The sequence below is a fragment of the Podarcis pityusensis genome (assembly GCF_964106645.2).
Source record: "Podarcis pityusensis genome assembly, chromosome: 10".
In the NCBI taxonomy this organism is placed as follows: domain Eukaryota; kingdom Metazoa; phylum Chordata; class Lepidosauria; order Squamata; family Lacertidae; genus Podarcis; species Podarcis pityusensis.
Genome location: NC_138035.1, coordinates 11,735,986 through 11,808,074, shown reverse-complemented (window position 1 = coordinate 11,808,074; position 72,089 = coordinate 11,735,986). Strand labels below are relative to the sequence as shown.

General features: G+C 44.5%; 1 long non-coding RNA gene across 1 annotated transcript; it reads right to left on the bottom strand.

The window, feature by feature from the left end:
- Positions 1 to 34,034: 34,034 nt before the first annotated feature.
- LOC308486501 lies at positions 34,035 to 46,210 on the bottom strand. Its single transcript, XR_013991101.1, has 4 exons — positions 46,151 to 46,210; positions 44,854 to 44,917; positions 36,214 to 36,350; positions 34,035 to 34,263 (listed from the first exon to the last, which is right to left on the bottom strand). It is a non-coding gene; the product is annotated as an uncharacterized lncRNA (long non-coding RNA).
- Between the last annotated feature and the right edge of the window lie 25,879 nt (positions 46,211 to 72,089).

The window sequence follows — 72,089 nt, the reverse complement described above, 5'->3', positions numbered from 1 at the left end:
GTTAGGGACAGGGAAAAACATCATTTGGTGAACTTGCCCTGTTCAGACTTCCTGAGCCCACGCTGAAACAGAAACAAGCTTATCCTTCGAAAAACTGCACACCTCTGAATGTCACACTGCAGGTCTCCAAACAATATAATGCAGCCCACCCTCACCCCCAAACATACATTAGGCAAGACGTGTTCACCTAAATATGTATGGCTATTAGATATTGTACATAAATGCATGAGCTCCTTTGGAGAAAAATGCAATAAATAAAATGAATAATAAATAGCTCAATTTTGAGGGGGGAGAAATTGCTTGCAAAAATGTCTACAAGGCAAACTTGTGAGCAGAAGTATGTACGGTATGTTAGAAGTAGATATTTATTTATTCCATTTATGAATCATGTCCCATAAAGTATCTCGAAACGATTTCACAATAAAAATACCAAAACAATTAAAAACCACTTTCATATTTTTTTGTTTAAAAACCCCACAATTTTAACTATTAAAAACAATGCCGTATGTAAAAGAATAATAACTTTAGCCCCAGTACAGATTGGGGGGAAAATATCTCCTCTAAAAAGGCTTGTTGCGTAAGGAAGGAGCCAAAAAATACAACTGAGATGGTACTTCTTGGATATGTTCCTGGAAGGAGTTCTAAAATGCAGATGTATTTTTATGCATTTTTTAAAAAATAATAATGGGTGAACTGCAGTTAAGATTCTAAAAAAGAAAAGAAACTAAGAGCTGATTCCTGAGACTCTAATTCTAGGGCAGGGGGGTATCCCCTTGAACTGAGTCCATAAACAAACTAGGAAGCCAAGGTAGTTGGTGAAGCCAGAACTCTGGCAGCCCCTTTCTGAACCCATTGATGCCTGTGGACTATCTTTAAAGCCAGCCCCACGCAGAGCACATCACAGTAATCTTCCTTGGAAGTGTCAGGCATGACTGAGGCCAGACCCAGGTTTTCTTAGAAAGGATACACCTGGTGTACAGGAAGAACTACTCTTGGCCACCACTGCCAGCTCAGCATCCAGGAGCCGGCACAGCTTAAGGTATGGCCCCAAGTTTCAGGAGGAGGGAAAAACCCACCCAGAAGGGGTCTTAACCTACTCCTGCAGCACCAGAAGAAGAAGAGGAGGAGGAGGAGGAGGAGGAGGAGGAGGAGGAGGAGGAGGAGTTTGGATTTGATATCCTGCTTTCGTCCAACATGGACCAGCCCAAGATGATGAAGACCAACATAGAAGAAGAAGAAGAGTTTGGATTTGATATCCCGCTTTATCACTACCCGAAGGAGTCTCAAAGCGGCTAACATTCTCCTTTCCCTTCCTTCCCCACAACAAACACTCTGTGAGGTGAGTGGGGCTGAGAGACTTCAAAGAAGTGTGACTGGCCCAAGGTCACCCAGCAGCTGCATGTGGAGGAGCGGGGAAGCGAACCCGGTTCACCAGATTATGAGTCCACTGCTCTTAACCACTACACCATACTGGCTCTCCAATGTGCACTGGGGAAGCGTTAACTGGGGAAGGTACATCTGCCTTGTTCTAAAGCACAAAACCCTAATCCTTATTCCTGGGGTTGGATCTAGACACAGATTAAAAAACGCTATAAATAAGTCAGAAATCAAATTGTTACAACAAAAGGAGGGGGAAAGCCTATGTAAAAAATCCACATTGACTCTTTTTTGCTCTCTGGCGCCATCTGGTGTTGGATGTTTATAACGCATCCAAAACGTATTACTGTGACGAATGTAGCTGTGTCCCTGGTTTGCAGATAGGGTGGACCCATGAGCAAGATGCTCTCGGGGAACGCCTCTTGACAGCTGGACGTCCTTCCTTCCCATTATTACTGCTGACCATTCACAGACCCTCCAAGTGTCCCCATTTTCCAGGGACAGTCCTGGAATTTACAGAAGCCATCCTGGTTGCTGATTTGTTCCTGGAATGTCCCACTTTTCCTTAGGACAGCCCTAAATTCATCAGAGAAATATTGGAGGGTGTGGAGTTCTCTGATCCTTGAGCCATCTGAGGGCAGCCCTCTGTAACGAAGATTTTTAATGTTTGATGTTTTATTATGTTTTTATATATGTTGGAAGCTGCCCAGAGTGTCTGGGGCAATCCAGTCAGATGGGCAGGGTATAAATAGTATAATAAGAATAACAGCAATAATAATAATTGAATAGGATGTTCTCTATTTTCATCGGGATGTGGGTGGCGCTGTAGTCTAAACCACAGAGCCTAGGGCTTGGCGATCAGAAGGTTGGTGGTTCGAATCCCCATGACGGTGTGAGCTCCTGTTGCTCGGTTCCAGCTCCTGCCAACCTAGCAGTTCGAAAGCACACCAGTGCAAGCAGATAAATAGGTACCGCAGTGGCGGGAAGGTAAACACATTTCCGCACGCTGCTCTGATTCGCCAGAAGTGGCTTAGTCATGCTGGCCACATGACCTGGAAGCTGTAGAAGAGTTTGGATTTGATATCCCACTTTATCACTACCCTAAGGAGTCTCAAAGCAGCTAACATTCTCCTTTCCCTTCCTCCCCCACAACAAACACTTTGTTAGGTGAGTGAGGCTGAGAGACTTCAGAGAAGTGTGACTAGCCCAAGGTCACCCAGCAGCTGCATGTGGAGGAGCGGAGACGCGAACCCGGTTCACCAGATTACGAGTCTACCGCTCTTAACCACTACACCACGCTGGCTCTCTTGGCCAATAAAGCAAGATGAGCGTCGCAACCCCAGAGTCATCTGCAACTGGACCTAATGGTCAGGGGTCCCTTTACCTTTACCTATTTTCATCGGAGAAATGTTGGAGGTATGCAACTTGCCCTTTCTCCCTTTCAGGCCTATTCCACACCGCTCAGAAAGACAAGGGACATGGAAATTGCTGGTTTTTCTCTCTGTTCCTGTCACTGCTTGCTTGCTCACTCAAGGCATGTGAATAGGCAGTTGCGGCACAGTGGAGCAGCAGAACCCCCAGCATCCCCCTTTGTGGGGTGTGGACCTTGACAGGTGTCCAGTGATGCTAGACTCTGGCATTGGCTCAGGAAGATGAAGGAAGGAAGGAAGGAAGGAAGGTTCATCAGGCTTCCTGTTTCAGCACTAGTACAGCACAAAGGGTTTACTGACAGTTCATTTCCCCATCCTTCTAGATATCCCCTAGCACACCTGCTCTTCTGGAAGGCCAATTATCGCTGTCAAGGTGAAAGTGGCAACCCCTTGCCAGCTCTCCCGAGTCAGACCAAGGCTGGCACACAAACACTGATGCACACACGCACACACAGAGGTTTCCAGAGAGCTGCGGATTGTTGCTTTGCTCTCCCCCACATTCTCGGTCTCTGGGTTTTTGAATACTTTTGCGCTGACAGCATTGCAGAAAGGAGCCCCATTCGCTGCACAAAGCAGCGGACATCTTTTGCTGTCTAAATGCTAAATCGGAATGTGTCAGAGCCACTAAGTCATAGTTGTTGTTTTTATGCCACTAACTTCAAGGGAAATGAAGTCGCACTGAAATGCATTTTAATAAAATGTTATTTGCGTGCACTTAGCTCACAAAATATGCTCAGATTTTGTATATAAGTGGCAAGGAGGCTCACTCTGGTCTAAAGTTAACTTTTTGTGACTCAACGCATAATAAACATCTTCTCTCTCACCTTCCATCCGTCAGCTTCCTTATGGCAAACACACCTCTGTCCATCCAGCCATCTATCATACGTAAACACAACATTATGCCTTAAAGGTAAAGAGACACCTGACCATTAGGTCCAGTCGTGGCCGACTCTGGGGTTGCGGCGCTCATCTCGCTTTACTGGCCAAGGGAACCGGTGTACAGCTTCCGGATCATGTGGCCAGCATGACTAAGCCACTTCCGGGTGAACCAGAGCAGCGCACGGAAACGCCGTTTACCTTCCTGCCGGAGCGGTACCTATTTATCTACTTGCACTTTGACATGCTTTCGAACTGCTAGGTTGGCAGGAGCTGGGACAGAGCAACGGGAGTTCACCCTGTCATGGGGATTTGAACCCCCGACCTTCTGATCAGCAAGTCCTAGGCTCTGTGGTTTAACCCACAGCGCCACCAGCGTCCCTAACTTAACACCACCCGCATCCCTAACATTATGCCTTATGCCTTACTTTCACCCAAAGCACCCTGAGAATTGCAAATGAAGAAGCTTAAGGATAACACTGACACAAAGACAGTTACCATTTTATGCCCTGGCACTGCACAAAACATTCAACTCTGTTTACAATAAAATAAAATGCACAATAAAAATTAAGATATCAATGATCTTAAAAGATCAGCAGGGACCCCGAGCTATTTCAGGATAGTGGGTAGCAGAGGCTGGGCACCCACAACAAAAATTTTGTGGGTGCCTCGGCCCCCAGGGCACTCTGGAGTTGACACCAGTGGACCCACTGTTGGTCTCGGCCACTCAATCCTCCAGCATTAAACATTACACTGCCCTGACTGCTTTCCTAGAAAGGTTGGATGGATGCAAACATTTAAAACAAGACAAACAATTGGATCTTTACAGCAAACATTAGCCCTCTGCCCCTTACAGCCAGGAGGCTGAGCCAAACCTTGCCATGGAACCCGCCCCAAAGAAAGTCCAAGTTCAAGAAAATTTGTTTCGTTGCATGTGAACCATGCTGGGCAAAGGATTGACTCATAAGCCCTGTGAATAATGTCAAAATATTTCAAACAGGCCCGTTGCTCACCCAGATTGAACCTGGATAATAACCCCATGTAGATTGTAAAGGTGGAAATCCAATTGGGCCAATTATGTCTTACTCTCGGGGCCATTTCCTACATTCTTGATCTCTACCGCTCTCCTTATTATTCTTTTTCTGCTCAAGGCTCCCTAAAGAACAATGCAGCGCGGTGGCGGGGGGCGGCGGAGAATATCAATATGCTACTCACCCCTTTCTACGTCTGCCCTCTGCTTGCATACAATAAATAGCTAAAGAAATGAGTTATGCCTTTTGCATAAGGAAGTGCAGGAAAGGAAATCTGATGCCCCAAATAGCGCATAGTTAAACGATGGAACTTGCTCCCCCAGGAAGCAGTGAAGAATGCTCATTTCCCTCTAAAATCCATATTAGGACAGTACAGTCGTACCTTGGTTCCTGAACGGCTTGCCTCCCGATCAAATCGGCTCCCGAATGCCACAAACCCAGAAGTAAGTGTCCCAGTTTGTGAACGTTTTGGAAGTCGAATGGACTGAGTTCGGGAACCATGGTACCACTGTACCCAGTGCTTTTTTTTCTGGGAGGTACGCAGGGGTATGCATACCCCTAAATATTTTGTGAATCTTTGTACTTTGGTCCATTTACTGTGTTTATTTCCCCTGATTTGAACTATAAAATGGTGATTTTCTTGAGTCAGAATGAGAGTACCCCTTAACATATATTTTTGGGGGGACGGGACAGGAAGCACTGACTATACCTTTATAAGGCCAGCTAATGCTCCAGATAGTGATGTATGGGAGTGAGAGCTGGACCATAAAGAAGGCTGATCGCTGAAGAATTGATGCTTTTGAATTATGGTGCTGGAGGAGACTCTTGAGTCCCATGGACTGCAAGAAGATCAAACTGATCTATTCTTAAGGAAATCAGCCCTGAGTGCTCACTGGAAGGACAGATCCTGAAGCTGAGGCTCCAATACTTTGGCCACCTCATGAGAAGAGAAAACTCCCTGGAAAAGACCCTGATGTTGGGAAAGATTGAGGGCACAAGAAGAAGGGGACGAGAGAGGACGAGATGGTTGGATAGTGTTCTCGAAGCTACCAGCATGAGTTTGACTAAACTGCGGGAGGCAGCAGAAGACAGAAGTGCCTGGCGTGCTCTGGTCCAGGGGGTCACGAAGAGTCGGAAACAACTAAACAACAACAAATGCTCCAGAACCCATATTAGTTTAGAAATTACAGGGCACAATGGTTATGTTCTACCTTCACTGTTGGAGCCAGTATGGCTCTGAATACCAGTTGCTGGTTGTATGCAACCCCTGCTGCACGGACATTATTAGTGCAACATTGGAAAGAAGAAGGTCTCCCCGTTAAAGATGATTGGTAACTCAAGTTAATGGAATATGCTGAAATGGCAAAGTTGACAATGGAATTAAGAGGAAGAGACAACAACAAATTTAAGGAAGATTGGAAGGACTTTATTGCATATATACAGAAGCAATGCACACAGGTTAAAACATTAGCAGGGTTCTGAAAATACTTCTAATTCAATTAAGAATGGAAAATAAGTAATTCAAATGATTTATAACTTTACAATGGACATGTGGTATGTTGATAAATTATGGAACCAGGGAAGGGACTAGGGGGAAGTCAATTTGTTTTGTTTTGATTTTATATTGTTATGGTTTTCATATTGGTTATGGTTGAAAATTAATAAAATGTTATTAAAAAATGAATACCAGTTGTTGGAATTCACAAGTGGAGAGGATGCTGTTCTGCTTTGGTCCTGCTTGGAGGCTTCAGGTAGGATACTGAACCAGATGGGCCTTTTTCCTGATCCAGCAGGTCTCCTGTTATGTTCTTACAAGAACATTCTGAAAGACTTTGTGTCTTTGATATCCCGTTCCCCACATTTCCGTTTTGAAATAATTGAATAACACAGCTCGTCCTAGTCATTTTTGACTTTTTTCCACATCAATTTGATTTTTTGATTTTTTATTTTACTCTTCTGCTCTCTTTTGGCTTCCCAGCTTCTAATCCATGTCAGGGCTTCTTCTCTCATCCGTGACTCGCTTTGTTTCTCTAATAGCCTCTTGCGGGGACTTTTGACAGAGGCTCTTTAAAAAAAGAAGAATCCTAATAAATTATGCCAACCGGTCCTTTGCTAATCCACTCTGCTGCGGATTAGACAACTGTTTGGTTGGGTTCGAAGGGCCGAGGCCTTCTTTATCTGTTGCCACACTCCAACCTAACACTGGGAAAACCAGCTTCAGAAATCCATCAGCCTCCAAACATTTATTTATGTTTACTTTTAATAAGCACCACAAAACCTGTCTCAACAAGCAGCAATTTAATTGCCTCGCTGCATCGGATCAGATGAACATCCTGCTCATAATAAACTCTCTTACCTATAAATAAACATTGAAAATACAAATTAAGCTTCTGTGTTAAGCTGTGGCAGACTAAATGTCTCAATTCTTTCCCCTACACCTTGTGAATGGGATTCCCAACCCCCTCCCCCCAAATTGCACGCTCTCTCTGCTGCTGTTGCCTTATTAGGGATGCAGGTTTTCACTTCTATTATTATTAAAGCAGAATTACCTACTTTTAGGCAATGACAGAATAAACAAGCATGCAAGGGCCTTTGAAGCCAATTGGAAGATAAGCAAAATTCTGGGCTTGGTACAGTAATACCTTTTGCTTGCCTAGATGGAGGTTAGAGAGATGGATGTGGTAGTGTTTAAACATCTGGCTTTTGTGTGGCTGGAATATAGCCTACTATGTACAGATAAGAGCAGCATCTGTTGCGTTGTCCATTTTGCCTCTGGCCCTGCCCATTCTTTTAATTGCCCCTCACACCAATTTCTCCCCAAGAGTTACCCATCAGGGAATGTTACCCTTGGGACGAAAATGTTCCCCACTCCTGGATTACAGCAAGTTTAGCAATAATCATAATTTATTTCTACCCTGCCCATCTGGCTGGGTTTCCCCAGCCTCTCTGGGCGGCTCTCAACAGAACATTAAAAACACAATAAAAGATCAAGCATTAAAAACTTTCCTAAAAAGGGCTGCGTTCAGATGTCTTCTAAAAGGTAGGTACAGTGGTACCTCTGGGATCCATTCCAGAGCCCCGTTCGCATCCTGAAGCGAACGCAACCAGTGCCTGTGTGTCTGCGCGTGCGCGGGTTGCGATTTGCCTGCGCATGCACGTGACGTCATTTTGACCATCTGTGCATGTGCGAGCGGCGAAACCAGAAGTAAGGTGTTCTGTTACTTCTGGGACGCCGCAGAGTGCAACCTGAAAACGCTCAACCTGAAGCAACTTCAACCCGAAGTATGACAGTAGTTATTTATTTCCTTGACATCTGGTGGGAGGGTGTTCCACAGGGCAGGCGCCACTACCGAGAAGGCCCTCTGCCTGGTTCTCTGTAACTTTGCTTCTCGCAGTGACTAAACCACCAGAAGGCCCTTGGCACTGGACCTCAGTGTCCGGGCAGAACGATGGCGGTGGAGACGCTCCTTCAGGTATACTTCAGGTATACCATTCCCGCAGCTTAATTCTACTGACCAATTGCAAGCGCTGGTGTTGAACATTTCTGGTTCCTTTTGTGCTAAGAAATGGCTATGAGGCAGGGCAGGCTCCCGGCTTGAGGGGAATCCCAGGAAGGAAACAAAAACCGGAGGTGGCAAGAAAAAATTCTAAAAGGAAAATTCACCAGCCAGGAGAACCCTGCACAAAAATACGTTTTAAGCTTTCCGCCTTCCATGCACTTAATTTGTGCAATCCGTCTGACCTTCAGTTGTGTAAAGTTGAAATCATGCATGCTAAATGTGCATAAGTTGCAATTGCAATGCATCCTGAAAGTACAGTGGTACCTCGGGTTACATACGCTTCAGGTTGCATACGCTTCAGGTTACAGACTCCGCTAACCCAGAAATAGTGCTTCAGGTTAAGAACTTTGCTTCAGGATGAGGACAGAAATCGTGCTCTGGCGACACGGCAGCAGCAGGAGGCCCCATTAGCTAAAGTGGTGCTTCAGGTTAAGAACAGTTTCAGGTTAAGTATGGACCTCTGGAACGAATTAAGTACTTAACCCGAGGTACCACTGTATTCTTAACCATAAACCTGTTTTTATATATACAGTGGTACCTCGGGTTAAGTACTTAATTCGTTCCAGAGGTCTGTTCTTAACCTGAAACTGTTCTTAACCTGAAGCACCACTTTAGCTAATGGGGCCTCCTGCTGCTGCTGCGCCGCCGGAGCACGATTTCTGTTCTCATCCTGAAGCAAAGTTCTTAACCCGAGGTACTATTTCTGGGTTAGCGGAGTCTGTAACCTGAAGCGTATGTAACCTGAAGCGTATATAACCTGAGGTACCACTGTAAAAGCAAAGAAAAGCAACAACCTGAACCCCATCTCCAAAAATAAGGAACCTCCCCAAATGTATTATTGATTTGAGAGAGGAGCCATTAGCAACTTTTCTACTGATCTTTCCTATTTAATTAAACCATGAGCCATTGGCGGGAGGAAAGGCAAGGGAAGGGCATCCCCCTCCTTGCACTTTTTGCATTAATCAAAATAAGCAGCTGGTCTATAGGGAATGCTCACACACATAATAGATCTACTTAACACCAATTAAACCAAGCAGTGGGCAGTATAACCCTCCTCATGGCAGCAGCCCATTTAGCTGTGGCAAGGAATACAAATTTCTCCAATAAGTAGTGATTTTGAGCCATTTAGTTAAAACTACTTTCATTTACTTAGAAGGAAGCAGACTGACATATTTCCTTATTTGGCTTGCCACCAAATTTCCTTTAAAGCAAAAAAATCTGAGGCAGAAATGAAGTGAACCGCCATTCTGAGAGCAGTTCTCAGAACCATGAATCCCTCTTCAAAGGAACCTTGTGGAATTGTAGCTTTGTCTCTGAATCAATACTATTTTTCTAGAAAAAGAGGTTCCGGAAGTCACCACAAAACTCTTCCCTTCCTTGTTCTCTCATAATGTCAACGGCGCCCACCCAAGAGGTGCCGGAACTGAGTTCTGTCGAGTTCCGGCTGGAAAAAAAGCCCTGCTCCTAACAACTCGCGTGCTCTCTCTTTTTCCCATAGCAATTTATTAATTTTCTAACAATAACAAAAAGAAAAGAAACAACAATAAAAACAAAAACAAAAAGCAAAACAGATTGACTTCCCCCTATTCCCTTCCTTGGTTCCATTGTACAACAATGTTCCACATGTCCATTATAAAGTTTTAACCATTTGCATTACTTATTGTCCATTCATAATACAGTGGTACCTCTGATTGCGTACTTAATTCGTTCCATAGGTCCGATCTTAACCTGAAACTGTTCTTAACCTGAGGTACCACTTTAGCTAATGAGGCCTCCCACTGCCGCTGCACTGCCGCTGTGCCGCCGGAGCACAATTTCTGTTCTCATCCTGAAGCAAAGTTCTTAACCCGAAGTACTATTTCTGGGTTAGCGGAGCCTGTAACCTGAAGCGTATGTAACCTGAAGCGTATGTAACCTGAAGCGTATGTAACCTGAGGTACCACTGTAGAATTACGGTACAAGTATTCTTAAAACCCTGTCAATGTATTAACCTTTGTCCATTGCTTCTGTATATATGCAATAAAATCCTTCCATTCTTCCTAAAATGCGTTGTCATCTTTTCCTCTTAATTTCATTGTAAATTTTCTCCATTCCAGCATATTCCGTTAATTTAACTTGCCATTCTTCTTTAGCTGGGACACTTCTTCTTTCCATGCTCCTGACAACTCTCATCAGCCATAACAAACTGCAGTTCCCAGGATTCCTTGGGGGAAAGCCACACCTGCCTAAAGTGGTATTATAATACCATACCTGTACAGTGGTACCTCGGGTTAAGTACTTAATTTGTTCTGGAGGTCCGTACTTAACCTGAAACTGCTCTTAACCTGAAGCACCACTTTAGCTAATGGGGCCTCCCGCTGCTGCCGCGCCACCAGAGCATGATTTCTGTTCTCATCCTGAAGCAAAGTTCTTAACCCGAGGTACTATTTCTGGGTTAGCGGAGTCTGTAACCTGAAGCGTCTGTAACCTGAAGCATATGTAACCCGAGGTACCACTGTATAGTGCAGGTGGAACGTGAAAAGCAAGTCAGCGCAAGAGAATAGAAGGCAGAATCAAAGAATAGCCAAGGACACAGGTGGATGGAGTCAGTCTAGGCTTGGGTGGGTGGTGTCTGGTTGGGTGGAGTCTGTCTAGGCTTGGGTGGGTGGGGCCTGGGTGGGTGGAGTCAGTCTAGTCTTGGGTGTCTGGTGTCTGGGAGGGTGGAGTCAGTCTAGGCTTGGGTGGTGGTGTCTTGTTGGGTGGAGTCAGTCTAGGCTTGGGTGGGTGGGGCCTGGGTGGGTGGAGTCAGTCTAGTCTTAGGTGTCTGGTGTCTGGGAGGGTGGAGTCAGTCTAGGCTTGGGTGGGTGGTGTCTGGTTGGGTGGAGTCAGTCTAGGCTTGGGTGGGTGGGGCCTGGGTGGGTGGAGTCAGTCTAGTCTTGGGTGGGTGGGGCCTGGGTGGGTGGAGTCAGTCTAGGCTTGGGTGGTTGGGGCCTGGATGGGTGGAGTCAGTCTACGCTTGGGTGAGTGGAGCCTGGGTGGGTGGAGTCAGTCCAGGCCAGGGAGCACTTCACTATCCACCACCTGCAGTTCAGTGTCTCACCACATGGGGCAGAAGACCTCATCTCCCACCTGCTGCTCTGATGGAGCCATAGCAGGGAGCATTACATATGCTCTGACCGCACTCATATTGTGCTACGAGACTCGGATCTGGCTAATTCTTTATCCCAGCCACTTTCTTAACATTTGTTTCCTGCCTCCCGACATGTAGCGTGACAGCTTGGTCTTTCCTCTATTTCTACGAGATTGAGAGCTGAATGTATTGATGGTTATTATTCATTTATATGCGTTTCTGCCTGATCTTGTTTCCTTCTCTCCAGGTTTTTAAGGGGAGTTCTGTTTATTGCACTGTGATGATTCTGGAATTAGACTAAGCAAGAATGTTATTACTTCTCACATATCTTTGAATATTTGAATATATTTGCTCACTTAAAACATGGATTTAGTCAGGCAGCATCAGGGAGGGAATTAAAAACGCACATATCAAAAATGCCTTTCTTTTCTCGTGGCAAATCAGAATTGCTTATAACCTGGTTGGGTGGGGAGGTATGACTGCAAGTATCTATCTATTTATATATTGATTATTATTATTATGGTATTTGTGTGTGTGTTTTTAAAAAACTGCCCCCTCAAAACCCCCACACATCCAAAACACAATTATTGCTGCATAAAATTGAAGCTTGCTGGCTGGTTGTGCAAACTATTCAACCCCACTGAATTTATGGGGCTTAAAGGCGAAAATATTGTTAATATATCTCTGTAAGCAGTGATGGTGAGATGCTATCTTCAGTTTCCTCCTTTCTGCCTTATAATGTGCTTGGGGTTTCCCACCCCCAAACCTTTGGAAAAAGCTCTGCCTTTTCCCTCAAGAATTTTTCCAGGATGTTCCAAAACAACAACAACAAACCACCAAACATAGGGAAGCTCACCCAGAGTCCTGTGTGGTGTAGTGGTTAAGAACTGTGGACTCATAATCTGGTGAACCGGGTTCGCATCCCTGCTCCTCCAAATGCAGCTGCTGGGTGACTTTGGGCCAGTCACACTTCTTTGAAGTCTCTCAGCCTCACTCACCTCACAGAGTGTTTGTTGTGGGGGAGGAAGGGAAAGGAGATTGTGAGCCGCTTTGAGACTCCTTAGGGTAGTGATAAAGTGGGATATCAAATCCAAACTCTTCTTCTTCTTCTTCTCTCTGTCATTCCCATGCCAAGCAAGCTTACCCTTCCATGGACAGGGAATATTCATGGGTGATAGGAGACTCCGTCACCCTCACCCTTGTTGATGTCATCTTAACTGGTATAGATGCTCCTTGGCAGAAGGACCATAGCTCACTGGTCAAACATCTGCTTGGCAGGAAGAAGATCTTAGGTTCAATCTCCAGCATCTCAAAGCAGGGCTAGGTGAAAGACTCCTGTCTGAAATCTTGTGTAGGGATATCGCGGAGTGGACAGTGAGGTCCGGAGGGAGCACACTCTCCACCAGCAGGCAGCCACAGTCTGCCTGCACGCGTGACCCTGGGGTGCAGGAACCCCCCCCCCAGACAAGCCACAAGCTGTCTGGAACATCATTCCCTATGTCTGACGTTTTGCGGTCTCAGCAGTCAGCGGTGTCCTGTCTGTAACCTTTGTCCCTGAGACCTTTTGTCTCCTTCGTCATACCTTGTGCAAGGGGAAAATGACGCTGTGGAAAGAGGTGCCAAAATAGCTTTGTACCATCCCATGATCTCGGGACAGAAGATGTGTAAAGGTCACAGCCCAAAATGTATCTGCCTAGCATGCACATTTGTTTCAATAAAAGGAGGCTCCACAGGAATGGCAGCAGCTCGCTTCAGCCCACCTGTGCGCAGCTCACATGATGATCAACACCTGTCTTGGGCCTTCACTTCAATCTTGGAGTGCCATTGCCAATTAGTGTAGACAGTATTTAACTAGAACCAATGCTCTGCTTCAGTCCCAAGCATTTCCTGATAGAGCTGGGAATGTCTCTCTGTCTGAAACCCCAGCAAGCGGCTGGCAGTCAGTGTAGACAACAGCTAGATGGGTCAATGGTATGATTCAGTATTAAGGCAGCCTCTGATGCTCCTATGATCATGCCTCATTTTCTCTTGGGAGGCATAACCCTCATGGTCCTCTGTATTCAATGGATGCCACCTGTTCCTACATCCACTCACAGGCTTACATTTGGGTAAAAGAAAGAGGAAACTCATTTGTGGGGACTCTCTGGCAGAATCAGAGAGAATAATAATAAATAATAATAATAATAATAATAATAATAATAATAATAATAATTTATTATTTATACCCTGCCCATCTGGCTGGGTTCCCCCAGCCACTCTGGGCAGCTTCCAACAGAACACTAAAATGCAATAACCTATTAAACATTAAAAGCTTCCCTAAACAGGGTGCCTTCAGATGTCTTCTAAAAGTCTGGTAGTTGTTTTTCTCTTTGACATCTGGTAGGAGGGCGTTCCACAGGGCGGGTGCCACTACCGAGAAGGCCCTCTGCCTAGTTCCCTGTAACTTGGCTTCTCACAGTGAGGGAACCGCCAGAAGGCCATTGGCAGTGGACCTCAGTGTCCGGGCAGAACGATGGGGGTGGAGACGCTCCTTCAGATATACTGGACCGAGGCCATTTCTGAACTTGGCTCATTATGGGCCTGCTTTTGGAAGTATTTGGGTTCAGCTCATATTCAGCTGTGGAGTTCTGAGATGGGGGAATTTGTATTCCCCCCAATTCCAAGTTTTGTCACCAGAAATTAAGTGGTCTGAAACACCATCCTGAAGGATGCTCTTCAAAGGAGCCTACGAAGTTGCCTTACACTCAGTCCAACCATTGGTCTGTCAAGTCTAATATTGTGGGATTAGTGTGAGCTTTCTCATCAAGGGATACATCCATCTCTGACAGTGAAGTTGTTAAATATCTTTCTGGAAAGGAATCTAGTTCTTAAAGAGCTGTTCAATCATTTACTTTCAGCACCAACTGCAGCTCAGAATGGGAAGACATTTCAGAATGTAAATATTGACTGGGGAACCAAGAAGTTTGTCAGTGCTCTTTCTTAGAAAAATTGCCACAAAACTTAGGGTAAATAGGGAACAAAAGGTAAAGGACCCTTTTGAGAAAATATGGAAAGCATTTATTGATTGTTCAAGTGTAAAGGATAATACCTGCCCTCTGACTGCAATGTACTCTGAACTATGGACCTTTTGAGTTATTTTCTCTCTTCATCTCAAAACCCTGTAAATAAAATCTAAAGGACAAAGAGTTAAGATGATCAGTATCTATAGTTATCGAGCCGTCTTAAGCTTGTTATGTTAATGCTTGCCCTTTGCATCTGTTTTGTTATGCTTTTATTTGTATTTTTTAAAGTTGCCTTTCAAAGTAAAAATTAAAAGTCCAGTATTGTCTTCCACAGCCTTCCGCAACTGCTGCCTTTGGAATCATGATGGACTCCAACTCCCATCAGCCCCAGCTACCATGGCCAATGGTCAGAGATGATTGGAGTGGAAGTCCAGCAACATCTGAAGGGCACCAGGCTGGTGGAAGACTGTTCTGCTCCAACTGGTAGAACCTCTCTGAGGTGTTGGAAAGGGATGACTCTTGGCTGTGCTACCTTGTAAAAGAGATATGCTACGAATTGAGCGTAGGGCCTCCATGTATTCTACACACTGAGGTTTAGGAGCACTTCCAAGAAAGACAGGCAAGCTGCTGGCCACCAACTTTAATGCCTTTAAAAGAGGATTAGACAAATTCATGGAGGATAAAGCCACAACAGCTATGATATACCCCTGAAAGCTTCTGAATGCCAGCTGCTGGAAACCACAGTGTGCTGGGCCCGGGGGTAACCCGAGAACCACGGTCCAGGTCCGGTCCAGAATCCGTAGGTTCCTCTAGGAGTCAGTCTGACAGGGTCAAGGCAGGAAACCAGGCAAGGACAGCTGCAGGGTCTGGCATACAGCAATGTTGCTCCCGCAACCTGGGGCAGGGTCCGACACCCTTTTATCTTTGTCGGGGTAACGGCCGGTCCTGATCCCCTGGTGACTCACCTCCCTGTTTCGCCCGAAGGCGAGCCCTCCTCCTGCGAGTACTCAGGTCTCTCTTTCTCTCAGACCTTAGTGTCTGCAGCTCGGGAGACGTCGGTGGGTTACTAGGCCAGGGGCCGCCTCAGCCTCCCCTGACCCAACTGGTAGTGGAGCAGCTGTAAGCGATGGCCCAGCTGAAGGCAATGAGGTAATCCCCACATCTGGAGCCAGGGCAGGCTCAGGCCCCTGACTCAGCCCAGCTGGTGCTTGTTGCAGGGGAATCTGTGCAGACCGGGACTCTTCAGGATCAGGCCCCAGACTTGGTTCAGGTGATGCCTGAGGCAAAGGATCCGGTGCAGACCGAGACTCCTCTGGTTCCGAGCCTAAGCCTGAGTCCCAGGCCATCACACACAGGAGGGGAAAAGGCCCTTGTGCTTGTGTTCTGCTTGCAGGTTTCCTACAGACATCTGGTTGGCCACTGTGAGAACAGGATGGTGGATTAGATGGACCATTGGCCGGATCCAGCAGGCTCTTCTTAAGTACAGGTCCTACTTCCTCTTTGCCCTTTGATTTTTCCTCCTCCACCACCAATGTGCTGCCATTTTTGACAGGAGTTGCCAGTTCTGACAGGGGCTGGCTGAGATGTATGTTCCCCACTGACCCATTCCTTTTAAGATGCCCTATCCTACCCGTCTAAACATGTCTTCAAGGTCATCGCCATGCAGAAGGCACTGGGAACCCAAGGCTACAGTGGCATAAACGCTGACCTCAAGGTCAGAATTTGTCAGGAAATATTTCAGCTGTCTCTCCCAACAGAATTGGTGAATTCCCAGTTTATTTACCTCTAGCCGGTTAGCCCTCTTTAGTATTTTAGTGGGGAAGGTGGTGGTGGTGTAACAATATAAAGCATTAGGGTAAAATATAAATCTCCATGCAAATTTTTTTTTAAGCATACGAAAGAAATACCTAACATCTTTTAACCGGCTTGTCACTTTGATTTCATCTTGCTCTCTATGAAATCAAATGTGCCTCTAACAAAATTTGCTTTACATAAAAAAAAGTATTGTAATGTGATTGCTGCACAGGGTAAATTATAATTTAAAAGTAAAATTACAAATGGTTATGTGTAATGTCATGCAAATGGATGGAAAGGCCCCCATTGGTATTGCTAAAAGTCAGAATTATTGATCTCGCCCTTATGACAATTAACATAAATTTACCCAGAATGCCATCTGCCTTTGCCATTTCCAAATGATGTGCCTCGTATAGCAGGTGCAATTAATTATGTCTTTGTTTAAAATGTGCTGATCCCAATCAAGGTCATGCGGGAGACATGGCACGGGGAACATCACAATAATGAAAATATGATTGGAGGAGAAATGCCTTTTCTCGGGTCGGAATTTAAACACCCTGTCCTCCTTTTCAAACTCAGACATAATGATGATGGGGAAAACTCACAAAGAGTTTTGGACCACCATTAGGTGCATACTCTGAAAAGCAGGCAAACTGGGGACAAGTCAGGAGAACTGGAGGGAAGTCAAATCAATCCTACTCAAGGGGTTTTTCATTTGTCTGTAGAGTGGTACTTTGGTTCCCAAACGCCTTGGTTCCTAAACGCCTTGGTTCGCAAACGCCAAAAAACCGGAAGTAAGTTGTCAGATGGCCGTTGCGGTTGCTCGAGAGTAACCAGACAGGATTCCAACCTGTCTTTTACAGGCTTTATTTTTGTGCAAACTATTCACAGCAAAGAGCCCCAAAGTTCATGTCTGGCTCAATCGCTAGCAGAATCTGGGAGTGGTCGTTTTTTGGACCTCCCCCAACATAAGAGTTTCGTTCCCCCCTACCTTCTCCTTCCCTCTTTGCGCCTTAGGCTACTGCGCAGGATGGGCGATGGCAAGGGCATGTTTCCCTCCTGTCCGGCTTGCCCAGGAGTGGTGTTAAGGCTCCCACCAGCATTCTCTGGTCCTTGCACCTCTTCTCCACTGGAGGTGGGGCTTTCCTCCTCCCCGGAAGAAGAACTGCTTTGCAAGATTTTCGGAGACTCCCTGTAACACAACTGCCCTTCTATTTCTCACCTCTGAGCCAATGGCAGTTCCCTGACATAAGTTTTGAACGTTTCTCAGAAGCTGAATGTCTGATGCGGCCATCGGCTATTGTTTCCGTGGCGCCTGCACCAATCAGAAGCTGCGCCTTGGTTTTCGAACATTTCAGAAGTCAAACGGACCTCCGGAACACATTAAGTTTGGTGCGTTTGTTTTTGCTATTTATTTTGCAGTTGTTGTTGTTTTTAGGCTTTTTCAGTTAATTTGTTTTTGTGACAGTGTGGAACCCAGTTCAGCTACTGATTGATTGATTGTGTGACTGTGGAAATGGATAAAAGCCCCCCATGCAAACAATGACTATCAGTGCAGGTAAGAAAAAAAAGTAGTTTAAATTTTTATCATCTCCATTACTGTCTTATTTATCTTATAGTACAGTATATTGATTATTGCTTTCATTTTATGGATCAATGGTCTCGTTAGATAGTAAAACTCATGTTAAATTGCTGTTTTAGGGGTTGTTGCTTTTTAAAGTCTGGGACAGATTAATCTGTTTAGCATTACTTTCTATGGGAAAGCATGCCTTGGTTTTGGAATGCTTTGGTTTTGAAATGGATTTCTGGAATGGATTTAGTTTGAAAACCAAGGTACCACTGTGCAAGGTCAGAGTGACTGATGATGAGCCTGCTTGCCTGATTAATTTACCCTATTTAGACAAATATTACAACATCACAGTGCAGGTCATATTTAGCCTTCATTGAAGGAAAACAAGCAACACAGCTATGTTGCATGGGCACAACTTGATTTCTTATCATATCCGACTTATTGGACCAAATGAAACAGCACACTTCTGAACAGGAGATAGCGGGGAAAGCCTGTTTCTCAGAGACTGCAAATACTGAACAGATAATGTACTTATTGCCCCGAGAATGTGCAAAATTCATGTACAACATGTGTACATTTCCACAAGGCCTTCTGGGGATTATGCACAAGGGCCAAAGAATGTACAAAATTCAGCAGAGATATGCACATTTCCCAAGGCCAGTTGAAGATTATGCAGAATGGATGGAGAATGTACAAAATTCAGTTGACATATGGCTGTTTACCAAAGCGTGTTGGGGGGGGGGGGTTATGTATAATGACTGGGAAATGTGTACAATGGAAGGATTATGTACATATTATCCATGAGACCCATACGGCTGTTGGTATGCACATTAACCACTCAACTTACATTCCCCATAACACATATATACAGAGGTGGCTGGTGACAATTGAAACTGGTAGGGTGGAAGGCAGGGAGCTCAGCAACATGCAGAGACAACTAATTTTGGTTTTGTCCCTGTCTGCCTTCTCCCTGCTGAGTTCTATGGGTAGGAAGCTGATAGGCACTACTACCCCAGTGCCTCCCCTCAGAATAACCCCTTTAACGGGGAACCCTGGGATCGCCGCCGCAGGGGGGGGCGTGGGTCACTGCTTCATGCCCCCCCCCCATTGAGGGAAGATAGACTAAAGGATTCCACCCAAGGCCTACAAACCACCAAAGTTGTGACGTTTTGCTACAGGGAAGGCAAAACCTGCCAATGCAGGGAAATTCTTTCCTGGTCCCTCAATGGTGACCATCTAGGACCGCAGCAGTGCCTGCATAGCTGTAAAGAAGTTGTTACAGGTAGGTAGCCATGTTGGTCTACTGTAGTTGAAACAAAATTTTAAAAAAATCCTTCTAGTAGCACCTTAGAAACCAACTAAGTTTGTTATTGGTATGAGCCTTCGTGTGCTTGCAGAAACCAGTAGGAGAACATTTCAATCTCCCAGAACATTCTATACAAGATCTCAAAGTAGCTGTCTTATTACAAAAGAATTTCAGAAATAGACTGGAAAGAGAAGTTGCTGAATTGCAACTTATTACCAAACTTAAAGCCACTGAGAGACCTGGTCTGAATAAAGACATTGGATTCTTATCTCATTATACATGATAAAGCTATTTTTAGCCATCTCACCCCTTGCTTTTTCCTATGAGACCAATTGCAGTCGTTAACAGTCAACAGGTTTACCACACCTAACAGCCAATCACCCATTCCCACCACCCTTCTGAGTAATACCCCTCCCCACCCTCTCACTATATATAAGGGTCTGGTGACTTCTCTTTCAGTGTATCTGAAGAAGTGTGCATGCACACGAAAGCTCATACCAATAACAAACTTAGTTGGTCTCTAAGCTGCTACTGGAAGGAATTTTTTTATTTTGTAAAGAAGAAGGTTAAGCTGCGAAGAAGGCATAAACTGAGGTAGGGCAGGGTGGGGGAAGTTCAGGAGCCGACTGAGGTAAGTTGCACCCTCTATTGTGCATGTGGGTGGCCCCAACTCTACCTGGCCAACTCCCTTGGCAACGCCCCCCCCCCAGCCGGGATTGGCTAATTGACGAAGCTAGGTGGGAACCTCCAGGTATCCAGCTTGGGGGGGCAGCGAAGCCAGCTACCTTGCCCAGGGGTCTAGTAATCTCCGGGTGGGGGGGCTGCATGTGACCATGCAAAAGCCGCCCCCCAGTTAATGTGGGGAGCGGTCATTCACCCTAATAGAGCAGCCTTCACTGTGAGTGCGCACATACACACACAAACATACCCTTTTAGACTCCCATCTAGCTAGGTGGTCAGCATACAGGGGAAATGTAGGAATAGGAGGGAGTTAGATTCAGATAAATCAACACCCCAGAAGCACAAATGCAAACGACATTTTTTAGGGTCATACAGCAGGCAGCTGTTAAGAGTAATGGGATGGAATTAAAGAAAAGAACACTTTGGGCTGACTGCTTGGTCAGGTCTGTTTGAGGCTGGAGTGGACTCCCTAGAGGAGAAGCGAGAGCTCTGCTGTTCAGTCATTTAAAAATTGAACTGGACAGTACACAGCAGGGAACAGTCTGAGAAGGAAATACACTGCGGTGGACAATGTATGATTTATAAGATGGAGTTTACTGAGATTCGCATCTTGAGAGGCCACAGAAAAGCAGCTCTGGCAAAAGGGTTTTTACTGTGCCCATCATAAGGGAATTCCCACCTGTATTAACTGATACATTTACTTGTTTGAACTGTAGTCCGCCCCGTTGCAAAGGTGCAGAGGAGATTGTTTTGAGCAGCACTGCTGTGCTGCAAAGTGCCCACCCCCAGGTTAGTAAGGGACAAGGAACAAAGGCAGGTGGGGAGTCGTACCCACTTATTGAGCCTAGAGAAAAGCTTTGTCTGATCCAAGGCTATATATGTGCCAAATGATTAAGACGAGAGCAGCAGTTTACACTGGATGGGGAGAGCTCTGTGGGCTGAGCGGGGCCAGCCCAAGACATTTTGGCATCTGAGGCAAAAATAAAATCAAAACAAAACAGACTGGAGGGGTCTTGATGTGAAATCTATGCAGTCTGATAAATTGGAATCTTTATGGGTGTAGCCATCTTAACAGCAGCAGCAGCAACAACAACAACAACATTTGAAAGCAAAATAGAAATGCCAAGAGTTAAAATCATAACTGAAAAATATGAAAGTTGAAGATGACAGCAGTTAGGTGGAAACACCCAACTCTTTAAGATTTGTTGAGAAACAGGGAAGGAGCCAGGAATAACTGGTATGTAGAAAGGCATGAAATTGGGATGGGGTCACCACAGAAAAGGCTCTCATAGTGCTCACTAGTCCAACAGATCTTACTGGCAGAGACATGAGTTCAGCCCAGAGTACAATTCCATGTGCCAAGCCAAAAGATGATGGGATGGAAAGCAACTTGGAGATGCTATCAACAATTTAGGTTGAGGCTACGAAGATGTCAACACAATATTATTGCTTTTGAAGCAAGACTCAAGCCAAGAAGAAAAACGTGATGGACTAGGTTGGGTTTTGTTGTTGTTGTAGAAATTACACCCCTGACTGTGCACTCGCTGCATAGCCAACAAGAGAATTTCTATCCTTAGCATAACACCGGCTTAATTTTAATTGCTTTTGCCTGGACATGATTAAGCAGACATTAGCGATTTCTCTGAGGTGCCTTTAAAAATAAAAGCTTCTGATGCTTCCTGGCAAAATCCTGTAATTCACAGGCGAAGCGTATTTTATTTGAAGTGACGTTAGGAAGGGCAGAGTTATTAATTATTTCAGGCTTTGAACCGACAATGGTTGTAGCCCACCAAAATGTGGTGCATCACATTTTGAGTTTAGAATGAATCCTTTCAAGTCCCAGAAGATTGTGTACCAAGGGACAAGAGGGTGATAGTATTTAAAACAACAACAACAACAGAAGCAGCAGCAACAGCAACAGCAGCAGCAGTATATTTTGACATCAGCTTTCTCAGGAATGTCTGTGGAGACTCTTGTGATCAGGGTCGGCCCTACCATTATCTAAAGTAGATCAAGTGAGGCAAACACCTCAGGCAGCGGACTCTGTGGAGGTGGCAGGAAACAGCAGTGAGGTGCTGGAGGAGAAAACTGCATGTGTGATGTGACACTGTCACATACTTGGCCTCAGGCAACAAAAAATCTTGGGTTGGCCTAGCCCTGTTTCCTATGTCTACCCCCAGTAAATAAGTAGCCAACCAGGAAACTTAACTCACTGTGAAGCAGGGGTAGCAAACAAGATGTCCTGCAGATGCTGTCGAACCCCCTGGCTACTTGCCACGATGGTTATGTCCTCCCTCCACTGTCAGAGGCAGCATGCCTGTAAACACCAACTGCTGCGATTCACAGAAGGAGAAAAGTGCTGTTGCACTCAAGTCCTGCTTGCAGGGCCGTCTTTACCCAGGGGTGCAAGGGATGCGGGGCATCCAGGCACTGAATTCTGGGGGCGCCAGGTGCCCGCTGCTGAAGCTGCCTAAACTCCCTGAGACGGTTGGCTAGTGGTGAGGCCACTCACCTGACCCTGATCTCCCCTTCCCCGGCCGCTGTCAAAGTTGACCGCCGGGTGCTGCGTTGCAATGGAGAGAAGGGAAGAGGAGCAACAGCACCCGCTGCACGGGAAGAAAGCAGAAAAAGAGGAGGAGAACGAATGAAGGAAGGAAAGCGGCAGCAGCAGGGATTGAGATCGTGCCTGTCCCAGCTGCATGAAACAAGCATCGCCGATCTGCGCTTAGCCCCACTCGCCTGGTGGCGGCTGCACACCCACAAGAGAAGCCGATCACCCCCAGAAATGCCGCTCTGCTGCTGCTGAGAGGGAGACCCCGGCCACCCCCAGTGGCTCCTGGACAGGTCTGGGAGCGGCGGACACAGCCGGCAGAACAGGGAAGGGGAGTGAGTGGGTGCCCTCTGCCTCTGATCCTGCAGAGCCGCCGATCTCTCTCTCTCTCTCTCTCTCTTCCCCCCACCTCGGCAGAGCTTCCATTTCTCTCCACTCCCCCCACCACTTCACCGCCTCTCCCTGCCCCTCCCGGCCTCTTCCCGCTCCTCCCCAGCCATGACCACTCCAGTTTTCAGCTCATAATGGTGGCACTTGTCAACGGCGCTGGGGCTAAACTAAATTTGGGGAAGCTGGGCAGATCTTTGCACCCCGGTGCCGCATATGCTAAAGACGGCCCTGCCTGCTTGTGTGTTTCCCAGAAGTATCCGGTTGGCCACTGTAAGAACAGAATGCTGGATTTAGATGAGCCTTTGACCTGAAACAGCAGGGTTCTTCTTATGCTCTTATGGCACATATTGATTTAAACAACCCTGTGTCTCTGTGTGTACTGTGTGTGTGTGTGTGTGTGTGTGTGTGTGTGTGTGTGTACTTTCACATAAGCACATCCCTTTTCAAATAAAAGAGAGGCTGAAAACTAACATTTCCTCAGGAACAGGTTCGGTGCCATTGGGAGGAAAAACAGCCTTGCAAAAGTGTAACCAGATTGAGTGCGAGCAGACGTAAACAACTCTTGATATTTGATTGTTTTAGTGCTTCCATCCATACTGACCTTAGTTACTTGGATTTTACAAATTTACAGACCTGCCCGCCAGCCTGCCAGTTAACTAAAGGGCACAACGAAGGTCTCCAAACATCTGGTCCACACACTTAATCATCTCGTTTCACGAAGGCTGGTATTTTTATCTTGCACCTTGATTGGGTCTGCATAATTTTATTCCCCCACAAATTGGCATTTAAACCTTTTTAAAAAAATCACCTCTTTTAACTACATCTGTCATTGATATTTTATTGTTTAATTTCTTTTTATGGAGCCAAATTACATCTCTTTCCGCCGTACAGCCTGCATTTTACATGTTTAATTTGTCGACATGTTCTATAATGATAATTTCATTGATTTAGAAAGTGACATTATGAGGAACATATGCTCACTTGAGGAGGAGACCTTGTTATGGTAATAATTTTCCTTCCACCACCCCTCTTCCCGCAATTCCAGAACTCTCATATAATATAGGTTTGGAAGTCGTTGAAACATTAACTGCTGAAATGCCTTCAACTCCAATTACCATCCATGTAAGGTTTCCTTAGCTGCATGGATTTCCTAATGGATGTGTTTGCAGATGGAGATGGGGAAAACCAGGCCCCATTGCCAGTGTTAAAGTAAGGTTCCACCTGCACTATACATTTAAAGCAGTATCATACTGTGTTAAACAGTTATGGCTTCTCCCCAAAGATTCCCCAGAACTGTAGTTTAAGGGAGTTGAGAAGCTCCCCTATTCCCCTCACAGAGCTACAATTAATTAATTAACAATTAATTCCTCATAACTCTCAGCACCTTTCACAAACTACAGCCTCAGGATTCTTGAGGGGGGAGCCATGGCTGTTGTGAACACCCTATATCTTTAAAATATATTTGAAACACATTTCCCCCCTCAGAGGATTCTGGGCACTGTAGTTTGTGAAGGGTTGTTGAGAATTGGTATCTGTGAGAGGTAAATTACCGTGCCCAGAAATCTTTGAGGGAAAGAATGTGCTTCGAATATGCTTTAAAGGTATAGTGCGTCCACAGAGCTGTCACTCTGGCTGATTTTTGTAAATGAAATGTAGGGAGAGGTACCATCTTGTTTGCCCGAGGCAGGGAAGATACCTTGGGCCAACCCTTGAGAGATTCCCAGCTTGTAAACTTATGACCTGGGATGTAAGGCAAATTGACTGTTTATCGAGCGACTCTCTTGAATTCCGGAAATGGTTAATATGCCCATTTGCTTAAGAACCCTTTCACCGAACATCAATTTCTACAGGAAGTAGAAAAATGACTTAATGGGATTTCTGTTTATTTGCTAAAACTGTACAAACAGGATATGCACGCAGGACCCTTTGAAGATTATGGCCCCAAGTCTCCAATACGGTTCTTCAAAGGCTTGATAAGAGGCTGTGCTGGAGGCAGCTCTCCAGAATGCAACATTAAAATTCCACCTCCGCTTTATGAAGAGGTGGCTATGCTCTTTTCCCCTGACTCTGATGAAACTCACCCTCCTCTCTGGAAACATCCAAATTACTGCTTCGGTTGAGATGACATATCCCTAAGATTTGCAAAAAATACTCGAGAACAAATGTTCAGCTTAATTTTGACTTGGCAGCCGTTTGCTCATATGGGAGAAACTTAGCGGTGACCTCACTGTGACCTCAGAGTCTGGGGTGATGGTCAGGCTAAGGCCCCTCTTGACTCCGTCCAGGATTGCAGTCCAATTTGACTCATTCAAAAAATTTAATGGGTGCCATTGAGAATTGAGCTGGCCTGTACAAACCTAAAGTGTACCCTGAGGCCAGCTGAAGTCTTCTTCACTTGGTGAGTGGTGGCTGACCTCCTCTTTCCTTATTTTGATCCCACCCTTCCTCCAAGGAGCTCATATTGGTGTACATGATTGTGCTCCCTCTCTTCACCCACAGGTTAGGCAGAAAGAGGCTGCATTCACACTGCAGCTTATTCCATTTCTCCAATGTTTCTCTGAAAGTTATTTCCTGCACTATGTTTGAGCTTTTGCATGATGCAGAGGCCACTTCTGGAAAACTAATGGAGTATAACACATGTTTAGTGTTCATTCGTTAAAGCTATGGTTTCCCCAGTAGTGATGTATGGAAGTGAGAGCTGGGCCATAAAGAAGGCTGATCGCCGAAGAATTGATGCTTTTGAATTATGGTGCTGGAGGAGACTCTTGAGAGTCCCATGGACTGCGAGAAGATCAAACGTCTCCATTCTGAAGGAAATCAGCCCTGAGTGCTCACTAGAAGGACAGATCCTGAAGCTGAGGCTCCAATACTTTGGCCACCTCATGAGAAGAGAAGACTCCCTGGAAAAGACCCTGATGTTGGGAAAGATGGAGGGCGCAAGGAGAAAGGGACGACAGAGGACGAGATGGTTGGATAGTGTTCTTGAAGCTACCAGCATGAGTTTGACCAAACTGCGGGAGGCCGTGGGAGACAGGAGTGCCTGGCGTGCTCTGGTCCATGGGGTCACCAAGAGTCAGACACAACTAAACGACTAAACAACAAAAGTGTTCATTCACATGTTATTTGATTCCAGAAAGAATCCATTTGCAGCCCCCTTAATCTAGAATATCAGAGGAGTAAAGTGGTGAAATTTAGGTTGGTATACCAGCATACAGTTCCAGCTGTTTTCATGGGACAATGGAAGCACACTTGTGGGTGGGGGAATAGTGACCTTGTACAATGACGTTTGTTGTTGTGTCACACTATGCCCACTGGTGTGAATAAAATTTAGCATGACATGACAGTATATCAGCCACAGTTCCATAACATAACAGGTACTGCAGTGTGAAAGGAACAATGGGACAGAAGTGCTAACGTAATCGTATTGTTGGCATCCATCTGTCTCAGAAGACAATGGAAGAGTCAAGAGTGGGCTTTCAGGGGTGAAGTCAAACCACCAGAGAGTTACAGCGCCTGCTGTGGCTGTAGAAACCAATATGGGAGAGACATGTTTTGTTGCAGCTGGGGCAGATGAAGGAGTCCGGTTGCGCTGCTGCAGATGCATCATGACATTTCTTCTCTCTTTGTCAATATTTGTTCCTTTGAAATGCGAAGGGAAACAGTGGAATCACTATGTTTCTCTTCTTTTAGCTATCTGTCAAAAACGTTTGTCTCTGGTCAATGAACTTCAAACGTCAGTCCTGACACCCTGCTCCAGGATCAGGACGTAGGAAAGTTGCTTTACTTTAAACTCACTTTAAACAGTCCAAAAAAGATCCCCCTTCTTCTGCTGTCAAAGGGGGGTTCCACAATTTTAAATGATGAAATCCAATCCTTTAAAAGTGATTTTCTGAGCTCTAGTTTACGTTGTCTTTGCTTTATTCTGTCTACAGAATAACGGAAGGCTGACTTCCTGTTTAGACCTTCCCGTTCCGTACCAAATTGAAATAGATTTTTAAGATCCAATTCCTTTCTGCTCGCAAGTCCCCAACTAATGTCCAGTTGTTCAAAGTCTAAGTACTCACGGGTGCTTATTTTAGAGTCCAAATTGTCCCAGGAAAAAGGCAGCGCTCTCCGGCAAAGGCTATGCTGCTTCGCTCCACGGAAATAGCAGTTGACTCACAGCACCGCGCCACTTCCCCCTCTTCACTTCAGAGCCCGTTAGTGGGTTCCTCAGCGAGTTGGGGGGGGCGCTAAAGGTGCCCGCCGAGTCCCATGGTCACAGGCTTCATCTGCCTGTGATTTTTGAAAGGGTCCCCGCTTCGCCGTAGCGGGAAAAGACCCGTTTCCCGCGGAGCTAGTCCCTCCAGTTCAGAGGGAGTCCGCCATTGCCGATGGCGCCACCCCGGAAGTCATGACATTTCTTCTCTCTGCACTCCTCCCAGCAGTCCTTCCTCCTCTGTTCACTGCTGTGGATGCACAACCTGATTGTTTCCAGGTGATCAGGAAGACAAATTCAATATTCCACACATGTAAATGCACCCAGAGCAGAGGGAGAGAGAGGCCTGGTGTCATCCAGTGTGCTGAATGGTTGAGTGGGGATCTAAAAACAAACCAACACTCTAGCCACTATACCAGGGGCAGAAAACCAGAAAATCTCTAGATTTATTTTACTTCAACTCTCATCATCCTTGCCCACTGACCATGCTGGTTGGAGATGATGGGAGATAGAGTCCAATGGTCTGGTGGGCCATACAACTTCACTATCCATGCACATTATTCTGAATAACAGAAAGTGTCTACAATCCTGCTGCTAAGCTCAAGTGTTGGTGTAATACTGGAGTACTGTGTCCAGTTCTGAGCACCACAGTTTCGAAAGAGTATTGAGAAGCTGGAGCATGTGCAGAGGAGGGTAAGAAAGATGATAAAAGGTCTGGAAAGCAAGACTTCTGAGGAATGGTTGAGGGAGCTGGGTATGTTTAGCCCCGAGAAGAAAAGGCTGAGAGGTGATTTGATAGTCATCTTCAAATATCTGAAGGGCTATGACATGGTTGATGTGCTCCAGAAGGTAGGATCCAAACCAATTGATTCAAATTAGAAGAAAGGATATTCCAACTAACATTAGGAAGAACTTTGTTAAACAGTGGAATGGACTACCTCAGAAGTTGGTGGACTCTCATTCCTTGGAGGTTTTTAAACAGATGACCATCTGTCAGGGACTGCTGTGATTCCTGGATTGCAGGTGGTTGGGGTCCCTCCCAACATGTCTGAGACCTGGTTGCCCTAATGGGACCAGCCTCCACTGACTTAAATCAGGGAGCAGGAGAAATGAAGAGCGGAAAGAACAGAAGAAATGAAAATACTACAATTCAGCAATGGCAGATTATTGTTTGCAGTCACGAGTCAAATATATCTTCTTGGTTAACAGTGTGTGCTAATAACCTGCTCCTCCACCCCCACCCCCCGCTGTATGAGGTATTAATTCTGCACATTCATGCCCCCAAAATCAGTCTCTGGGCATGTGCTTGGTCACTGTGAGAACGGGATGCTGGCAGAGAGACAAATATTTAGACTAACCCAGCCATGCTTGTCTCATGCTCTTAATTCTGAGGTAATGTGGAGAATAAGAAATAAGACCGGTGCTGTCTCCCCCTGGAGAAGCACTCAGAAAATTACTCTGTCACAGGGGTCTCCTCTATAGGGCACTTAGTCTAATGGTTAATATAACCCCATACTTCCAGAATCCCCGAGCAGCTAGTTGCAGAACTTTATGTGAGCTGGGATTAGCCATTTTTCTCTCCTCTTCATATAATAAGGGAGAGAAAAAACACAGACACGATAGCATTATATTGTTCTCCAAACATCCACTAGCAAACATTAATCCAAGAGTGTAAATAGCAGCTTCTATTTCTTACTAATTACCATTTTCCTCAACAACGTCTGAATATTTGATGTTTGTGTACAGACTTCCAAGCATTTAACACAGATGAATTATATTAAAACAAGCAAACATATCATCAGTCTTTTGCATAGCCTTTTTTTTTTTGCAAGGGGCAATGGGGGCTGGTATTGGATAGGCCTCAAATATTATAGAAATGCATTTTCAAATAGCCAGTTGTCAGGGGCTGGCAGGGCTCCGCAGAATGTGTGGCAGAGGCAGGAGACGAGGGGAGGGACTCAGCAGAGGGGACCAGTGATTCATGGGGTATGATGTCACTTGTAGGCAAAAGACCAAGGCAAGAGGAGAAGGGAATGTCAGGGCGGTCCAAGGTGGACAAAGACACCCAGGATGTGGAAGAAGAAGAGGAGGTTGTTCAGGGGACAAACAAGTCAATAATTGGCGGAAATGACTGGTAGAATCCGTGACCAGGGAGAAGAGTCGGTGGAAGAAGATTGGAAGAAGTTTAAAGATTATCTACAGAAATATTGCAAAATTAAAAAATGTTAGAGTGATGATGGATTGAAATTAAGTGGTTTCTAGCTGCACAGGCGTTAAAGCTATATATAGACTAAGATTAAGGATTAGGTAGATAAGAATTTAATGTTATACCATATTAAGATTAAGGATTGGGATTAAAAAAGAGGGAAAGAAATTGCTGGACAAACAAATTGAACTGGAATACAAAAGAGGGAGGTATGAGGAGGTCCAGAAAATAAGTAAATTCAATAGTGGTGATGAAAAGATGGTATTGTTTTTAACTGTTTTTTCTTTTCTTTTGTTTTGTTTTGTATTTTGTATTGTGTATTTTTGCATTGTGTATTTTTCTTTTTACTTTTAAATTCTTTTTTACTGATGTGTCTTTTTTTATCGGAAACTTTAATAAATATCATTTTAAAAAAACAAACAAACAAGTCCCCCAGCCTTTCCCAGACCCACTGCCTCCTAGAACCAGGAGGGGTCTGAAGTGGGAAGAGCAGCAATGACTTCCATGTAGGAGAAGTCTCAGATTGTGGGCACACATTCCGTTAGCGGAGAATATATAAGCTGGCAGAGGGGCAGGGTCTCTCTGTTGCTGCAGCTGCTCTGCAACTGCTCAGAGGGAAAGTTGCCTAGTGAGTAGAAGCATGTGTTTGTGTGTGTGTGTGTATCCGGAGCAGCACGGGAGTTGAATTTCAACATCAAAACAAAAAAGATTGTATGCCAATCCCCTACTTCCAAAATTCCAGATCAGTGCTCATAAGAAGAGCCTATCTAGGCCTATCTAGGCCACATTCACAACATACACTTGAACCAGTATTGTACTGTTTTGAGCAGCCATGGCTTTTCCCAAAGAATTCTGGGAGCTGTAGTTTATTAAGGATGCTGAAAGTTGTTGGAATAAATTTGTGAACATCATCTGGCTCCTCCATGATAATACGACAGCAACAATCACAGATAACAATGGCTCTCAAAGTGAACCATTCACAGTGGGATCAGGTGCTAATCAGGGTTGTGTTATCGCCCCACCTCTGTTTCTTATTTTCATTGCCATGATCCTACACTTTATCGAAGGGGAACTCCCCACCAGAGAAGAAATCATATACAGTGGAACATCTACTTACGTCCCACTCTACTTAGGCCCATTCCAAGTTGCGACCACAGCAAACCCAGAAGTAAACACTGGGTTTGCCATGATTTGCACACACGCAGAAGCGGCTACCGCCATCTGCACATGCGAAGAAGCGGGCTGTCACCAAATGAGCCTGCACACAATGGCACTTCTACCAGCAACCCATTTCGCCATAAGGACGGGCCTCCAGAATGGATTGTGGTCATGAGTAGAGGTTCCACTGTATTGAACAGATGGAAAGCTCTTTAATCTGAGTAAGCTGAAAGCAAAGAGTAAGGTTACCGTAATTTCCATCATAGAGCCTCAGTATGCTGATGACAACATAATGTATGCACACTCAGAGGGTGACCTTCAAACCATCCTAAATGGTTTGCTCTCAGGAGCATATGAAAAGCTTGGCCTATTGCTCAACATCCAAAAAACCAAAGTGCTGCACCAACAAGCACAAAACAACCTCTCTGCAGCACCACAAATCCAACTCAATGATGTAATGTTGGAAAGTGTTGATCACTTCTCCTACCTGGGCAGTTATCTTTCTACAAGGGCTGACATTGATGCCAAAATCCAGCACTGCCTGAGCTCTGCATGTGCAGCTTTCTCCCAATTGAAGTGCAGAGTGTTTGAGGACCGGGATATTCGTAGGGAAACCAAAAAGCTACAAATGTCTACAAAGCTATTGTACTACCAACCTTACTGTATGCTTGTGAAATGTGGACCATTTATAAACACCATCTCCAACTCCTCGAAAGATTCCATCAGCGGTGTCTCCCCCCAAAAATTATACATCACTTGGGAAGACAGGCGAACTAATGCCAGTGTACTGGAAGAAGCAAAGATCACCAGTGTCGAAGCAACGATTCTTCAACATCAGCTTTGTTGGACTGGTCATGTTGTGCGGATGCCTGATTATCGTCTTCCAAAGCAACTACTCTATTCCAAACTTAAAAATTGAAGGCGTAATGCTGGTGATCAACAAAAGAGGTTCAAAGACTCTCTCAGGGCAAATCTAAAAAAATGTAGTATAAACACCGACAACTGGGAATCACTGGCCTGTGAGCGCTCCAGTTGGAGAACAGCCGTTACCAAAGGTGTCACGGGCTTTGAAGACGCTTGAACTCAGGACGAAAGGGAGAAACATACTAAGAGGAAGGCACGTTTGGCAAACCCTCACCATGATCAGCTCCCACCTGGAAACCTATGTCCCCACTATGGAAGAACGTGTGAATCCAGGATTGGCCTCCACAGTCACTTACAGACTCACTATTAAAACCGTGTTCATGGAAGACAATCTTACTTGGCTACGAGTGATCGCCAAAGAAGAAAGATTTCCCTCACAGAGCAACAATTCCCAGAGTTTCCTGGGAAGTGGGATTGACTTGTGTGGTTGGCCAGTGTGAGAACAGGATGATGCACTAGACGAGCCATTGGCCTGATCCAGCATGCTCTTCTTATGTTCTTATATAGTTGTTCCATTAGTGGAAGGACTTCCACCTGCGCAATAGGAATTTATCTTCCTCTCCTATCCCCATGCCCCTCTCCAGAGCAGATTCAGGGTGGATGGGGAGAGTAGGAGATGAAGCCACAGAATCACAGAATGGTAGAGTTGGAAGGGACCTCAACCACTTGCAAAGCAGAAATCTCAAGTAAAGCATCCATGGCATATGACCATCCAATCTCTGCTTATTAATAACTTTTCAAGTACTATATTTCTTTGTTTTCTTTTTTCATTTTCGTTTTCTCCATTTTATTTTGTAAGCCCCCTTGAGACCTGGTCTGGAGAAAAAAGGAGGATTTTTAGAGGATTTATTTACAAATAAATAATTTCCGGTGCTTTTGCAAGTGCGGCTTTCCAGAACAAGGTGACTTTTCCAATCCCCCAAACAGGAGGTCTCCTGCTAATGGAAATCTTTTGCCTGCCAATTGCTATGGAGAGCACAAAGACATCTGGTGCACCATAGCTAATAATGTGCTCTGTGCTAAGAATGGTGATCAAAGGCAAGGCAGTAACTCTGGATCAAGTACAATGACTAGCTAATGATCATTGTCAGTGCAGAATCCGAAATATCCTTTGGGGGGGTGGGGAAATTACCACTAGGAATTAATATTCCGAGCGAGCTGAATGCAGTTTTGATTCACAATTAAGGCTTTGACATTCTAATCTCTCTTTTCCTTTGTACTCAACAACATCCTACCCCCTGCAGCCATAGCACCTCGGGCTGTTCAGCAGTCCGATATCACAAGCTTTGGAGTAGACGCCGTCTGATGAAGACACACTTGGGAGGCTTGCAAGGGAAAACGCGGAAAGTCTACAGAGTTGTCATTGCTTGCAAAAAGAACAACAATTTCTGCAGCGCCAGAACCTGGTGTCCTGATTAGGCATTGCTAAAGGCACTAATCCGTTTCCTGTGCCCTGTATTTGTCAGCTGTGCAATTTGCTTGTCCCGCACTGTTTAGAAACAAGACTTTCTCTACTCTATATATTTAAGATACACTAGGGGGGAAAGTCTCCTGCCAACCTAGCAGCTCGAAAGCACCTCAAAGTGCAAGTAGATAAATAGGTACCTCTCCGGCGGGAAGGTAAACAGCGTTTCCGTGCGCTGCTCTGGTTCGCCAGAAGCAGCTTAGCCATGCTGGCCACATAACCCGGAAGCTGTACGCTGGCTCCTTTGGCCAATAAAGCGATATGAGCGCCGCAACCCCAGAGTCGGTCATGACTGGACCTAATGGTCAGGGGTCCCTTTACCTTTACTAAAATTATTTTCATACTATACTATACTATACTATACTATACTATACTATACCATACCATACTGAAATGTTTGAATGTTTCTTTGATTGTCCTTGAATCTTCCCACTACGCCTGCCACCCTCTCTTGCCACACCAGTGTGGAGTGCCACAACCTTTGAGAACCACTGACCTAAACTCTGAAAAACTCCCTGCCCATCGACGTTAGGCAGACGTCTTTGCTGCTTTGTTTTAAACGCCTGCTAAAATAAAAAAAATAAAATCTGCAAGCCTACCCATAAATGTAAAGTTAAACAGTGACATTTTGCATGCAAGTAAGGCACGTCTGAGTCTGTACATGCCTCCCTTTTTATTACTTGAAATGCTCTAAGTTCCTTGTTCACTACCAATAGCCCTGCCTGTGAAAGTAGATGTGCAACTTGCTACATTGTTTTAACTACAAACGAGTTAAGGATTAGTTCATCCATCTTCAGTGGGTGACACTATCAAATAGAAATGAAGTAATTTCTGTTCAAACTGATATACTGCTGAATCATAGACCCTCCAAGTGCCTCTATTTTCCAGGGAAATTCCCAGATACACAGAAGCCACCCAAATGTCCCACTTTCCCTTAGGACGTCCCTATTTTCATCAGAGAAATGTTGGAGGGTATGGAGTTATGCAACCCCCTGAGCCAAGGAGATAAGCAACTATACAACCTTTAGAAGACATTTTAAGGCAGCCCTGTATAGGGATTTTTTTTAAAAAAAAATGTTTTATTGTGGTTTTTATATATGTTGGAAGCCGCCCAGAGTGGCTGGGGCAGCCCAGTCAGGTGGGTGGGGTATAAATAATAAAATTGTTGTTGTGTGTCATCAACTTCATCACCATTAACAGGACGTCCCTATTTTCCTTGGAGAAATGTTGAAGGGTATGGAATCCTAGCTGCCATTTGTACTGTAGAGCCAGGTCAACTCAACGCCCTCTGGACGGACTACAATTCCCATGAGCCATTGCCTGTCCCTTCTGTATGCAATGCATGTGCTCTCCCACTGAGCCCTGCTCCTTTGGTGCAACAGAGCACAAAAACAGGCTGTCAGACCTTTTGATATCGGTAGGATTAACTTCATTTATTCCATTGTAAGTGGCTTATGGATCAGGCTGCAAGCACTTGAGTGCAAGGTCTCTGATTTATGGCAGTGTGTTTGTGAGAGAGGCGGGGGACACACGCTGAAATGTTCACCAGCAGGGCTCTGTTCATTTCTTTGCTTTGTGATATATGTTCTATGGTCCTGCTTTGCTGGATGCAGCTCAACAGCTGCCTCTTCTTGCCTGGGGATATGGTAACAAAAGAGATGGAGTGGTTTTGTAAGGGGTAATGAACCTCACTGGTGCTATATACTGTAAATGATCATTAAAGCATGGTGTGTTATGACACTACAACACTAAGTTAGTTGATAGACTTCACATCAGACTCACACACTCACCCCACCCATGCAAGTCCAGACTATGCAGGAAGTGGACGCCCACAGAGAGCTGAGTATCCAGGCCACCCCCTTGCAACTGTGGCTCCTCACTTCTGCTCCCTGATAAGCCAGTCCACAAACATGGGGGACTGACTACCTAGTATGTCCTGTGGTCAAAAGCAGCCTCTGGCACATAGGAGGAGGAAATATCTCAAGTCAATGCCCCATTAGACAAGGGGCGGGCACCCTTTTCAACGTTTTGTTCTGCCACACCCACACAGCCTTGATTTTGTGACTGTTGCCTGCTGCTGTTAAGAGCGGTGGACTTGTAATCTGGTGAACCGGGTTCGCATCTCCATTCCTCCACATGCAGCTGCTGGGTGACCTTGGGCTAGTCACACTTCTTTGAAGTCTCTCAGCCCCACTCACCTCACAGAGTGTTTGTTGTGGGGGAGGAAGGGAAAGGAGAATGTTAGCCGCTTTGAGACTCCTTCAGGTAGTGATAAGGTGGGATACCATATCCAAACTTCTCCTCCTCCTCCTCCTCCTCCTCCTCCTCCTCCTCCTCCTCCTCCTCCTTCTCCTCTTCTCCTCAATGAAGAAGGTCAACGTTTAGTCAGCTATAATGGTCCCAACATTGCACGAAAGGTGTCACAACTCTGGACCATGTGGCAACTGGTGAGTTCTTCTTCTTTTGGGGGAAGAATGGGGGCAGCTTTCTGCCTTCTAAATACCTTTTAAATTTCCCACAATGCCCCAAAATGATTCTATGTTGGGTCATTGTGGCAAATTAAAATGGAAACTGTGTCCAGTCAACTGGCAATGACTGGAGTGCAGAGCAAGTGCGTGTGTAAAATAGTGGCCTTTTCAGGACCACCAAACCCAGTTCCCTGCCCTGAGAAAGACCAAGATGAGAAAGAGATACTGCCTGTGCCCAAACAGTCTGAGGATAAGGCCCTCCTAGACTTCCTCAGATTCTGAGGCAAAGTCCCTAGTAGCATCCCCTTCTCCTCTGCCTCACAGAGTCAGTGTTGCGTAGTGGTTAGCGTGTTAAGACTAGGACCTGGGAAACCAGGGTTCAGGTCTTCGCTTGGCTGTGGAGCTCACAGGGTGAACGTGGACCAGTACCTCTTTCTCTCAGCCTAACCCTCTTCACAGGGTTCTTGCGAAGATACAATGGAGAGGGGGAGAAGGAGACACCAAACACCTCCAGCACCTTGGAGGAAAGGTGGGACAGATATGAAATAAAATAAATAAATAAATAAATAAATAAATAAATTAGAAGCCAGGGTTGTAGAATGAGACAAGGGTCCTTCACAGCTTTTCCAAGGAAATGGGCCCGGTTGCTAAACACGCTGTGCCACTCTTCAGAGAGCTTCAGCTCATTGCTGAGTCAACATCTCATTCATTTGCTACAATAGGGGAACAACTACAACCGGCAGAGCTCACTGAGAACTCTCCATGGTCCTGAAACAGCCTGTTCAAATCTAGATTTTTCTTGTGAAGTGAACCTGACTTGACCTGCTGTGGTTTCCCCCCCTCCTGCCCCTGGCCCTTGTGGAGGCCATGGGTATATCTTAATATTTTACTTTTTTAAATTAAGGGATGCTTTTAGTTCTCAGAAGTCTTCCCCTTGCTGGGTTTTTTAAGTGCTGTTTACTGATTTTTTTATGTGCTTGTGTGGGTTGTATCCTGCTTTTTATTCATACTGTGCTGGTATTCCTTGCATAGATTGATTGTTTTGTAAACTAGGTGGCAGGCAAATGCCTAAACAGATAAATAAAACTGGAAGAAAACTTACTGGAAGAAACTTTACCTGATGTGACTTTTCCTGAGTAAGACTATGAACCATGCCTGGCTTATATACCCTCCTCTGATCGGTTGCCTGCCTGCAACCTGAGACTTCTGCATTGAAGGCATTGCTGCTCTTCCCTTTTCCAGCACCTCCTGGTTCTAGGAGATAGAGGGGCAGGGGAAGGTGGGAAATCTACTGGCCCATCTCTTCCCTGAACTGTCCCTTCTTTCTCTGCTGCATCCTGCATGCCTTCTTCTGTCTTGGACTTCCCTGACTCTCCCTCCTCCTCTGGCTCCTGCCTTGCAGGTGGTGTGACCCCCCCCAAAAAAACCCCACTGGTCCCCTCTGATGGGTCCTTCCCCAGGCCCCCTGCCTCTGCCACACACATTGCAAGTCCCTGACACTCTGATCTCCCACACAGGCTGAGAGACATGAACAGTGGGTCAATGATGCCAAGATGGGTAATAATAATAAGACCCCAGGGCAGGTTACAATGGTTTAAAATACCACTTTAAAAACTGTTTAAAACAACTTGCACTCACAAAAATATAAAGGTAAAGGTAAAGGGACCATTAGGTCCAGTCGTGGCAGACTCTGGGGTTGCGGCGCTCATCTCGCTTTATTGGCTGAGGGAGCCGGCGTACAGCTTCCGGGTCATGTGGCCAGCATGACGAAGCCGCTTCTGGCGAACCAGAGCAGCGCACGGAAACGCCGTTTACCTTCCTGCCAGAGCGGTACCTATTTATCTACTTGCACTTTGACGTGCTTTCGAACTGCTAGGTTGGCAGGAGCAGGGATCGAGCAACGGGAGCTCACTCCGTCGCGGGGATTCGAACCGCCGACCTTCTGATCGGCAAGTCCTAGGCTCTGTGGTTTAACCCACAGCGCCACCTGCGTCCCTCACAAAAATATGGTGGGTCCTAAAACTATACATCTCATGCGTCAAAGACAAGGGAATGGAGGTGTTATAAAGAAGTAAAGAGGTTTGAAATCTGCCCCCCTGCTTGACCCTGAATGAAAGTAGACACTTTCTCTAGGGACTCCACTGGCAGAAAATGCACTCTGCAATTTCTCAAGGCCTTTCTTTCACTTATGGTATAAGGTATGCCTCTGAAACTAGGTGGTTGGGTTGAACACTGACACAAATTAACCCCTGGGTATAGGGGCTTTTGCGACTCATTCCATGGAACTGCCCCACTCCTCCCCTACACCTTCTAAATCTGTTCTATGGCTTTCCTCAACCCTCTTGAGCAGATGTTCCTTGCACAAACAGAACAAGGGCATTGGCTACCACCATGAGATTGTAAAGAGAGGGACATTTCCCCTTGTCTTTAGCTTGTGTCAACAGAATTTGGGATCATCTAGTCAAACTGATTGGCAGCTGATTGAGAGCAAACAAAAGCATAGTTTGATGCGTAGATGTCAGGGGCTGGTTGGGCACAGAGGAATGGTGGAAGGTATCGGCTGGGGAACCCCCAAGGGAAGAAAGCTCAGAGTCAAGGGATTGGTGGTGGGACAATGATGAGTTGGGAGTGGGATGGGATAAGACTGGGAGGAGGAGGTGTCAGGAGGAGGAGGTGTCAGGTAACAGGGCTTAGTGTGCAGGGAGAGTCTGCGACACGGAGAAGTCCAGATTCAGAGGCAGAAGCTGAAGCAGGAAAGGAGAGAGGCCAAGAGGCAGAGATGAGTCCAACTGGTGAAGAAGCTTGGGTGTGATGGCCTGGGAATCCGATTCAGAGGCTGAACCGGAGGAATCCCAGCCTGCACAGGAGTCCCCGCCTCCAGGGCCGGCTGAACTGGGGCAGGGCCTTGTTTCTGAAGCGCCTGCACCTGTGCCGGATCCTCAGGAGCAGGCACCAGGTGAATCCACTCTGGCTCCGGAGGTGGTTGAGGACACAGTGCCTGCAGGTGCGCCTCTCCCAGCCCTGTCAGGGGAAGGTGAGTCTCCCCCTGGGTCCAGTAACCCTCCAGCCTCTCCTGAGCTGCAGAGGCTCAGGGCAGAGAGGCGGAGGGAACTGGTTTCTCCCAGGAGGAGCGCTCGCCTTAAGGCCAGGAGAGGCGGGTCTCCTGGGGGCCGGGACCGCCCCTGGCCTCAGAGAAGATAAAGGCCAGTCAGCCCGGTCCCAGGTTGCAGGAGCAACGTCGTTGGAGAGCTGTTTCGGCCAGCACCCAGTCCTGTTCCTCCAGAGTTCCTGTCCTTGCCCGGCTCCTCACTTTGGACCCCGCTTCGCCCGTGGAGGACTGTCTGCCGACCCTCGACTCAGGTCCTGGACCTCGCCCCACGGTAACCTCCCCCCGGAACCAGCACATTGGGTTTTTCCCCCTCCTGCTGCAACAAGCTCCCCTCCCCACTAGTCACTGGAACTCTCTTCCACAAGATGTGTTGAAGGCTAAGAAAATGATTAGAGTATTAGATAAAAACAGTAAAGGGACCCCTGACAGTTAAGTCCAGTCATGAATGACTCGGGTTGTGGCGCTCATCTCGCTTTACTGGCCGAGGGAGCCAGCGTTTGTCTGCAGACAGTTTTTCTGGGTCATGTGGCCAGCGTGACTAAGCCGTTTCCAGTGAAAACAGAGCAGTGCATGGAAACACCGTATACCTTCCTGCCACAGCGGTACCTATTTATCTACTTGCACTGGTGTGCTTTTGAACTGCTAGGTTGGCAGGAGCTGGGACCGAACAATGGGAGCTCACCCTGTCATGGGGATTTGAACCGCCAACCTTCTGATTAGCAAGCCCAAGAGACTCAGTGGTTTAGACCACAGTGCCACCCACGTCCCATTAGACAAATCATCATCATCATCATCATCAAAATTTCTATACTGCCCTTTATCTGAAGATCACAGGGTGGTTTACAATGCCTTGTGGGTCTATCAGTGACTATTAGCTGTGATGTTCTGAGGTGGTTTACCTCCAGAGAGCACTTATTATGGAACAACGGTTGGAGAGGACTATTTCTTTCACACCTTCTCTGTGGGAAGCAGGATGCTGGACTCGGTAATCCTTGGAGCAATATTGTTATAGGGCTAATCTGATTTGAATCAGGTCTGACCCACCAGTCTGTGCTAATCTCTGCTTCACACTCTGCCTGTCTCACTGTGCCTTTCTGGGAACGAATGCACAACTTTGCACAATGGCATACCGATTACAATTAAACCACTCAATAAATTCCAGGGCTTTTATACCTTTGCAAACCCAATAAAGGTTTTGTGCGAGTTCAAAGCATTCCCCATGCCCCTGTCTTGTACTAAGGGAGAGAGGGGAAATTAATGGCACACAGCAGCATAATGGTATCAGAAGTAGCAATGACAGGACATGAATTATTTTAATGCTTTAGCAGCGGAGTTACTGATACTTCACAATTCATGAACACATTTTTCTATTACTACCGTGTCATGCTTTTATTGACTGGTATAAAAACACCATTTGTATATCTCTTTTCTTCTTCACCCTGCTGTGTTTCTATTTTACTGGAAATGTCCTGTAACAGGTATAACATCAGCTCAGATTACCAAGAAATCTATAAAATAGTTTCCTGCTACTGCATTTGGTACGGATTGAAAGAACACATTATGATCCCACTGAGCTCACTGATAAAAAAAGAGAAAACCCACACACGTATACACAAACTGTTATTCTCGGGCAAACATGACTTATCCTCACCTGATCAAAATTCTAGATGTATCCACTTCATTACTAAATGATGAAAGTGGTTCGTTTTTGTGCTGATATGTGGCACAGATGTATTATTAAAAACGCGCTCTGGATGCCTGTGTCCCATATTTAGGTTGTCAGCTTTTTGCACTGCACAAGGTGGAGAGAATCTTTTGATGCAGCCATTACAGAGACATTGAGCAATTTGATGTAAATATATTATGGAGATCCTGGAACTGCAACCCCAAACAAGAAAGAGCGAGCTAACCTAAAAAGTCTGGGTGCCAAATGGTTTCTGCCACTCACTGTTGCAATTTGGCCAGGGTGGCGGTGGTAGATGTACTGAAATCTAGACCTGGACTCTGTGCTCTCCACCTAACCTGGGGTCTCTTGCTCAGTGGTGGAGCCTGTATTTTGCATGCAGAAGCTTTTGTGTTCAGTCTCTAGGGTCCCCAGTTAAAGAAAAAAGATCACATAGCAAGCACTGGGCATTACCTTTGGCTGAGAGTCTGTAGAGCTGTAGGCAATCAGAGTAGGCAATATTGACTTAAATGTACTAATCAAATGAGAGCTATTTTCTCCAAAATAGCAGCATAGAAAGCTTCCTTATATTGAATCAGGCCAATGGTTTTTCTACACAAACCAGCAGCTGTTCTTCAGAGTTTCAGGCAGGAGTCTCTTCCAGCCCTATCTGCAGATGCTGGGATTGAACCTTAGACCTTCTGCATGCAAAGCAGATGCTCCACCGACTAGTTGCACCCCTTCCCTGGGAAACACAAGTGGGGGAGATAAGTCCATCAGGACTTATTCATCCAGCATCTCCTGCTCCTCTGCTCCACCATTCACAACATTTCACTACTGGGTTACCAAAGAGGTTTGGAACGTTAGTGAGAAGAGTCAACATATCATCACTGTCTATTATAATGTCATCACAAGAGCCCTGTTGGATCTGGACAAAGACCCACCTAGACCAGCATTCTGTTCTCACAATGGCCAACGAGAGGCCTATGAGAAGTCTGACTGCAACAGCACTCTCCCTACTTGTGGTTCTCACCAACTAGTATTCAGAGGCACTCTGCCTCTGTGCCTCTGACAGCGAAGAGAGAACTCAGGCTTCTTGGCCAGTTGCCACTGATAGCCTCATCCACCAGGAATTTGTCTAATCCTTTTTACAAAGCCATCCAAGCTAGTGGCCATCACTACCCATTGAGGAAGTCAGCCCCATTATTTCACTATGCACCCAGTGAAGAAGTCATTTTATTTGCAAGTCCAGAATCATAGGACTGTAGAGTTGGAAGGGACCACAAAGGTCATTTAGTTCAACTCTCTGCAATGCAGGATGGAACCCACAACCCTGAGATTAAGAGTTTCATGCTTTACCAAGTGTTATCTCTTCTTCTTCTTCTTCTTCTTCTTCTTCTTCTTCTTCTTCTTCTTCTTTATAAGATATTTATTTAAAAAAATTTAAATATTACAATAAAAAATGAAAAAGAAAAAGAAAATACAAAATAAAAATGATTAAAAACCACTCAATTTTTCCATTGCTTATTTTTCCTTAGCTTGTTTCCCGGACATCCTCATACCTCCCTTTTTTTGTATTCCAGTTCAGTTTGTTGGTTCAGCAAATCCTTACCCTCTTTATTTGTCCTAATCTTTGGTCTTAAAATAGTAACGTTAGAGTTTTACCTCTTAACAACCCATTTTTCATATTCCCTTAAAGCATTACAGCTGGAAACCACTTAATTTCTATCCAACATCGTTCTAACATTCATTAATTTTACAATATTTCTGTAGATAATCTTTGAACTTCTTCCAATCTTCTTCCACTGACTCTTCTCCCTGGTCTCGGATTCTGCCAGTCATTTCTGCCAGTTCCATATAGTCCATCAACTTCATCTGCCATTCTTCCAGAGTGGGTAGATCTTGTGTCTTCCAATACTTTGCAATGAGTATTCTTGCTGCTGTTGTGGCATACATGAAAAAAGTTCTATCCTTCTTTGGCACCAATTGACCGACTATGCCTAGGAGAAAGGCCTCTGGTTTTTTCAAGAAGGTATATTTAAATACCTTTTTCAGTTCATTATATATCATTTCCCAGAAAGCCTTAATCCTTGGGCACGTCCACCAAAGGTGAAAGAATGTACCTTCAGTTTCTTTACATTTCCAACATTTGTTATCGGGCAAATGATAAATTTTTGCAAGCTTGACTGGGGTCATGTACCACCTGTATATCATTTTCATAATATTCTCTCTTAAGGCATTACATGCCGTAAACTTCATACCTGTGGTCCATAACTGTTCCCAGTCAGCCATCATTATGTTATGTCCAACATCTTGTGCCCATTTAATCATAGCAGATTTCACCATTTCATCTTGTGTATTCCATTTCAACAGCAAGTTATACATCTTTGACAAAATCTTAGTTTTGGGTTCTAACAGTTCTGTTTCTAATTTTGATTTTTCCACCTGGAAACCAATTTTCTTATCCAACTTATATGCCTCCATTATCTGATAATAATGAAGCCAATCTCGCACTTTGTTTTTTAATTTCTCAAAACTCTGCAATTTCAGTCTATCTCCGTCTTGTTCCAAAATTTCCCAATATTTCGGCCATTTGGCCTCCATATTGAGCTTTTTCAGAGCTTTTGCTTCCATCGGTGACAGCCACCTTGGAGTTTTATTTTCCAATAAGTCCTTGTATCTTATCCAGACATTAAACAATGCTTTCATGACAATGTGATTTTTAAATGCTTTATGTGCTTTGACCTTATCCTACCACAGATATGCATGCCATCCAAATACATTGTTGAAACCTTCTAGATCCAAAATGTCAGTGTTTTCAAGAAGCAACCATTCTTTCAACCAGCAAAAAGCTGCTGATTCATAGTAAAGTTTGAGGTCTGGCAGGGCAAATCCACCTCGTTCCTTTGCATCTGTTAATATTTTAAATTTTATTCTAGGCTTCTTGCCCTGCCAGACAAATTTAGAAATATCTCTCTGCCACCTCTTGAAACAGTCCATTTTGTCCACAATTTGCAGTGTTTGAAACAAAAACAACATTCTAGGCAATACATTCATTTTTACCGCAGCAATACGGCCCAGCAGTGAAAGCTTCAAATTTGACCAAATTTCTAAATCTTTTTTCACTTCAGCCCAGCATTTTTCATAGTTGTCTTTAAATAAATTCCCATTTTTTGCTGTCATGTTAATCCCCAAGTATTTAACTTTCCTCCTCCTCCTCCTCCTCCTCCTCCTCCTCCTCCTCCTCCTCCTTCTTCTTCTCTTCCTTTGCGCATCTGAAACTGTGAAGGCTCTTTGTGAAGGGCATTTTTGGACTCTCTGTGTGAGTGGTTCAATATGTTATCCAATCTGGTGCCAGGGCTGGAACCAGATTCAGGTCAGCAAGCAAGAAGCAGAGTTTGTCAGAGAAGTGAACTCTTCATTCAAACAAATGGCACGCCACTCAGCCACACTTCCCAGTAAGTCTTGTCCTTATAGAGCAGTTGCCAGGACTGATGGTCCCCGCCTTCAACCCCCTCTAAGTTTTCTCCACTGCCAGATGTTTCCCAAGCAGTCTCAAACTGCGACAGGACAGCTCTAATATCTGTTGTGCTCTACATATCACTTTGCATGTCCTTGGAGATAAGGGGAGAGGGGAACTGGTTACAGCAGGAGAGGCAGGCTCCCTGTATTCTTCAGAAGCCTCTTGAACCTCCTCCTCTGCTTCAGCCTCTGAGTCGGAACTGCTCCCTATCACAGGCTCTCCCTGTTCATCAAATCCTGTTGCCCTTTAACCATTTAACAACTCCTCCAGTTCTTCTCCTTCTGACCTCTCCTCTGCATCCCACCAACATCCCCCTGGCTCTGAGCCTTCCTCCTCTAGGGTTTACCTTGGGGGTTCCCTGGCTGGTGCCCCCCACCGCTCCTCTTCATCCTGCCAGCCCCTGACATCTGGTGCCCCCCCTATATGGTTGACCCAGCCAGCTTAGCCAATGGTCAGAGGCAATGGGTTGGGAGTCTCAATCACCTGGAGGGCACCAGTTTGGGAAAGGCTGTCTTATCCTCTAATTTCCTTTCCCTGCACTGAACCACCTTCCATTACCAGTTTGTCAGGTTAGCGTTTGTTTGCAAATTTTATCCGCTAGAGCACTGGATAGGCTTTTTAGACCCCTTTGGAAATTCCGGCCCTTTTGCTGCCTCTTCAAGAGATTATGCAGAAAGCAAACATTGATAAGCTCATGTAACAGACCTCAAAGAGAACCCTCTATTCCTGGGCTCATCTTTACCAAGTAAATCCTTAATCGACTTAATTTATCATCCACCAAGATCTATTATGTTTAAGATTTGATTTTATAGACAGCAGTTAACAGGCATAATTTATTGTGCTCTTCGGTACTCTATGAAGGCTTCAGCTTAATACTCAGAGCTAAACCTCCATCTGATAGAAAGAGATGGCAATACAATCTCATTCATTTTTACCCCCTATCTGATTTGCAGGATAACGTGTCCAATGATTGGTTTTAGGGGAATCTCGTTTGGGGAGCAAGTGGGGAATATTGCACAAGAACTCTTATGGGTTTCACTTGGCTGCATGCATAACCAATGGCAACCTGGATCTCTAATTCCTATACTGTGTATTTGGGTCTCTGGGACGCGGGTGGTGCTGTGGGTTAAACCACAGAGCCTAGGGTTTGCCAATCAGAAAGTCGGCGGTTCAAATCCCCGCAATGGGGTGAGCTCCCATTGCTGGGTCCCTGCTCCTGCCAACCTAGCATTTCGAAAGCACGTAAAAGTGCAAGTAGATAAATAGGTACTGCTCTGGTGGGAAGGCAAAAAGCGTTTCCGTGTGCTGCTCTGGTTCGCCAGAAGTGGCTTAGTCATGCTGGTCACATGACCTGGAAGCTGTACACTGGCTCCCTCGGCCAGTAAAGCGAAATGAGCACCGCAACCCCAGAGTCGGCCACGACTGGACCTAATGGTCAGGGGTCTCTTTACCTTTACCTTACCAGTTATTTTGATGTTGTTTTCCATTTCTGTGATAAAGGCAGGGCAGACTGAAAATCTATAACCCTGAAAGAAAAATCCTCCATTTTACTTAGGCCCTGTAACTCTCAACGTAATATTCTGGCCATTAATCATATTCTTACTATGTCCAGGTTCCTCTTTGGAAATCCGTATAAGCTCCAATGCATGCACAGAACTTCAGCCCTCCATGGGCACCTTGCTCACTCACTCATTTCAATGGAACAGACACTTCTACAGATGCATTTGTTGATACTCACTGCTTTTTTCATTGATGAATGTGGGGAAGACTTTAGGGTTGGGGCAAAGTCCTGTGAGTGTGCTGGAGCACCCTCCAAGGCATGGTTGCACCGGGAGACATTTCTGGTTGTCACTGTTACAGACATTGCATACGCTTCAGTGCCTGATGCTTTTAACACAACTCAAAACAGTTTACATTAGGGTGGTATAAGCTTTCCTATTCTGTCCATGGTCCCCATGAGAATAATTGGACTGCAAATTGGATCCATTACAGAGCAGGAGGCTTTGACTGAATAAGGGAACTTCAGGTACCAGACCACAATAGCTGCTACACTTCCCTCCTCTGTTTACCTGTCTGTGGGGTTGGCGCAGTGCATTCGTGTCTCCCCTCTACATGCCAGTGTGCATTTGTGTATTGATGAAGCGCTACAGAAAAGCAATCTTGATGTGGTCATACACCTCAAGATCCTTATTAGACTAGAGTTTTACCAGTGTGTGTGTTTGCACTTGTGTTCATTGATCAAACTCTGGAGAGAGTGGGGGAAAGAATTTAAGAACTGCTCCATTTTATGCACAGAAGAGCACATGTGCAAGATGAACCCGGATGCAGGGATCCCCCAAGGTTGATCCGGGGGGGGGTGTCAGTGATTTATGGGGTTTTGTGCCACCCATGAAGCAGGAGCCAGGGCTGGAGGAAGGGGAAGAGTCCATGGTGCAGGAGGTGCAGGATGTGTCAAAAGTGGAGGAGCAGACTGTTCCTGAGAGGGGTGACTGGTAGAATTCCCTCCATCCCCATCACCACTGTCTCCAAGGACCAGGAGGCACTTGAAGAGGCAGGCACAGCTGCAACTTCCATGTAGGATAAGTCTCAGGTTTCTTGTGCACACCTCATCAAACCAGGGTACATAAGTGTGGATGGAGGCATGGTCACACTCTGTGTTTGGTGCACTTTAGAAGATACTGTGCCACATGCCATCCATGTTGCTGGCCATCACTGCCCCCAGTGGGTGGGAGTGAGTTCTGCAATTTAACTAGGCTCACTGTGTGCAGATCAGCTTTCATTCATCTGTCCCGAGTCCTCCAGCATTCAGTTTCATTGAACAGCCACAACTTCTAGTGTCACAAGAGAATTTAGAATTTATTATTTATACCCCGCCCATCTGGCTGGGCTTCCCCAGCCACTCTGGGCGGCTTCCAACAAAGTATTAAATTACAGTGGTCTATAAAACATCCCTCAAGAGGGCTGCCTTCAGATGTCTTCTAAAAGTCTGGTAGTTGTTGTTCTCTTTGACATCTGATGGGAGGGCATTCCACAGGGCGGGTGCCACTGCTGAGAAGGCCCTCTGCCTGGTTCCCTGTAACTTGGCTTCTCACAGTGAGGGAACCACCAGAAGGCCCTCGGCACTTGACCTCAGTGTCCTGGCAGAACGATGGAGGTGGAGACGCTCTTTCAGGTATACTGGACCAAGGCTGTTTAGGGCTTTAAAGGTCAGCACCAACACTTTGAATTGTGCTCAGAAATGTACTGGGAGCCAATGTAGGTCTTTCAAGACCGGGGTTATGTGGTCTTGGCAGCCGCTCCCAGTCACCAATCTAGCTGCCAATCTAGTGTCACAAGAGGGGGAGAGAACCTTTCCTCTATCCACTTTCTGCATAATTGTATAAACTTCAGGTCCCCTCTTACTTGCTACAACTTGCCCTCACACCATCCCTCCATTCTTCACACAATGAATATTAAACTATGGAATTTGCTTCCATGACGGCCAGAAGCTTAGATGGTTTTAAAAAGGGGTTGGGAGTGGAGGGTAAGGCTGTTCAGGCTTACTAGTCATGACCACTGGAATCAGAAGCAACTGAAGTTTGTATATTCTCCAGCTATTGTGCATAATCTCCAATATGTTAATATATGCACATTTCCCAAGGCCCGTTGGAGATGATGTATATTGACAAGGAATTGCACACAATTTCCTCTTCATTGGAGAACTATGTGCACATTCTCCACAAGGCCTGGTGAATGGTGCACAATGGCCAGTGATTATGCACATTAGCCCCTCAATTTAAATTCCACTGAACACATACAGAAACATGCACCAATATAGTGCAAAATTTCCACACTCAAAACATTTTCATGTGGGCTTTTAAGGAGATATGAAATCCATCTTGAAAAGCACCCTACTTTGGGTAGACAAGAAAAGAGAAACAAAAGAAAAATACAAACAATAAACAATTACAAAACCTCAGAAACAAAAATAAATACAGTAATACAAAACATCAACAATACAAAAAAGGCAAAAAAACCAAAACAAAAGCATTTAAAAAACCCAAAAAAGAACAAACAAAAATAAAAAGGTCCCCGTATTTTCATATCCTTATCTTTCATTTGCTTATTTCCTCGACTTCCTCACACCTCCTTTTTTGTATTCTAGTTCAATTAATTATTCCAGCAAGTTCTTTCCCTCTTTCTCAAATTTAGTTCCATAATTTATCTTAACGCAATTTAGCCTTAAATTTACACCATTACCCAATGTCGATCTATTCATACTTAATTCTTTATAGTATTTCTACTAAAGTCATGTAGCTTCTTTCCAGCATCCTTCTAACCTTCATTAATTTTAGAATATTTCTGTAAATATACTTTAAATTTCTTCCAATCTTCTTCCACCGACTCTTCTCCCTGGTCTCGGATTCTGCCCGTCATTTCCGCCAATTCCATGTAATCCATCAGCTTCATCTGCCATTCTTCCCTGGTAGGTAGGTCTTGTGTCTTCCAGTGCTTAGCAATGAGTATTCTTGCTGCCGTTGTGGCATACATGAAAAAAACTCTGTCCTTCTTTGGCACCAATTAGCCCACCATGCCCAGGAGAAAGGCCTCTGGTTTCTTTAAAAAGGTATATTTAAATACCTTTTTCATTTCATTATAAATCATCTCCCAGAATGTCTTAATCCTTGGGCATGTCCACCAAAGGTGAAAGAATGTACCTTCAATTTCATTACATTTCCAACATTTATTATCGGGCAAATGATAAATTTTTGCAAGCTTGACTGGTGTTATGTACCGCCTGTAAATCACCTCATACTGGTATCACACCGTCCCTCAATTCTTCTTCTTTTTTAAAAAAGATATTTATTAAAAGTTTAACAATTACAGAAAAAGAGAAAAAAGAGAAAACAGTAAAAAATTACAATACATTACATCAAAAGAAAATAAAAACCAGATTAAACAGGAAACAATGCAGCACAACAATAAAAACAAAAAAAGCAAAAACATTTAAAAACAAAAAACATTCAAAAACACATCCAATATTCCTTATCTTTACCTTTCATTTACCTGTTTCATCAACCTCCTCACACCTCCCTTTTTGTATTCTAGTTCAGTTAACTATTTCAGCAAATTCTTTCCATCTTTCTCAATTTTTGTTCTATAATTTATCTTAACAGTCTAACCTTTAATTTTTCCATTTTTACCCATTATCAATCAACTTTTACTTAAATCTTTATTACATTTCTGTTAAAACCATATAGCTTCATTCCAACATCTTTCTAACATTCATTAATTTTGCAATGTTTTTGTAAATATACTTTAAATTTATTCCAATCTTCTTCCACCGACTCTTCTCCCTGGTCTTGGATTCTGCCAGTCATTTCCGCCAATTCCATATAGTCCATCAACTTCATCTGCCATTCTTCCCTGGTAGGTAAATCTTGTGTCTTCCAGTGCTTTGCAATGAGTATTCTTGCTGCTGTTGTGGCATACATAAAGAAAGTTCTATCCTTCTTTGACACCAATTGGCCGACCATGCCAGGAGAAAGGCCTCTGGTTTCTTCAGGAAGGTATATTTAAATACCTTTTTAATTTCATTATAGATCATCTCCCAGAATGCCTTAATCTTTGGGCATGTCCACCAAAGGTGAAAGAATGTACCTTCAGTTTCATTACATTTCCAACATTTGTTTTCGGGCAAATGATATTTTTTTGCAAGCTTGACTGGTGTTATGTACCACCTATAAATCATTTCCATAATATTCTCTCTTAGGGCATTACATGCCGTAAACTTCATGCCAGTGGTTCATAACTGTTCCCAGTCAGCCATCATGATATTATGTCCAACATCTTGTGCCCATTTAATCATAGCAGATTTCACCATTTCATCTTGTGTATTCCATTTCAACAGCAAGTTATACATTCTTGACAAATTCTTAACTTTAGGGTCTAACAATTCTGTTTCCAGTTTTGATTTTTCCACCTGGAAGCCTAATTTTTTATCCAAATTATATGCCTCCATTATTTGATAATAGTGGAGCCAATCTCGTACTCTATTTTTTAGTTTTTCAAAACTCTGCAATTTTAATCTGTCTCCCTCTTGTTCCAGGATTTCCCAATACTTCGGCCATTTGGCCTCCATATTAAGTTTTTTCTGTACCTTTGCTTCCATTGGTGACAACCATCTTGGGGTTTTATTTTCTAACAAATCCTTGTATCTTATCCAGACATTAAACAATGCTTTTCTGACAATATGGTTTTTAAACGCTTTGTGTGCTTTAACCTTATCATACCACAGGTATGCATGCCAACCAAATACATTGTTGAAACCTTCCAAGTCCAGTACATCCGTGTTTTCAAGAAGCATCCATTCTCTCAGCCAGCAAAATGCGGCTGATTCATAATAAAGTTTAAGGTCTGGCAGGGCAAATCCACCTCTTTCTTTGACATCTGTTAATATCTTAAATTTTATTCAAGGTTTCTTGCCCTGCCAGATAAATCTAGAGATATCTCTCTGCCACTTCTTGAAACAGTCCATTTTATCCAAAATTTGCAAAGTTTGAAACAAAAACAGCATTCTTGGCAATACGTTCATTTTTATCGCAGCAATTCAGCTTAACAATGATAACTTCAAATTTGACCATATTTCTAGATCCTTTTTCACTTCAACCCAGCATTTTTCATAATTATCCTTAAATAAATTCACATTCTTAGCAGTCATGTTAACCCCCAGGGTTTTTTACTTTCTTTACCAGTGTTAATCCTGTCTCTTTCTGAAACTTATCTCTCTCCATTTCAGTTAAGTTTTTCTCTAAAACTTTAGTTTTCATCTTGTTCAACTTAAATCCTGCTACCTGACCAAATTCTTGAATCAGTTCTAATACTCTTTTAGTACTTGATTCTGGTTCCTGTAAAGTCAATACCAAGTCATCAGCAAATGCTTTCAATTTGTACTGTTTGGCTCCCACTTGTATACCTTTTACCAATTGGTCCCTTCTAATCATGTTTAGCAAAACCTCCAGGACCGAGATAAAAAGCAATGGAGAGATTGGGCAACCTTGTCGTGTTCCTTTCTCAGTCTTAAATTCTTCCATCACTACGTTGTTCACAATTAATTTAGCCTTTTGTTCTGAATAAATTGCACCTATACCATTTCCAAAACCTTGACCAACCCCCATCCCCAGTAAATTCTTTTTCATAAAACTCCAAGAAATGTTGTCAAAAGCTTTCTCCGCGTCCACAAATATCAAAACTGCTTTACTATTGATCTTCACTTGTAATTTTTCTAGGATATTAATTATATTCCTCGTATTATCAGACAAGTGTCTGCCCGGGAGAAAGCCCACTTGATCTTTATGAATTACTTCTGTTAGGACCTTTTTAAATCTTTTAGCCAAAATGTCTGCAAAGATTTTATAATCCACATTAAGCAATGATATGGGGCGGTAGTTCTTAAGCTGCGTCTTTTCAGTCTCTGTTTTCGGTATAAGTGTGATGTACGCTTCCTTCCACGGCTCTGGTGCCCTTTCCCCTTCCAATATTTCATTACAGACTTCCTTTAAAGGTTGTATTAACCATTCTTTCAAAGATCTATAATATCTAGAAGTCAGTCCATCCGGTCCTGGAGATTTACCCAATTGCATATTCTGAATGGCCCCTTCTACTTCCTGTTCTGTTATTTTATAATTCAACATTAATTTATTTTCTAGGGAAATTTTTTGTAGCCCATTGATTTTCAGAAATTTTTCAATGTCCATTTCTTTCTGCTTCTCCTGTGTATAAAGTTGTTTAAAATACCTCTGGAAGCACTTTCTTATTTCCACTGGGTTCTGCACATTCTTTCCTTCCACTTCCAAGTTCGTAATGGTATTAAGTTTTTGTCTTTTTTTCATTTGCCAAGCCAGCAATTTTCCACACTTATTTGCTGATTCAAATGTCTTTTGTCTAATCTGTTTAATCTTCCATTCTATTTCCTGGTTCATCATTTTCATGTATTGTACTTGATATAACTTTATCTCTTTCAAGATCTCCTGAGACTTTGGTTTCACCCTCAATTTCTTCTCTCCTTCCTTTATTTTTTCCAGGATTTTATCTTTTTTCTCATTTTGCATTCTCTTCTTAATTGCATTCTGTTGTATCAGAAATCCTCTCATAACAGCTTTACTTGCATCCCAGATTACTCTTTTTTCCACAGTAGTATTCATATTTATCTCAAAATAGTCTCTCAAAGTTTTTTGGGCCTTCTTAATAAATTCTTCATTCCTAAACAAAGAGTCATTCATCCTCCATCTAAAGGAACGAATTGGCATCAATTTCATTTCTATCTTCACGGCATTATGATCAGAGCAGGTTTTGGGACATATTTCGGTTTTTCTAATCTTCGGGGCCAGTCCTCTAGTTACCCAAATTTGGTCAATTCTTGTCCATGTCATTTTAGCCTCAGAGAAGAAAGTTCCCTCTCTTCCCAGAGGGTTCCTCGTTCTCCAAATATCAATTAAGTCCATATTTTCAGTCATGTCAAAAAAAGTTTTTGGTAGTCTTCCATCCTTGGTAACTGTCTGTCTTTGTGCCTTATCCATGTTTGTAGACACTACGCCATTCATATCTCCCATCAAAATCATATTATAATCCATATAGTCCATCAGGGTCTCATGTAATTTTTTTAAAAAATCGGATTTTCCTTCATTTGGTGCATAAATGCCTATTATCAGAAATTTTTCTCCTTGCGTTTGAATTTCAATTGCTACAAATCTTCCATGGTCATCTTTAAATATAAATTTTGGTGCTAGACTCTCCTTTCCGTAGAGAACCACTCCTTTTTTTTTAACTTTATCCAATGAGATAAATTCTTGGCCTAATCTTTTATTGTTCAATAACTTCCTATGTAACCGTGTCACATGTGTTTCTTGTAAGCAAATCAAGTCCAAATGCTCTTTTTTCAACAAATGAAATACTCTCCGCCTTTTTTCCGGGCTGTTAAGTCCATTAACATTCCTAGTCAAGACCTGCAGTGCCATTGTGTGATTACTTTTGTGCCCCCCCAACTGCCCCCAAAGCTTGCTCCTCTTCTGTTGGTGTCGATGTTGGCACGTTCACTGGGGAGTCCAATCCAAAAGATAATGTTGATATGTCCAACGTTGCCCTATTTGGTGATGTTCTCTCCAATGCTCTTTGCTCCAGCCCTCTGTCTGATGATCCTCTGTCCAGTGTTGTTGGCTCTTTTCCAATTCCCTTCTGTAGATCTTCTTCGTGATTATACAGGAACTTTATTTTATCTTCTACTGATCTTATTTTTATTTTCCTTCCTTTGAAACTAAAGGATAGGCCTTGAGGGAATTCCCACCTAAAGTTAATTTTGTTCCTTCTCAGCAAAGCAACTAGATCTCCAAAGTTGAACCTGAGGTCCAGAAGGTGTTTTGGAATATCTTTGAATATTTCCACTCTTGACTGATGTATTACCAAGGTTTTGTCGTAGTGCCAGCCCAGGATTTTGTCCTTCTCTTCTTTAGATCGGAGGGTAATCAAACAGTCTCTTATTCTATTCTTCTCCTTCTTCCCTCCTCTTCCGAGTCTAAAGGCCCTCACGATTTTAAACTCCTCTGTTCCCAGATCCAAGCCCCAGTGGACTGTAAATTCCTCCGTAAGATAATCAACCAGAGAGTCTTTTTCTAGTTCAGGTACAGCTCTAATCCTCAGGTTTGTCTGTTTCTCCCTAAGCTCAATCATAGAAAGGGCCAACTTATGATCCTCAAGTTGCTTCTGAAAGTCTGGAACTCTCTCTGTCTCCAGTTGGGTTACCTTTGCTTCCACAGTAACCACCTTTTCCTTAACTTCCTCTACAATCTGTCGGGTTGAATTAGACTCCTTGACCAATTTCTCAATAGCTTCTGTATTGGAATTAACTTTTTGTCCCAAACTATTTATGCTTTGTGTATTTTGATCCAATTTTTTATTCATTTGTTCCAATGAGTTATTAATTTTGCTCAGAGCAAGTGCCAGAGCTTCTTCTGAGATCATTCCTTTTGGTTTGGAGTGCACTAATGCAGCTGCAGATGAAACAGGGGGGGCAGATGTAGAGGCTCTTCGAAAACACTTCCCAGACCTTGTTATTGGGGGATCTATTTTTCCATTTCCATCTGCCATAAGACTTAAGCCCTTCAAGGTCAAATACAGTCCCAGAGTCTTATCTTTAAAGTTGGAAAATTCCACTCCTTGTAGCAATTTCACAGTCCTCCTCTAGAGGGAAATTGTTATTGTTTATATTATGTTAGTCCAAAGTATCCCTTTTTAAAAAAAAAAAATTCAATTGCACCAATATATTTAGTATCAAATCTCGACTTTTAACTCAAGAGAAGATAGTTGAAACTTTTGAGCCAGTAAAAGATAGTAGAAGATAGTTAAAACAATGTATCCCTCTAGTTTCACTATTTCACTGACAGTCAAATAAGCAATCTGTTCACAGTCTATGCGGAGCTCCGAAGTACAGCAAATTTAATGGCTGCCGTTCCCAGGTTCCGAGCGATGGAAATTTAGCTTCTCCCTCTCTTTTTTTTTTGCAGGCAAATAACGTTCAAAAATCTCTCTCCCCTTTTCCCCTGCTTCCAAGGGGGGGTTCGCTATTTTGTGCTGGAAATTTAGGTGTTTAGAATAGACTTTCCAGGCTTTAACTTAAGTCTTTTTGCTTCCGACTATTTACAAAAAGAGGAAGGCGGACTTCCTGTTTTAAGCCTCCCCCCGTTCGTTGTCAAATTCCATTTTTTAAACTCCAATTCTTCACTTTTACTCACGGGTAGTTACTTTTAAATCCAATTGTCCACAGGAAAAAGTCAGCGCTCTCCGGCAACGGCTGTGCGGCTTCACTCTGTGAAAGTAGCAGTCCATTCGCAGCACCGTACCACTCACCCCACTTCGCTCCGGAGCACCAGAATGGGATTCCCCACAAGTAGGGGAGGCGCTCTTGGTGCCCTGCCGAATCCCACGTTCCCAGGCTTCCTCCACCTGGGATTTCTAAAGGGTCCCCACCTTCGCCGCGGCGGGTAGACCCAGTTTCCACAGAGCGGGTTCCTCCGGTCAGAGGAACTCCACCATTAGCCGATGGCGCTAACCCGGAAGTCCCCTCCATTCTTCACACAATGAATATTAAACTATGGAATTTGCTTCCATGACAGCCAGAAGCTTAGATGGTTTTAAAAGGGGTTGGGAGTGGAGGGTAAGGCTGTTGAGGCTTACTAGTCATGACCACTGGAATCAGAAGCAGATTGACCCTCGTGAAGAACAGTGGGAGAGCCCTACTGCCTTCAAGCCATGCTTGAGGGCTTCCCAGGGGCCTCTGGTTGGTCCTGCTGAGAAACGGGATGCTGGGTTAGATTGGCCTTTGATCTAGTCCATCAGGGCTGCTCTTATGTTCTTAGAAGCTGAAAGAACTGAAAGCTGCAACAAGCTGTGCATGCTCCAGTTTCAGATTTCCAGAAAATAATGGACTGGAGGAGCAACAAAGAGATGAAATAGGGGGAGCCCTCTTATCTGAACTGAGGAGCATTCAGCCCTGACAGCTCTCCCTCCCTCCCACTGTCTACAGTGGTATATCCCAGGCTCTGATTTACCATCTCATCTGCTGTATGGGAGAACTAGCCAGGGAATCCTCCTCCTGCTTTCTAATTTACACTCCTGCCTGTTGTGTACAAACATGTCCTTGTCAATGCCACCTTTTTAGAACATAATGGAAACCAATAAGGCCTGCTGCCAGCCAGCCAGCCATGTTGCTGTGGAAATGTCAACCTCTATTATCATTAAGCATCCAATTAGGTGAAGGGAGTCAATATCTGATCATTAATATTGGCAAACCACGGGGAGCGAAAAGCATGGGGTCAATTTCTCATTTGTTAGAACTTGGCATTTTGCAAGGGCCTCACACTGCAGTACAGTAGGCATGCATGCTAATTTTGGCTGAAGTTTAATTAGTCACACATTCAGTTCTTGCTTGCAGTGCTGGAGCTGGAGCTATCAAGTCTGTGGGACTGATAGCTGCGTCTGTGTCAGAGACAGAGTCTCAATGGATGGAACGCACATTGCTGTCACCATCATGTTCACTGAAATATTTGGGGTTCATAAAAGTTCAGGAGTTCAATCCCCATAGCACTAGGTCAGCCAGCTAATTGCAGGAGGGTTTAGGAAGCTGCCACAAACTGAGTCAGTTCTTGGGAAATGTGCATATATCAACTGAGGTTTGTACATTCTCCAGCTATTGTGCATAATCTTCAATATGTTAATATATGCACATTTCCCAAGGCCCGTTGGAGATGATGTATATTGACAAGGAATTGCACACAATTTCCTCTTCATTGGAGAACTATGTGCACATTCTCCACAAGGCCTGGTGAATGGTGCACAATGGCCAGTGATTATGCACATTAGCCCCTCAATTTAAATTCCACTGAACACATACAGAAACATGCACCAATATAGTGCAAAATTTCCACACTCAAAACATTTTCATGTGGGCTTTTAAGGAGATATGAAATCCATCTTGAAAAGCACCCTACTTTGGGAGCCTCATGTATTTTAACCCCCTGGTGTGCTGTTGCTTCTGTACCATTTTTGGAGTGTCTTTCTCCTTCAGTGAATGATGCCTTTCAACCGGGTATCACATAATGAACGTGTGGATGTATCGGCAGCTGACAGCCAGCCAGTCATCACCTGATGATAACACTGAGTGGAAACAAGACCCCCATTCTGTCATGACTCTGAATGGGAGCGGGGAGAGATACATGTCCCCAATGTCAAGGCAATCAGGATGGCAACCTCTGTCTGACCATGTCTGACCAGCACTACATGGTGAAACTTCAGCCATTTTGTTCCTCAATCCTACCTCTTGGTCTATTCTCTCATTCTGACTTGCTCTTCAGTCCTAACAGCTGGCTTGCCTCACAGTACAGTGGTACTTTGGGTTAAGAACTTAATTCGTTCTGGAGATCCGTTCTTAACCTGAAACTGTTCTTAACCTGAGGTACCACTTTAGCTAATGGGGCCTCCCGCCGCCGCATGAGTTCTGTTCTCATCCTGAAGCAAAGTTCTTAACCCGAGGTATTATTTCTGGGTTAGCGGAGTCTGTAACCTGAAGCATCTGTAACCCGAGGTACCACTGTATCTGCTTCTCCACTTACCTCAGACTAGGACAAATTTGTCCATTATAATAATAAGAATACATTTTTATTTATACCCTGCCCTTCCCGGTTCAAAAACTGGGCTCAGGGCAGCTAACAACAAATTTAAAACACTTAATTGTAAAAGCAGCATAAAATACAGTATAAAAACATGATTAACAATAAAATTCAAAGTTCAGAAACCAATTTAGCTGAAATCCATCTAATAAGCATTAGATAATCACCAGGGCTAGCTGGCTGAATTAGTCCTACTTGGGCCAGCGAGGAGGCCAGGGGAGAATTAGCTGTGGGGTCTCAGAGTGGGAGGGAAGAGAAGGGAAATAGACGATTAGGCTGAATTCAAATTAAAGGCCAGGTGGAATAGTTCTGTCTTACAGGCCTGACAGAAGGAGGTTAAATCCTGAAGGGCTTCAGTTACCTTCACAGTTTTTTCCATTTTGCCAGTTTTCTACTTCAGATGGCTTTCTCAAAGTGAATTAACCAGCATTTTACTGTGCAATCCAAACTAAGATCTGCCAGGATGAGTGAGTGAGTTTGGACTAGGCAGTTGTTGGGCCAGCATATTATCTACCTCATCCTGGCTCAGCTAAGGGTTCAATGCTGTAATTCCCTCAATCTGGCTGAGCCAGGACTATTGGGGTGCAGCTGGCAGAATTTACACGAGCAGGACCTATGCCAGCACAATCCCCCCCAAAGGGGTGTTTCAGAGGATGGGTATCGGCTTACACCTATTCCAAAACTCTTTCAACTTAGTCAGTTGACCTGGCAACCCATTGGTACTTAAAAGCTGGCAAAAAAGGGTGGTGTAAATCAAAATCTATTTTAAAGGCTTGTTCTCCCTCTGGCAGGCTTGGGTGGGCTCTCCCAGTGGTAGCCCAGCTCCTGAACGGAGTTTGGAATAGCAACAACTTTCCCTAGCTTAATTATAGTTGGCATGAGTTCCATCAGCTTCTGAAATTTAGGACTGTTATGTGAGTGTGGATTTCTCTTCATACAGACATTTTTGAAAGCCTTCTCCTCGCCTGATTTATTTTTGTATGTTATATTCACTTATTGTTTATTGGCTACGTCGTGAGCCTCTTTGGGCACAGTTTTGAGGGAAAACTGGCTTGCAATTAAACAGATTATGACAATTCCACAGACACCCCATGCCTACCTCAAACTACAGCTCACAGCCCAGCCCAGACACTCCCCAACCTCCTTGCGACACAACTAGGGCCACATTTTCACCATATGTCTAAAGAGCTACAATACCACGAGACAGGAATGTCCGCCCCCAAGGAATTATGGGAAGTGTAGTTTATCAAGGGTGCTGAGAGTAGGTCCCCATTCCCCTCACAGAACTTCAATTCCCAGAATTCCCTGTGAAGAGGGATTGGCCATTAAACCACTCTTTGAGGGGAAAGGTGGGGGTCACCTAATAACTTTCAGCACCCTTAAGAAACTACAGCTCCCAGAATTATTTGGGGGAAGCCAAGACTGTTCAAAATGGTATGATACTGCTTTGAATGTATGCTCTTCGTTAAGTACCCAGGTCTGACTGAAGAGAGAGGAAGAGGTAGTGTTTATGCTTTGCCTACATGGACACATTTCATTCCAGACGTTCCAAGTGTCGTTATTTTCCAGGGACAGTCCCAGATTTACAGACGCCATCCCGGTTTCTGATTTGATCCGGGAATGTTCCGCTTTTCCTTAGGACGTCCCTATTTTCACCAGAGAAATGTTAGAGGGTATGGAGTTATGTGACCCCTGAGCCAAGGAAATAAGTAACTATACAACCTTCAGGAGACATCTGAAGGCAGTCCTGTATAGGGAAGTTTTTAATGTTTTATTATGTTTTTCTATATACTGGAAGCTGCCCAGAGTGGGTGGACAACCCAGCCAGATGAGCAGAGTATAAATAATAAAATTATTATTATTATTATTGAATAGGCTGTCTCTATTTTCATCAGAGAAATGTTGGAGATATGTTACTCCCATTCCTTTATGAGGCTGTGCATAAAATTGAAAGTGAATTGTCAGGGAACTGACATCGGAGCTAGAGGTGGAGGGAAGGCTCTCAAATGATGCTGGAGAAGGGCCCAGCAGGGAGAGAGGCAGCTCAGCAGATGGGGAAGCAATTCAGCGCAACACCAGGAATAAAGAGGGGCAGATGGGGGAATCGGCGAGAGGGCTCCCAGACTCTTCACCGGACACCAGCGGGGAGAGCACGGGTCCTCCGCTACCCACGCCCTCCCTGCGCAGAAGGCTTCCGCGCAGAGAGAGTAGGAGGAGACTGGGTGTCAAACAACTTTTATGTTGGAAAAGGTTTAAGAAACGCCCACTGACGGATTCTGCTAGCGACTGAGGCAGCCACAAAGTGAAGGGCTGTCCAGACTGAAAGGTTTAACAAGGCAACAAAGCCAGGAGAGGCGGCAACTTACGCACGAGCAACCCATACTCTTTACATGAATCCTTTTATATGCAGCAAAGGGATTCACAAAAAACCCTTTTGCATGTATATATGTACTATCAAGCCCTTTTAGTGGCTTGCTATCCCCCCCGCCTTCTCGTTGTTTCTTCAATTGTTTTGAAACATGATGGGGAAAGAATAAATAAATGTACTTTGCTGCAAGCATATTTTTTTTTTAATGACAACATGCGAGTTTGATAGGAGCATCAAAGTATTGAGGCCACGGAAATTATGGAAATGAGGCATTCTAGTTAAAGAACTTTCAAACCCTCCAGCTCTTTTGAAGAGTGTTAATTCAAGAAATTAGATACCAAATTTTAACTTTTTCATGCTAATAACAGTTTCATAATGGGGAGAAAAACTCGTTAGGAAAGGTGACAAATATGAGATTCTATTGAATGAACATTTAGATTCAGAACTCTTTTGAGTGCGCCCTGGGATATATTTACACAGCCGATGACTCTCTGATGTTATTAAGTAATTTATTTGAGAAAAGTCTCCATTCATGAGTTTGCATAAGGACAATATCAGGTTTACAGAGGCTTCTGTTGTCAGTTGAGCAAATCCCTAATATACAATGATTATTGCTTTAAGATTTTCATTACCCTGGTCAATATACTGCCTGATATATACACAATGTCAGTTTCATCAGCTCCAAGTGTCCATTAAGAAGAAGAAGAAGAAAATGTTCAGTGTGAAATAAATAATGCTGGTTGCAAGATTAACTAAGCATCAGTTTTGCACAGGAATAATAGCACAATCAATCTTCTCTCGTTTTGATTCTCCCTTCAAAGTAGTACATTTAATGCAGGCAAACAAATTATAGTAAGGCAGAGAGAGAAATGCCTGTAGGGTTTAAGATCTGTCTTCTTTCAACAGTGGCTCTTTCCCCTTTGTTTGGCAAAAGCTGCTTCTGGGGGTGGGGGAATCATGCCTTCTCCTCGCCCTTATTTGCCCTCAGTCTTTTGCCATTTATTCCGATTGGCTGTGGAGGTCTGTGATGTCATCACACATTTAGCTGCCTGACATCACTGACAAAAGCCCGCATCCAGTTAAAATGAAGGAGCAGTATGGGCAAATGAGGGCTAAGGACAGTGAGTGCAAACGACGTAAAAAATATGGATGGGATTTTTAGGGGCAGGGAACTGCACAAAAGTAGGATAGGTTTTTCAACACACAAAAGGAGCACGAAATGCGGTGAGCAGCTTTGGTTTGACCCCAAAATCAAGCGATTTTTTATATAAAAAAATTAAATTTGCTCTGCCATAAATAATGGTAATAGTTATAGGTGTATAATTCAAAGAGTCCTGCTGGATCAGGCTAAGGACCCATCTAGTCCTGTTCTCCTAATGGGCAACCAGATATTTACGGGAAATCAGGACACGAACACAACACAACTCTTGGGATTCCCAACAGCAGGTGTTCAGAGCATAGCTGTCAACCGTCCCTTATTTGGCGGGAAACTCCCTTATCCCAGTGCTGTGTCCCGCTGCTGTCCCTTATTGATGATGTCCCTTAAAATTCCCGGGTTTCAAAGGAAGCGGCTCCTCTCCCTCCCTCCCTGCTGGCCAGGGAGGAGGGAGGCTCCAACTGTGTTGCTTGGCTGCGTTGCTCACCCAATAAGGAATCTAAGAATGACTGGGGGGTGGAGCTTGCATGCATTGTGCCGATCAAATAGGCCACGTTGCCTGTGGACTTGCCTTTGCCGGGTTGCTGCGCTGTGGGAACCACTGCTTGAGGCTTTGTTTGGCAGCTGGCTGGGCTTTCTGCCTTTGGTTCGGAGGGGCTCAGAGGTTGAACATACCTGTGCCTGGAAAATCCCTTATTTTGGCTGCTGATCCCTTATTTTTGAGGCTGCTGGTCCCTTATTTTCAAATCTGTAAGTTGACAGCTATGGTTCAGAGCCATGCTGGCTCCAACATTAAAGGGGAACACAGCCAATGGTGCTAGTACCACCGAAAGACAGTCTTTCCACTAAATCAGTGTTTCTGAAAGTTGAGTCTGTTGGACTACAACTCCCATCACCCAGGAAAAAACTGCCCTAAATGAATGGGCTGGTGGGGTGTGTGGCCTGGAGAGAGAGGGGGTGTGTGATCTGGGCAGGGGGTGTGGCCTTGTGAGAGTCCTGAGGCCAGATCAAATGGTCTTGGAGACAGAGTTGGCCCCAAGATTGAGGGAGCCCATGTGACGTCAAGCGCACGCCGAGCATCGCGTGACATCACATGCATCTCCCGAGACCGCACAGGCCAGTGCGGACTTCTGCTAGGCTGTGCCGGTCCTCTCAGTGTCTCCTGATGCTGCACAGGTTGGTTCGACCTTACACCAGGCTGCACTGGTCCCCTCAGTGCTTCCCTTCACTGTGCAGGCCGGTGCAGCCTTACAAGATGTCGATCCTCTGGAGGAGGCCCAGCACTCTGGTGGAGCCAGGGGCTGAAGCTGTGGTGTGTCTCAGGCCCCCTCATAATTGATGGGGCCGTGCCCCCTTCAAACAAAAGTCTAGGGGGCTGAAGACACCTCAACCCTCTAGAGTTGGCACGTGCAATGGCCTGGGACTCGGGCTTGGACTCGGAACCAGAGGAGTCTCATTCTGCACCAGATCCTTTGCCTCAGGCATCATCTGAACCAAGTCTGGGGCCTGATCCTGAAGAGTCCCAGTCTGCACAGGTTCCCCTGCAACAAACACCTGCTGGGCCGAGTCAGGGGCCTGAGCCTGCCCTGGCTCCAGATGCAGGGATTACCTCGTTGCCTTCAGCTGGGCCATCACTTACAGCTGCTACTACCGGTTGGGTTAGGGGAGGCTAAGGTGGCCCCTGGGTCTAGTATCCCACTGATGTCTCCCGAGCTGCAGAGACTAAGGTCTGAGAGAAGGAGAGACCTGAGTAGTCGCAGGAGAAGTGCTCACCTTCGGGCAAAACAGGGAGGTGAGTCGCTGGGGGCTCAGGACTGGCCGTTACCCCGACAGAGATAAAAGGCTGACGGACCCCGCAGCAGGTTGTGGGAGCAACATTGCTGTAAGCAAGATCCTGCCTGAGATCCTGTACCTGTCCTTGCCTGGTTTCCTGCCTTGACCCTGTCGGACTGACTCCTAGCGGACCCTACGGATTCTGGAGCGGTCCTGGACTGCGTTTTACGGGTTACCCCCAGGCCCAGCACAGCAAGCCTGCTTGGGGACCATATTTGGCCACAGAGTTCCCCTCAGCAACACCAGTCTCTCTACTTGCAATTTGATCAGTGGATGCAAAGCATACCCATAATGGCTAGTAGTCATTGATAGTCTCATCCATCATCCATGAATTGACCTGATCCTCTTCTAAACCCATCCAAATTGGTGGCCTTCATTGCCTCTTGTGAGGACAGATTACAATCATCATCTCTGGTGCTTGGTTGTGTGCTAATGGTGAGCCGGTGTTTCCAAAATGAGACTTGAGAGCAGAGGACTCTTATGTGTCAGGGCATACCTACTAGACATGGTGCAGCTGAGACTAGCATTCTGCACTGTGTGTGTTTGTGTCAGTGAGAGAGATCACAGTTTTTTGAGCTGTAGTGTAACAGCAAGGGAGGCAGATGTGAATTTTATTTTTATTCATGTACAGGAGGAAGAGCTTTGGGGACTCTAAGTGGATGATGCCTTTTGCGGAGCTGATACTACCATGTGGAGAGTAGTGATGTCCGCTGGGGCATATGCAGGGCTGGGGGAGAAATTTCATTCAGTTCACATTTTAACTGAGAGAACCAGTGTGGTGTAGTAATTAAGAGTGGTGGACTCGTAATCTGGTGAACTGGGTTCGCTTCCCCGCTCCTCCACATGCAGCTGCTGGGTGACCTTGGGCCAGGAGGAAGGGAAAGGAGAATGTTAGCCGCTTTGAGACTCCTTAGGGTAGTGATAAATCGGGATATCAAATTCAAACTCCTCCTCCTCCTCCTCCTCCTCCTCCTCCTCCTCCTCCTCCTCCTCCTCTTCTTCTTCTTCCTCTTCCTCTTCCTCTTCCTCTTCTTCCTCTCGTCTACCAAGTCCATGGTTGCTGAAACAATGTGGGAACTGAAACACGTTCAAATCCTTCGGAATGTCCACTTGCTCCTGATTTTGTAATATGGTTCTCCAACCCAGAAATGTGGCCCCCCAAAAGTGTTACAAAATGCAGATATTAGTGAAAATATTTAAAAATGCATTGTATTAGGTATTGCCAAAATTTGCATATTAGGCAAAAATGCAGCATTATGTAGTGGTTAGAGTGTTGGACAAGTATCTGAGAGGGTTCTAATCCCCACTCGGCCATGAACATCTCTAGGTGACCTTGGGCCAGTCACTAGCCTCTCAGCCTAACCTACCTCACAGGGTTGTTGTTGGGAATAATTGAGGGGGAGGGGGAATATATATATATATATATATATATATATATATATATATATATATGCAACATTGACTTGATTGGAAACAATAGTTGGATGTCAGTGTAATTAAAAATGCATATAAAAATGTGGATATTAGGGGAAATACATGTTAGTATTTTTCCCCACCATAAGGGGATAAACTCCAAGGCCAGAGAAGTAAAGTTAAAAGTCTTCACAGTGAAATAATGAGTCCAGCCACAATCATCCTGAGTTTTAAATTATAAGAATTTAGAATTAAATTAGATTGCTTCCCACTCACTCTGCGAGGTCGTAAGGAACACTCTCAGCTGGCTGCTTTGACTGATGAATGACTGACAGGGGAGGAAAATACAAAGGGAATACAAAGGGAGAACTTAGGAGAGCAAGCCACACATTTAAGAAGGTTATTGAAAAACTAACGCTACCAATAAACTGTCTGATCTGAAGACAAATATCAAAAACATTTTAAAATAATGTGCGAAATCAGCCCTACAATTTCTCAAAAAGCTTTCTTCCTCTGTTATAGAGTCTTCCTTTTTCCTGCTTCATTCTAAAACAGGGATTTAAGAAGGCATCACTTTCCATTCTGCCCTGCATTTGTCACATGCTGCTGTGGTTCTGTTCTGCTGCAGTTTGTCTTCCACCAAAAACTACGTTACTCATTTCACTGCCTCCTATGGCAGAATCATGTCGTTGACATAACTAATGCTGTAAATGACATTGCCATTACATCATTCCACCCCATTCATTTTATTGCAAAGGAAAGGAAGTGTAAATGGAGGGGGTTTGGGGGGACCAATAATTTATGTACCATTTGTGGACTGAAAGCAACAACAGCAAATCCCAATCGTGTTTGCTGGATTGATTCCCTTTCCAGATATGAGATGAATAAGCAAACCCCAGCAATTTCTGCTCCTGTGTCTGTTTTCACTGGAATTTTCTGGCATTCCTGTTCTCAGAGCACTTTAGAATTAACATGTGTGCGGGATTTTGAGCTTGTCTTACCAATATGATTTAGGTTGCATCAGCAAAAGTATATTGTCTAGATCAGGTGAAGTAATAGCCCCACTCTATTCTGGCTTGGTCAGACCACAACAAGACCTTGTGCAGAGGAGAACGACCAAGGTGATAAAGGGCCTGGAACCCGTGCCTTATGATGAACAGTAGAAGGAGCTGGGTATATTTAGCCTGGAAAAGAGGACACTGAGAGGTGATATGATAGCCATCTTCAAATATCTCAAGGGCTGTCACATGGAACATGGAGCAAGCTGGTTTTCTCCAGAGGGTAGGAGCCGAACCAATGGCTTCAAGTTCCAAGAAAGGAGATTCCAATTAAACATTAGGAATAACTTTTTTTATCTCAGATTACATCACAGTCTCATACTACATCACTGTCAACACAGCTGTGGGCAATGAGGGACAATCTTTGATCTTTGGTGGGAATGCCCTCGGGTTTCATTATTCTGGTCCAGCGGCGTAGCGTGGGTTGTCAGGACCCGGGGCAAGGCAAGTAATTTGCGCCCCCTAACCCGGGGCAAGGCAAGTAATTTGCGCCCTCTAACCCCTAACCTGCCGCCGCTGCCAGCTTCTTCTTGCTGCTGCCTGGGCTGGTCTGGTGTGGTTCTCTCCCGCGCTCAGCGCTGCGCTGGGCGGCCGCTGCACTGTCCCTCCCCCAGATAGTCCCTCGCTCTCTCTCCGCACCGCACGCCTGGCACCCACCCCCTTCACAGTGGGCGGCGATCCAGCGGCTCGGATTGGATTCGCACAGCCAGCACTGCAGTGAGAGAGAGTGAGTGAGCCAGGTAGGGGCAGAGAGCTGCGAGTGCGAGCGCCCCCCCCAGATGTTGCGCCCGGTGTGGCCGGCCCCCCCTGCACCCTCCACGCTACGCCACTGTTCTGGTCTCAAGTATATCAAGAAATATCTAAAATAATAAAATCATCTGTTCAGACCTCTCCACGGCTGTCATTGCTGAAAAACTGAACTGACAGCATAAAAGCTTGATTCTCTAAAGGGCTTTTGACATGGATGTTAGCTGCAGCTTGGATTTCAATAGCCCAGAAATGGAAAACCATGAAAAATCTACATTTGAATTTATGGTATAAGAACTTATGCACTTTGGCTATTGTGGAAAAAATAATAATGCACAATCTGTGTGTCTCTAGGAGGATGGGGGATCCAGAACTCTCTTGTATCATCTGGTGGGATTTTATTTCCTATGATTCAGACTTCGATGCTCAACATTCACTTTAGCTTGGGAGATAGAGATGTATTGATGGATAGTGGTAGCTCACCAATTTTTTATCTTATTGTTTATTCTTTGTTTGCTTTGTGTATAGTATGATGTAAGATCTTTTAACTACACTTTTGGGTTGTTGGCAATGGTCATTGTGTTGCAATAACATTTTAAAAAAGAAATTAAAAGGAAAAAGACCCCAACCCAATTTGTCTCCCCCACTTTTCTCATTTTTAATGCAATTTCATTAACTGGTGGGAAATTGTTTTTTTAAGGCAAGACAATTTTTTGGCACAACTCTAATTTAAGGCCATCTTGTGACCTTATTATCTACAGGAATGAAGGTTTCATAAACTTGTTGTAGAACCAAAAGCCTGGCATAGACTAATAGCAATAAAATGCAGCTCAGAGCTCAGTGGAACCCCTTTGTCAGAAACTCTGGGGTATGAATCATTGACCCTGATTTTGAGGTCTAACCAAGTGCTCAACTTGGGACACATCAAGACTGAGGGACATTTAACACACCATTTTAACTTAGCAGATACATTCTCAGACTACCACATATGCTGACTCCTTAGGCGATCAGTCTTGAGACTGACTCCGACATATTTCTTAACAGCCGTCAAGTTTCTTGCTTATTATCAGAATTGCTCCCAATTTTAGAACAACCAGTGAGAGCATAAAATTTTCGGCCCTGATCCTCAGTTCATTTAAGTGACAGTTTCCCATACCCAGCAGATCATTCAAATTAAATAGCTACCTTTTCAAATGCCTATCATTTGTGAAGGATTCCGTCTTTTCTCTCTCAAAGTCAACTGAGCAGTGAAAGAAGCAAGGAAGTGGCAACCTCTGGATACAATGTCCTATTTCTCCTTGGGAGGTGGTGTCCATTGATCAAGGATGAGGAACCTTTTTCATCTAAAGCATCTGGTGGCTCACCTGCCAAGTGGAGGGCAGGGCCAGAAGGGAAGAGCCTGTGGGGGAGCAGAGCCTGTGGAAAGGTGTGGCCTGGGCAGAGTTCTGAGTGGAGGTGGAATGGTCTTCCATTTTCTCAGCTTCTCAATTTCCCAATCTTCAATTTGCTTCTCCATATTCATGCCGTAATTTGTGAGCAGGTGTCAGGAATAAATCACACTGAGTAAGTGAAGTTAACTCCTTATTAGAAGAAACAAGGTCTGCCCAGGGGTGCCAGGCCTAATGAGTGCCGCAGCTCTTCTCAGTAGGTCTTGCCCCTCTGAGGCAGTTGTGGAGGCTGAATATCCTCATGTTTGAACTGCTGATGTGCCTGTCACTGCTTCTCCCTCTTCATGCCTCTTCTGGTGCAGGGAGACCAGCAGGGAGGGGAGCAGCAGGAGGGGAAGACCCTGGCTTCTTCACCAGTCTGAGTCATCCCTGCCTCTTGGCCCACCTCCTCTCCAGCTTCTGCTTCTGGACTTCTATCTGACACAGAATCTCCTTGCTCACTAAACCCTGTTACCTCTTTGCTTCTGACACCTCCTTCCCCCAATCTTCTTCATCTGACCGCTCATCGTTGCCGCACTACCACTCCCTGTGCTCTGAGCCTTCTGTACACAGCCAGTCCATAACACCTTCTCATGAAAATCCAGCAGTATCTCAGTTCGAATGTCTTCCAATAAACAAAATTTTGTGTGCAGTTTTGACTAATGTATGCACTTTTGAAAGCAATTTCCCCATATGTAACACATGTGTCTCTCTCTCTCTCTCTGTGTTATTTTCACGGCTATATAAATCCTTAGGTCCGATTAACCCTAGTTGATAGGGTTTGGGTGGAGAACAACACAGCAAAATTCAGAGAAGTGCTAATTCCAAAGGAGACCTGTAGTTTGTTGCGGGATGTGCTCACTTGATAGATTTGACTTTAACTCCTCCATAGATAATTCAAGCAAAGTGCACCTCCCCAGTCTTGCTGTGCCACTGTTCCACCACGTAATTTGCGTGAGGGTTAACCTGGCCGGCCACTCTAGGAAACGATGCTAGCTCAGACTGACCCTTGGCCTCATCCAGCAGGACAATGTTTATCTCTCAAGGTGGTTTACAATGTGATCATATCCAACAGCAATGCACAAATTCACCCCTATCCCTGCCCTATGTTGTCACAGTAGCAGAAGCAGAGCATGAGGCTCCCAAGGAGCAGAAATGTAATAAGAACAGATGTTTATATACGCTATCAGCATGCACAGTAAGACAGTGCAGAACAAGGTACTTCAAAAATTAATAATGAACTGCAAATAACAGCAGAAAAGTTCCTTTATCCGCCTGCGCATTTAGTTATCTCCTGCCTTCACCATGTGTTCCAAACCCATTTCATTTTGTCATCTAACAATGTATCTGGATTTATCACCATTATGTATTTCGCCCCTCTGTCCCACTTGCTACTTTGTTCCTTCTGTCCTTTAAAAATAAATAAAAATTAGCTTGACTAATCAGAAATCACTTCTTCTCGTAGCTCATTACCCAGATATGTGGAGAACGCTTGTTTACTGAAGGAAGTAATTGGATTAAAATATTGCAAAGAGAAATCTGAACCATAATGAATTTTTTTTTAAAAAAAAAGAAAGACGAAATATAAGCAGCGTGAAAACTGACAAAGACCAAAGCAAATTAAGCACCCTAATGAATGAAAATGCTATAAATAGCCTACAATATTTAAGAAATCATTTTTCATTGTAGCTTAGCTAGTGCCTCTTGTTCAACTGAAGGCAGCTAAATGCCTCATAAGAGGAGAGAAAGATTTATGTATTTACAAGGTGATGGCCAGGTAAACTATTGATCGTGGGTTTAATTTATCTTCTGGGCCTTGTAAATTTTAACAGAGCTTGACGGCATATAATTTATGGGCAAGCCGTAAACATTCTGGACTGGATCCAGTGATGGTACTACATGCAGACCAGCTGAAAAGGTAGAGGAGAAAAGGAGAACAAGCAGAGACATGATAGAGGTATATTAGAATGATGTGTGCTGTGGAGGAAGCAGATAGAGAAACTGATCCCCCCTTCGTAATACTAGATCTTGGGGTCATCCAGCATTCAGCTTCATTGGATCAAAGTCCCATGTGATCACTGGACTGAAGGTCAAAGTCACATGTGGAGAAAAGGGAACAGTCGGAGAGCCAATGGGGTGCTGCCCTTGAGGGACACCTCCTAATATGAAATCCATTGCTTTCAGAGCTCTATACAAAGTCTTCAGAACATGAGCTCGGGGTGCAGAATTCTTTTCTGGACCTGGAGTTCGCACAGAGGACTCCAAATCCCATTACCCCTAACTAGCATGGTTGATGGCTAGGGTGTTAGAATTCCTGGTCTATGATTGCAGTCATGGGATTTTTGTCTATCACATGACAGTGTATGTTTTGACTCCACAGAGTGGGAAGTGACGAAGACAAGATGTTTGTGTTACTGTGTTCCGTGAAGTGGGACAATTGTCCTTTGTTCTTTTTCTCTTTGCTGTCTGATGCTAGAGAGAGAGGGAGCCATGTTGCAGTGCTCCGTGTGTGTTTACAGTGGTACCTCGCAAGATGAATGCCTCGCAAGACGAAAAACTCGCAAGACGAAAGAGTTTTTGGTTTTTTGAGTTGCTTTGCGAGACGAATTTCCCTATGGGCTTGCTTCGCAAGACGGAAACGTCTTGCAAGTTTGTTTCCTTTTTCTTAAAACCGTTACAGTAATACAGGGTGCATTGCTTGAAGAGGTGCAGTTGTGACTTGACTTCGAGGAGCAACTCATAGCACGCAGTGTGGTAGCCTTTTTTGAGGTTTTCGAAGATTTTTTTGAAAAAATGGAAACCGTGCTTCGCAAGACGAAAAAACTCACAAGACGAAAAAACTCACAGAACGAATTAATTTCGTCTTGCGAGGCACCACTGTATATGTAAATAAAGTAGATTAGCCAAAATGTTGAGTTGCTGAGGTCTGCCACGCATGATGCACAAACTCTGCGGATCCCTAAGTGTGCCAGTGTCTGTAGGCATCGATCGCTGTGATGTTCGGGCTGAAGAAAGCTTACGAAGCTCCCGAACGATCGGCCAGGAGGGTGTAGGTTGAACTCCTGACATAGGGATGATGGGAATTGTAGTTCAACAACACATGAAGGGCGCCACATGCACTAGGCCTGATCTGGCCCAACGTTCTCTACACTGACTGGTACGAGCTCTGCACGGTTTTAGCCTGGGATCTTTCCTACCCTACCTAGCATTGCTCTGAGTTTTGTTTCTGTGGCTAAATGAAGAGTACACCATGCCTGCTGCAGACTCTGGTCAAATTAGACCTGCCTGACCACTCAGAGGGGTATTCTGCTTGCCAGAGGTGACCAAAGGAAAGAGCTGTTTTCAAACCTGCCTAATGCATAGCTTTCAACCTGCAATTTACACGCCGCGTTCGGGACACCTGGCATGAGAATTTGGCGCAGCAAAACAAATTTCATTTAGCCTTGCAAAGAAGGTGGCTCGCTCCCGGAACTGTTAATTAACTGACAAAACCCGGGACCAGGAGGAAGAGACGTTGGATGAAGATTGGAAGAAAGTTTTAAAAAAAATTATTAGGATTGTTTTGTAAAATTGATGAATGTTAGAAAAATGTTGGAACGAAATTATTTGGCTTTAGCAGAAATGTTAAAAGAATTATGTAAGAATATGTTATGGTTATGAGAAATTGGTATAAATAAGATCTAAGTTTTAAGTTTTAGGGTCTTTTATAGTAAGATAAGGTTAAAATAGATTAAGGTAATTTAATGACAGAATACTATGAAAAATGGAAAGGATTTGCTGTGATAATAAGCAACTAGAATACAAAAAAGGGAGGAGTGAGGAGGTCGATAAAATAAGGTAATGACAGTTAAGGATTTGGGAATATTGGATTTGTTTTTCAATTTTTTCTGGTTTATTGTTGCTTTTTGATTGTGAGGTGTTATGTGTTTTGTTGTCGTTTTTGGATTTTGATTTTTATCAATTTGTATTGTTTAATTGTTGTTTGTTTTTCCTTTGTTTTTCAATTTTTCTCTTTGTTTTTCCTGTAATTTTAAAATTCTTAATAAATATCATTTTTTTTTTAAAAAAGGAACTGTTAATTAACTGAATATAATTAGGGAAGCAAAATAGAAAGGACTGTCTCACTATAACCCTAGTTGCTTAACCTTTAGTCGTCCCTGTGATTAACATTATGAAATTTGGGCTGGTTTCTGCTGAGCTCCAGGCCATTAATTGAATCAGTATAGAGGGAAAATGTATCAGCGTAGGCTGAACGATTCTAAAATGCCACATGTCTATGTGGAACAATTATGCCATTATTATTATTATTATTATTATTATTATTATTATTATTCTGTATAGCACACTGGCAGAATCCAATATTTGAGTTGCAAAGCTATCTGGTTGAAAGCGTGCCTAGTGTCAGAAATAAGAAGACTTCTGCTTGTAGTGTTTGGACAGCTTTGGTCCACCTAGGTAAAAGGTAAAGGTAAAGGACCCCTGGACGGTTAAGTCCAGTCAAAGGTGACTATGGGGTTGCAGCGCTCATCTCGTTTTCAGGCTGAGGGAGCCGGTGTTTGTCCACAGACAGCTTTCTGGGTCATGTGGCCAGCATGACTAAACCACTTCTGGCGCAATGGAACACCATGATGGAAACCAGAGTGCATGGAAATGCTGTTTACCTTCCCACCGCAGTGGTACCTATTTATCTACTCGCACTGACATGCTTTCGAACTGCTAGGTTGGCAGGAGCTGGGACAGAGAAACAGGAGCTCACTCCATCTCAGGGATTTATCGCCGACCTTCTGATCGGCAAACCCAAGAGGCTCAGTGGTTTAGACCACAGTGCCATCTAGACCAGTATTTACTCTGCTATCCAACAGTTCTCCAGAGACTCTTTGGAGAATGGCAGTGAATCAGAGTCAATACTGGCCTAGGTGGAGCAGAGCTGTAGAATGCCTTCCTATGTTCTTCATCACACATGCACTCTAGATGGTTGTACTAAGAAAATTATGAATCCCTGTCTATGTCTAACCCTCCCCTCATGGTGATGTCAGTCCGAAACAGGTCAGTAGCATGAGAAGCTTGACAGGATTCAGAAGAAAAACCAGCATGGGGCAGGGTAGTGGTTAATAATAATAATAATAATTTATTCATACCCCGCCCATCTGGCTGGGTTTCCCCAGCCACTCTGGGTGGCTTCCAACAGAACACTAAAATACAATAGTCTATTAAGCATTAAAAGCTTCCCTAAAGAGGACTGCCTTCAGATGTCGTCTAAAAGTCTGGTAGTTGTTGTTCTCTTTGACATCTGGTGGGAGGGCATTCCACAGGGTGGGTGCTACTACTGAGAAGGCCCTCTGCCTGGTTCCCTGTAACTTGGCTTCTCGCAGTGAGGGAACCACCAGAAGGCCCTCGGTGTTGGACCTCAGCCTCCGGGTAGAACAATAGGGGTGGAGACTGAACGACGGGGGTGGAGACGCTCCTTCAGGTATACTGGACCAAGGCTGTTTAGGGC